At 45.8% G+C, this 56,598-nt stretch overlaps 2 protein-coding genes across 3 annotated transcripts; both read right to left on the bottom strand.

Annotated features, from left to right (window-relative positions):
- Positions 1-23,465: 23,465 nt before the first annotated feature.
- LOC311120292 (sialic acid-binding Ig-like lectin 5) lies at positions 23,466-28,369 on the bottom strand. Its single transcript, XM_084157833.1, has 9 exons — positions 28,324-28,369; positions 27,408-27,558; positions 26,923-27,300; positions 26,177-26,497; positions 25,671-25,928; positions 25,265-25,549; positions 24,962-25,088; positions 24,665-24,746; positions 23,466-24,511 (listed from the first exon to the last, which is right to left on the bottom strand). The coding sequence occupies exons 2-9, from the start codon at positions 27,466-27,468 to the stop codon at positions 24,125-24,127; spliced, it is 1,899 nt and encodes a 632-aa protein (XP_084013959.1). The 5' UTR covers positions 27,469-27,558; positions 28,324-28,369; the 3' UTR covers positions 23,466-24,124.
- Positions 28,370-36,564: 8,195 nt separating this feature from the next.
- LOC311115895 (myelin-associated glycoprotein-like) lies at positions 36,565-43,978 on the bottom strand (the record flags this gene model as incomplete). 2 transcript variants are annotated; one of them, XM_084157352.1, is made up of 10 exons in its annotated part: positions 36,565-36,726; positions 37,434-37,487; positions 37,903-38,005; positions 38,677-38,776; positions 39,077-39,379; positions 39,530-39,790; positions 41,628-41,885; positions 42,413-42,709; positions 42,987-43,355; positions 43,933-43,978. In XM_084157352.1, 10 exons carry the CDS (start codon positions 43,976-43,978, stop codon positions 36,565-36,567), a joined length of 1,953 nt encoding a protein of 650 aa, XP_084013478.1. The 2 variants fall into 2 exon arrangements, with proteins under 2 accessions (XP_084013478.1, XP_084013479.1); XM_084157353.1 differs by lacking the exon at positions 37,434-37,487.
- Between the last annotated feature and the right edge of the window lie 12,620 nt (positions 43,979-56,598).

Here is a 56,598-nt window from a genome sequence, read left to right as displayed (position 1 = left end):
CCTGAAAAAAAAGTATTTCAACTGGCTATATTGAGCCCTGTTTCAAATGATCACTCTGAGATTAACTGCTCCAGACTGGAGATGAGCGTCACTTCCCACTGCCAACTTTTTTCATTTTCAAAACATATTTGGTTATATTTTATTCTGTTATAGTACATCATGTTTTTTTTACTATAAAATAGGTGTATATTGACTGTGATAAGGGCTTGGGAAATAAGAGCATCTTGTCTGCTAAATCAACAGAACAAGGCTATATACCATTGCACAGCCATAGGCTTCTAAACTCGGAAAACAAAGAAACGTCCCTTTTTCAGGACCCTGTCTTTCAAAGATAATTGGTTAAAATCCAACTAACTTCACAGATCTTCATTGCAAAGGGTTTAAACACTGTTTCCCATGCTTGTTCAATGAACCATAAACAATTAATGAACATGCACCTGTGGAACATCATTAAGACACTAACAGCTTACAGACGGTAGGCAATTAAGGTCACAGTTATGAAAACTTAGGACACTAAAGAGGCCTTTCTACTGACTCTGAAAAACACCAAAAGAAAGATGCCCATCTGCGTGAACGTGCCTTAGGCATGCTGCAAGGAGGCATGAGTACTGCAGATGTGGCCAGGGCGATAAATTGCTATGTCCGTACTGTGAGATGCCTAAAACAGCGCTACAGGGAGACAAGACGGACAGCTGATCGTCCTCGCAGTGGCAGACCACGTGTAACAACACCTGCACAGGATCGGTACATCCGAACATCACACCTGTGGGACAGGTACAGGATGGCAACAACAACTGCCAGAGTTACACCAGGAACGCACAATCCCTCCATCAGTGCTCAGACTGTCCGCAATAGGCAGAGAGAGGCTGGACTGAGGGCTTGTAGGCCTGTTGTAAGGCAGGTCCTCACCAGACATCACCGGAAACAACGTTGCCTATGGGTACAAACCCACCATCGCTGGACCAGACAGGACTGGCAAAAAGTGCTCTTCACTGACGAGTCGCGGTTTTGTCTCACCAGGGGTGATGGTCGGATTCGTGTTTATCGTCGAAGGAATGAGAATTACACCGAGACCTGTACTCTGGAGCGGGATCGATTTGGTGGTGGAGGGTCCGTCATGGTCTGGGGCGGTGTGTTACAGCATCATCGGACTGAGCTTGACCCTCCAGCATGACAATGCCACCAGCCATACTGCTCGATCTGTGGGTGATTTCCTGCAAGACAGGAATGTCAGTGTTCTGCCATGGCCAGCAAAGAGCCCGGATCTCAATCCCATTGAGCACGTCTGGGACCTGTTGGATCGGAGGGTGACGGCTAGGGCCATTCCCCCCAGAAATGTCAGGGAACTTGCAGGTGCCTTGGTGGAAGAGTGGGGTAACATCTCACAGCAAGAACTGGCAAATCTTGTGTAGTCCATGAGGAGGAGATGCACTGCAGTACTTAATGCCGCTGGTGGCCACACCAGATACTGACCGTTACTTTTGATTTGGACCCCCTCTCTGTTCAGGGACACATTATTCAATTTCTGTTAGTCACATGTCTGTTATACTTGTTCAGTTTACGTCTCAGTTGTTGAATCTTGTTATGTTCATACAAATATTTATACATGTTAAGTTTGCTGAAAATTAACACAGTTGACAGTGAGAGGACGTTTCTTTTAATGCTGAGTTTACAAGCAAGTGCCACTGCTGAGATTACTTACATTTTGAAGATTGTGCTCCAGGATATAATATAACCAGTTGATATTACGGTTTCAATAAATCAATCTTAAATGGCACTTTTTTTAGTGACATAATACACACTGAGTATACAAAACATTAAAGGACACCTTCCTAATATTGAGTTGCACTCCCCCTTTTGCCCTCAGAACAGCCTCAATTCGTCGGGGCATGGACTGCACACGGTGTCGAAAGCGTTCACAGAGATGTTGGCCCATGTTGACCAATGCTTCCCACAGTTGTGTCAAGTTGGCTGGATGTCCTTTGGGTGGTGGACCATTCTTGATACACAAGAGAAACTGTTGAGCATGAAAAACCCAGCAGCGTTGCAGTTCTTGACACAAAATTAGGCATTGTTGCGCAATGTTGGCATTTAGATAAATGCGCACATTTTTCTCTGCCCTTATATACTTTCTTCATTCAAGTACTCTAGTTCAATATAATTTATTGTGGAAGAACCTAAGAAAAATTGTTGTGTCTGTTCATAAATATGGATTCCCCCTGTGAAGAAACAGCATAAAATTGCAGGAAATTGGTTTTTAAAATGCTTTAATTCTATTAATGTCACGGTTCAGACAGACGACCAGAGGACCACAATTGCGTCACACCAGAAAGTTTATTAAAACTTAAGGGAAAAGGGAAGTAGGGAGTGAATGAAGGCTCCAGGGGTAACAGGGATCCCGTCCAATGTGCTGGGTCTGTGCCCCCCCCAGTGGCAGCGATGCGTCCTATGAAGCCGGTGGTGGGTGGTCCAGAAGTCCTGGGGGGGGGAGACACAGACACAACAGGGCGGAATGAAACAAGGCAGCAGTACAGTTCAAGGGAAATCCAAAATACGTAGTAGCAAGGCAGAAGGCTGGTCAGAGTTACCGGGATTGAAGAGTAGTCAGGAGTCGTTATGGCAGAAGCAGGTCTGGATCTCCTGGGGCAGAAGAGTATCCAAAAATCAGGCAGGTCCGGGGTCACAAAACCAGGGTGAGCCAGAAGCGCGAGCAAACAGGTTCCGGGTGTGAGCTTTGCAGACGATCTGACACCGGAGAGCTGAAAGACAGGGCCTTAAATACTGGGAGAGGTAGTGGGTAATGCAGCGCAGCTGGCAGAGTAATTAGAGCAGAGCAGAGCAGGGACAGGTGGAGCTAGTTAGGCTGAGTAGAGAGAGTGGAGAGCAGAGTGGAAGAAAATTAAGGTGGTAACCCGGTGGAGTGAGAGGCTCATGACAGAACCCCCCCCCCAAGGGACGGCCCCAGAAGTCCCAAGAGCAACACCACGCCGGGCGGGAGGAGGGGAGCCGGAGGAGGGCTAGAACTCCTCCGCACGGTCCGAGTGAACGTCCTCATCCTCGGAGGAAGCCGGAGGGCCGTGGTCGGGAGATGGGACAGGTCCCGAGACAGGATCAGGCACAGGACAGGAAGCCGAGCGGGCAGGACGGTTAGGGACCCCTCTGGGGCGGCCCCTACGGATTGCAGGTTGATCAGGATGCCGTTGGTGGAAAGCGGTGATGAGAGTCCTATCCACAATCCGACTAGCTGGCACCCAGGTCCTTTCCTCAGGTCCATAGCCCTCCCAGTCAATGAGGTACTGGAGACCCCTACCCCTCCGTCTGGACCGAAGCAGGCGGCGGACGGTGTAAACCAGACCACCATCGACGAGCCGTGGAGGAGGAGGACAAGGCGCAGCAGGGACCAGCGGACTCTCATGGATGGGCTTAATCTTAGACACATGGAAAGTGGGGTGCACCCTCAGGGAATTAGGCAGTTGGAGCCGGACAGCAGTTGGGCTAATCACTCTTATGATAGGGAATGGGCCAATGAACCGAGGTGCCAGCTTCTGCGACTCCACCCTGAGTGGCAGGTTCTTCGATGACAACCACACCCTTTGACCAACATGGTAGGTGGGAGCAGGAATTCTCCGACGGTTGGCCCCGGTAGTGTAGCTGGCAACGGATCTGAGGAGTGTGGCTCGGGCTTGTGACCAGGTGCGGCGACATCGACGGGCAAAAGCAAGTGCAGATGGGCAAGTAACCTCCTCTTCCTGGCTGGCAAATAGAGGAGGCTGGTATCCATAAACACATTGGAAAGGGGACATACCGATGGCAGAGCAGGTCAGAGAATTGTGTGCGTACTCCACCCATGTCAATTGCTGCGACCAGGAGTGGGGGTTGCGTGAAGTCATGCATCGCAGTGCCTTCTCGAGCTCCTGATTAGCCCGCTCTGACTGCCCATTGGATTGGGGATGGAATCCGGAAGTCAGACTGACTGTGGCTCCCAGCAGGTGACAGAACTCCTTCCAAAAAGCGGAGGAGAATTGTGGACCACGGTCAGAAACTACATCCTTTGGCAGTCCGTGGATCCGGAAGACGTGTTCCAGGACCACCTGGGCGGTCTCCTTGGCGGTTGGGAGCTTGGGGAGGGGAATGAAGTGTGCCATCTTGCTGAAACGGTCAACTATGGTGAGAATGACGGTCATGCCACTTGAAGGGGGCAGCCCCGTGACAAAGTCAAGGGCGATGTGAGACCAGGGACGTCTGGGCACAGGCAGGGGCTGCAGCAATCCGGCTGGGGGCTGGCAGGACGACTTGTGTTGGTTGCAGATGGGGCAGGCTTGGACGAATTCCCGTACATCCTTTCTCAGAGAGGGCCACCAGAACCTCTGGGCGAGCAGGTTGTAAGTGCGGGTGGAGCCAGGGTGACAAGCTAGGCGGGAGTCATGTCCCCACTGAACGACCTGGGACCTCAGGTCTTCGGGGACAAAAAGGCGGTCAGCTGGGCAAGTGCTGGGACCTGGCTGGTTACGGAGAGCCTCCAGCACCTGTTCCTCAACAGCCCAGGTCAGAGCTGCAACGATGCAGGGACTTGGCAGAATCGACACAGGGTCCTTGGAGGGGGTGTCATCCTTCTGGAATTGACGGGAGAGGGCGTCTGGCTTGGTGTTGCGTGATCCAGGCCGGTATGACAGAGTGAAATTAAACCTGGTGAAGAACAGGGCCCAGCGGGACTGCCTGGAGTTCAACCGTTTGGCCGTGCGGATGTACTCCAAGTTCTTATGATCGGTCCAAACGAGAAATGGAATGGTGGACCCCTCCAGCCAGTGACGCCACTCCTCCAAGGCAAGCTTCACAGCCAGCAGCTCACGGTTCCCTATGTCGTAATTGCACTCAGAGGGGGACAACCGACGTGAGAAAAAGGCACAGGGATGGAGCTTCCTATCCTCCGCAGCCCACTGAGAAATCACAGCACCAACTCCCACATCCGAGGCGTCCACCTCCACAATGAATTGCCGGTCCACATCAGGCATCTGGAGGATGGGAGCGGAGGTGAACCTCACCTTGAGGGTACTGAAGGCTTTGTCGGCTGCTGGGGTCCAGGTGAAGGGTTGCTTGGTGCTGGTTAGAGCAGTGAGAGGGGCAGCAACGGTACTGTAGTTCCGGATAAACTTTCTATAGAAGTTAGCAAACCCCAGAAACTGTTGCAGCTTCTTTCTGTTCTCCGGAACTGGCCATGAAGTGACTGCTGATACTTTGGCAGGATCCATTTGGATACTTCCCTCTGCCACTATGTACCCCAGGAAGGCCACTGTCTTGACGTGAAACTCACATTTCTCTGCCTTGGCGTAGAGGGAATTCTCCAGAAGACGATGAAGGACTTGCTGGACATGGCGGGTGTGTTCAGACAGGTTTCTGGAGTAGATTAAGATGTCATCCAGGTAAACGAAGACAAACTTGTTTAACATGTCCCGCAGTACATCATTCACTAGAGCCTGGAACACAGCAGGAGCATTGGTGAGGCCAAAAGGCATAACCAGATACTCGTAGTGGCCTGTTGGTGTATTGAATGCGGTTTTCCATTCATCTCCCTCCCGGATCCGCACTAGGTGGTAAGCGTTTCTGAGATCCAACTTGGTAAAAACAGTGGCTCCCTGGAGCAACTCAAAAGCAGAGGTGAGCAGAGGCAGAGGGTAACGGTTTTTCACTGTGATGTCGTTGAGTCCCCTGTAGTCGATGCAGGGGCGAAGAGATCCGTCCTTCTTCCCCACAAAGAAGAAGCCAGCACCAGCAGGAGATGAAGATGAACGGATTAATCCTGCGGACAGAGAGCCATTGATGTAGTCCTCCATGGACTTTCTTTCAGGAGCAGACAACGAATAAAGACGACCCTTTGGAGGGGCTGTTCCAGGGAGGAGGTCGATGGCACAGTCGTACGGTCGGTGAGGGGGCAGAGATGTGGCTCTTGCTTTGTTAAACACCTCTCTGAGACCATGGTAGCATTCTGGGACATTGGAGAGGTCAGGAGCGGAGTTAGTAGGTACTGGCCGAGGGGGTAGTGCGGCAGCAAGCAGGCAGGTTCGGTGGCAGTCCTCTCCCCACTCCCTGATCACCCCGGTCACCCAGTCGAGCTGAGGGTTGTGCCGGCGGAGCCATGGGTAACCCAGGATGAGGGGTTGGCCTGGAGAGGGGAGCAGGTGAAACTGGATAGTTTCTTGATGGTTTCCGGACAGACCCATCGAGACCGGGGCCGTGACATGAGTGACCGATCCGAGTAAGTGTCCGTCCAGTGCCCGGGCAGGAATAGGAGGTGTCAAACGGAGGTTCTCCAGTCCCAGTTGGCGTGCCAGCTTGATGTCCATTATGTTGGCTTCGGCGCCAGAATCCACCAGAGCAGCCAGGGTGTGAGTTGAGTCAGAGAGGCGGAGGTGAACTTGCAGCAGGGGTTTGCGGTCGGAGGACTGGATGGTCATTGAACTCAACCGGACTCCCCCTATGCCCGGTGAGCTTCGGCCCTTTAAAGGGCAGGTTACCACACGATGTCCATCACCTCCACAATAGAGGCAGAGGTTTGAGGTGAAGCGGCGCTGGCGCTCTGCAGGAGTGAGAGAGGCTCGCCCAATCTCCATAGGCTCAGACTGATCAAGCTGACCTGGGTGAGTGGCAGTAGATGACAGGAGCCCAGTCGGATCTCTCCGAATGCCGGTAGTAGGTGGACCTTGGCGCCCCCTCTCACGACGACGGGTCTGTATCCTTCTGTCGATCCTGACAGTCAGTGCGATGGCTTCATCAAGAGTGGAAGGCAGTTCATGGGAGACCAACTCGTCCTTGATATAGTCAGCCAAACTATGGAAGAACGCGTCCACCAACGATGGTGTGTTCCAAGAACTTCGTCTAGCCAGGGTTCGGAAGTCGATGGAATGGTCTGCGACTGTACGTCTGCCTTGTCGAATACTGAACAGTTCACGAGACGCCTCTGCGGTTGGTGAATCCAGGTCAAACACCTTCAGCATCTCCTCAGCAAACAGGTCGAAGGTTGCACATGCGGGGGTTTGACGTTCGAACTCTGCTGTTCCCCAGAGTCGAGCTCGGCCCGTCAGGTGAGTGATGGCATACCCAACTTTAGCCCCCTCCGTGGCGAAGGTCCTTGGCTGCAAGGAGAACTGAAGTCGGCAGCTAGTCAGGAATGGCCGGACCTGGGTTGAATCGCCGTTGAACCGCTCGGGGTTTCCAATCTTGGGTTCCGGAGCAGCGGCTGCAATGACCGGGGCAGGTAACTCGGGGGCAGGGCTGGTGGGCAGACTGGCTGGGGTAAGGTTGGTGAGGAGTTGAATGATCATGGCGAGTTGTTGTTGCTGCTGCTGGAACTGCTGCTCATGCTCATCGGTTTCCATGTCGGGGAAAGTGTGCGCTGAGTCCATAATGGTCAGATCGTACTGTCACGGTTCAGACAGACGACCAGAGGACCACAATTGCGTCACACCAGAAAGTTTATTAAAACTTAAGGGAAAAGGGAAGTAGGGAGTGAATGAAGGCTCCAGGGGTAACAGGGATCCCGTCCAATGTGCTGGGTCTGTGCCCCCCCCAGTGGCAGCGATGCGTCCTATGAAGCCGGTGGTGGGTGGTCCAGAAGTCCTGGGGGGGGGAGACACAGACACAACAGGGCGGAATGAAACAAGGCAGCAGTACAGTTCAAGGGAAATCCAAAATACGTAGTAGCAAGGCAGAAGGCTGGTCAGAGTTACCGGGATTGAAGAGTAGTCAGGAGTCGTTATGGCAGAAGCAGGTCTGGATCTCCTGGGGCAGAAGAGTATCCAAAAATCAGGCAGGTCCGGGGTCACAAAACCAGGGTGAGCCAGAAGCGCGAGCAAACAGGTTCCGGGTGTGAGCTTTGCAGACGATCTGACACCGGAGAGCTGAAAGACAGGGCCTTAAATACTGGGAGAGGTAGTGGGTAATGCAGCGCAGCTGGCAGAGTAATTAGAGCAGAGCAGAGCAGGGACAGGTGGAGCTAGTTAGGCTGAGTAGAGAGAGTGGAGAGCAGAGTGGAAGAAAATTAAGGTGGTAACCCGGTGGAGTGAGAGGCTCATGACAGAACCCCCCCCCCAAGGGACGGCCCCAGAAGTCCCAAGAGCAACACCACGCCGGGCGGGAGGAGGGGAGCCGGAGGAGGGCTAGAACTCCTCCGCACGGTCCGAGTGAACGTCCTCATCCTCGGAGGAAGCCGGAGGGCCGTGGTCGGGAGATGGGACAGGTCCCGAGACAGGATCAGGCACAGGACAGGAAGCCGAGCGGGCAGGACGGTTAGGGACCCCTCTGGGGCGGCCCCTACGGATTGCAGGTTGATCAGGATGCCGTTGGTGGAAAGCGGTGATGAGAGTCCTATCCACAATCCGACTAGCTGGCACCCAGGTCCTTTCCTCAGGTCCATAGCCCTCCCAGTCAATGAGGTACTGGAGACCCCTACCCCTCCGTCTGGACCGAAGCAGGCGGCGGACGGTGTAAACCAGACCACCATCGACGAGCCGTGGAGGAGGAGGACAAGGCGCAGCAGGGACCAGCGGACTCTCATGGATGGGCTTAATCTTAGACACATGGAAAGTGGGGTGCACCCTCAGGGAATTAGGCAGTTGGAGCCGGACAGCAGTTGGGCTAATCACTCTTATGATAGGGAATGGGCCAATGAACCGAGGTGCCAGCTTCTGCGACTCCACCCTGAGTGGCAGGTTCTTCGATGACAACCACACCCTTTGACCAACATGGTAGGTGGGAGCAGGAATTCTCCGACGGTTGGCCCCGGTAGTGTAGCTGGCAACGGATCTGAGGAGTGTGGCTCGGGCTTGTGACCAGGTGCGGCGACATCGACGGGCAAAAGCAAGTGCAGATGGGCAAGTAACCTCCTCTTCCTGGCTGGCAAATAGAGGAGGCTGGTATCCATAAACACATTGGAAAGGGGACATACCGATGGCAGAGCAGGTCAGAGAATTGTGTGCGTACTCCACCCATGTCAATTGCTGCGACCAGGAGTGGGGGTTGCGTGAAGTCATGCATCGCAGTGCCTTCTCGAGCTCCTGATTAGCCCGCTCTGACTGCCCATTGGATTGGGGATGGAATCCGGAAGTCAGACTGACTGTGGCTCCCAGCAGGTGACAGAACTCCTTCCAAAAAGCGGAGGAGAATTGTGGACCACGGTCAGAAACTACATCCTTTGGCAGTCCGTGGATCCGGAAGACGTGTTCCAGGACCACCTGGGCGGTCTCCTTGGCGGTTGGGAGCTTGGGGAGGGGAATGAAGTGTGCCATCTTGCTGAAACGGTCAACTATGGTGAGAATGACGGTCATGCCACTTGAAGGGGGCAGCCCCGTGACAAAGTCAAGGGCGATGTGAGACCAGGGACGTCTGGGCACAGGCAGGGGCTGCAGCAATCCGGCTGGGGGCTGGCAGGACGACTTGTGTTGGTTGCAGATGGGGCAGGCTTGGACGAATTCCCGTACATCCTTTCTCAGAGAGGGCCACCAGAACCTCTGGGCGAGCAGGTTGTAAGTGCGGGTGGAGCCAGGGTGACAAGCTAGGCGGGAGTCATGTCCCCACTGAACGACCTGGGACCTCAGGTCTTCGGGGACAAAAAGGCGGTCAGCTGGGCAAGTGCTGGGACCTGGCTGGTTACGGAGAGCCTCCAGCACCTGTTCCTCAACAGCCCAGGTCAGAGCTGCAACGATGCAGGGACTTGGCAGAATCGACACAGGGTCCTTGGAGGGGGTGTCATCCTTCTGGAATTGACGGGAGAGGGCGTCTGGCTTGGTGTTGCGTGATCCAGGCCGGTATGACAGAGTGAAATTAAACCTGGTGAAGAACAGGGCCCAGCGGGACTGCCTGGAGTTCAACCGTTTGGCCGTGCGGATGTACTCCAAGTTCTTATGATCGGTCCAAACGAGAAATGGAATGGTGGACCCCTCCAGCCAGTGACGCCACTCCTCCAAGGCAAGCTTCACAGCCAGCAGCTCACGGTTCCCTATGTCGTAATTGCACTCAGAGGGGGACAACCGACGTGAGAAAAAGGCACAGGGATGGAGCTTCCTATCCTCCGCAGCCCACTGAGAAATCACAGCACCAACTCCCACATCCGAGGCGTCCACCTCCACAATGAATTGCCGGTCCACATCAGGCATCTGGAGGATGGGAGCGGAGGTGAACCTCACCTTGAGGGTACTGAAGGCTTTGTCGGCTGCTGGGGTCCAGGTGAAGGGTTGCTTGGTGCTGGTTAGAGCAGTGAGAGGGGCAGCAACGGTACTGTAGTTCCGGATAAACTTTCTATAGAAGTTAGCAAACCCCAGAAACTGTTGCAGCTTCTTTCTGTTCTCCGGAACTGGCCATGAAGTGACTGCTGATACTTTGGCAGGATCCATTTGGATACTTCCCTCTGCCACTATGTACCCCAGGAAGGCCACTGTCTTGACGTGAAACTCACATTTCTCTGCCTTGGCGTAGAGGGAATTCTCCAGAAGACGATGAAGGACTTGCTGGACATGGCGGGTGTGTTCAGACAGGTTTCTGGAGTAGATTAAGATGTCATCCAGGTAAACGAAGACAAACTTGTTTAACATGTCCCGCAGTACATCATTCACTAGAGCCTGGAACACAGCAGGAGCATTGGTGAGGCCAAAAGGCATAACCAGATACTCGTAGTGGCCTGTTGGTGTATTGAATGCGGTTTTCCATTCATCTCCCTCCCGGATCCGCACTAGGTGGTAAGCGTTTCTGAGATCCAACTTGGTAAAAACAGTGGCTCCCTGGAGCAACTCAAAAGCAGAGGTGAGCAGAGGCAGAGGGTAACGGTTTTTCACTGTGATGTCGTTGAGTCCCCTGTAGTCGATGCAGGGGCGAAGAGATCCGTCCTTCTTCCCCACAAAGAAGAAGCCAGCACCAGCAGGAGATGAAGATGAACGGATTAATCCTGCGGACAGAGAGCCATTGATGTAGTCCTCCATGGACTTTCTTTCAGGAGCAGACAACGAATAAAGACGACCCTTTGGAGGGGCTGTTCCAGGGAGGAGGTCGATGGCACAGTCGTACGGTCGGTGAGGGGGCAGAGATGTGGCTCTTGCTTTGTTAAACACCTCTCTGAGACCATGGTAGCATTCTGGGACATTGGAGAGGTCAGGAGCGGAGTTAGTAGGTACTGGCCGAGGGGGTAGTGCGGCAGCAAGCAGGCAGGTTCGGTGGCAGTCCTCTCCCCACTCCCTGATCACCCCGGTCACCCAGTCGAGCTGAGGGTTGTGCCGGCGGAGCCATGGGTAACCCAGGATGAGGGGTTGGCCTGGAGAGGGGAGCAGGTGAAACTGGATAGTTTCTTGATGGTTTCCGGACAGACCCATCGAGACCGGGGCCGTGACATGAGTGACCGATCCGAGTAAGTGTCCGTCCAGTGCCCGGGCAGGAATAGGAGGTGTCAAACGGAGGTTCTCCAGTCCCAGTTGGCGTGCCAGCTTGATGTCCATTATGTTGGCTTCGGCGCCAGAATCCACCAGAGCAGCCAGGGTGTGAGTTGAGTCAGAGAGGCGGAGGTGAACTTGCAGCAGGGGTTTGCGGTCGGAGGACTGGATGGTCATTGAACTCAACCGGACTCCCCCTATGCCCGGTGAGCTTCGGCCCTTTAAAGGGCAGGTTACCACACGATGTCCATCACCTCCACAATAGAGGCAGAGGTTTGAGGTGAAGCGGCGCTGGCGCTCTGCAGGAGTGAGAGAGGCTCGCCCAATCTCCATAGGCTCAGACTGATCAAGCTGACCTGGGTGAGTGGCAGTAGATGACAGGAGCCCAGTCGGATCTCTCCGAATGCCGGTAGTAGGTGGACCTTGGCGCCCCCTCTCACGACGACGGGTCTGTATCCTTCTGTCGATCCTGACAGTCAGTGCGATGGCTTCATCAAGAGTGGAAGGCAGTTCATGGGAGACCAACTCGTCCTTGATATAGTCAGCCAAACTATGGAAGAACGCGTCCACCAACGATGGTGTGTTCCAAGAACTTCGTCTAGCCAGGGTTCGGAAGTCGATGGAATGGTCTGCGACTGTACGTCTGCCTTGTCGAATACTGAACAGTTCACGAGACGCCTCTGCGGTTGGTGAATCCAGGTCAAACACCTTCAGCATCTCCTCAGCAAACAGGTCGAAGGTTGCACATGCGGGGGTTTGACGTTCGAACTCTGCTGTTCCCCAGAGTCGAGCTCGGCCCGTCAGGTGAGTGATGGCATACCCAACTTTAGCCCCCTCCCTGGCGAAGGTCCTTGGCTGCAAGGAGAACTGAAGTCGGCAGCTAGTCAGGAATGGCCGGACCTGGGTTGAATCGCCGTTGAACCGCTCGGGGTTTCCAATCTTGGGTTCCGGAGCAGCGGCTGCAATGACCGGGGCAGGTAACTCGGGGGCAGGGCTGGTGGGCAGACTGGCTGGGGTAAGGTTGGTGAGGAGTTGAATGATCATGGCGAGTTGTTGTTGCTGCTGCTGGAACTGCTGCTCATGCTCATCGGTTTCCATGTCGGGGAAAGTGTGCGCTGAGTCCATAATGGTCAGATCGTACTGTCACGGTTCAGACAGACGACCAGAGGACCACAATTGCGTCACACCAGAAAGTTTATTAAAACTTAAGGGAAAAGGGAAGTAGGGAGTGAATGAAGGCTCCAGGGGTAACAGGGATCCCGTCCAATGTGCTGGGTCTGTGCCCCCCCCAGTGGCAGCGATGCGTCCTATGAAGCCGGTGGTGGGTGGTCCAGAAGTCCTGGGGGGGGGGAGACACAGACACAACAGGGCGGAATGAAACAAGGCAGCAGTACAGTTCAAGGGAAATCCAAAATACGTAGTAGCAAGGCAGAAGGCTGGTCAGAGTTACCGGGATTGAAGAGTAGTCAGGAGTCGTTATGGCAGAAGCAGGTCTGGATCTCCTGGGGCAGAAGAGTATCCAAAAATCAGGCAGGTCCGGGGTCACAAAACCAGGGTGAGCCAGAAGCGCGAGCAAACAGGTTCCGGGTGTGAGCTTTGCAGACGATCTGACACCGGAGAGCTGAAAGACAGGGCCTTAAATACTGGGAGAGGTAGTGGGTAATGCAGCGCAGCTGGCAGAGTAATTAGAGCAGAGCAGAGCAGGGACAGGTGGAGCTAGTTAGGCTGAGTAGAGAGAGTGGAGAGCAGAGTGGAAGAAAATTAAGGTGGTAACCCGGTGGAGTGAGAGGCTCATGACAATTAATTTATTTGACACCCCCACTTTCAGGCAAAGTGTTGGGGGTATGGGGTAGGGGTAGGACGTGTCATTGTAATCATTATACTTCTGAACATAGAATACTCATATAGTGCAGAATAATGCTGCAATATGCAATAAATACATCTAATTATGCTTTTAAAAGTTGTGTGTGCTATGAGAATATTTTGTTATTTATGTATGAATCTGTACTGTTTTGTTATTGAGACACTACCTCACTTTGGAAGGTTTTGTGTATTTTCATTTGTATGTTCTCTAAAATCTGTTCAAATAATGTATAAATGGTGTATTTATTAAATTATTTTCAACCTACCGTCTCCAGATTTGTTTTTCTAACAGTAATTATCCCGATGATATTAATGTTAAGCACAATTTACACAAAAATAAAAAACAAACAAAGAAAACTACTTTTATACAACTATTTCAGTTCATTTACCATTTATTCTATGTTGACATTTTGTAATGTTTTTTAAGGAAGTGTAATTTTACTTTTGTAATGTTTCTGTTTTGTCATCATGGGGTAGAGGTCTCAAACCATTTCCCGTTTTTCTCCTCTGTTCCTTTAGTTTTGCATTTCAATGGGGGGGGGGGGGGGGGGGGGGGGGGGGGGGGGGGGGGGGGGGGGGGGGGCATTGCAGTGGGGAAGCAAAACTTGCAAAACTTTCAAGTGGGCAAAACCATTCATCTTGAGACGACGGGGGAGGGGGTGTACTCAACATTACTGATAATTGAAAATAACAAAATACCCAATAGATCATGATAATTTCTTGTAAAAAAAAAAAAGTTGGGGTAAATTGCTCATGGCAGCCACTGTTTTGGTTCAGTGCATTTAAAGGCTTTGCATGGTCAATCTGGCATCTACAGTTATATGGAGACCTCCGCATTGTTACACAATTGTGGCAGTGCACGGCGATGAGGTATGGAGCTCAATTTGGCCTCTGCATGCCTCCGGAGGCTCCGCAATTGCTTCACACCATCCATATGGCGCCATATTTCCAGATCAAGCTACAATTGGCTTTTAAAGGCCCTTCATGGTCAATCTGTTGTCTGCATAGGCTGTGCAGCATTTACAGTGATACAGCCTCTGCAGAAGTCAGGGCATTCACACTTCTTGCTCTTCTTGGAGCAGTGCAGAGCTGTTGAGCAGAGCTGTTGTCAAGGAAGTGAGTTTGTGTTTATAAAGGACCTCCCATCCCCACCTACCATCAACCAATCATGTCAATGCGGAGCTATATGGCGCCCTTTGCATTGTTTGGGAGGTACACAGCAATGCAGTACGGAGCTCGATTTGGCCTCTGCATGCCTCCGGGTTCCGTAATTGCGTCACGCTCTCCATATGAAGCCTCCGACCACATTTTCACATCAAGCATAAGTTGGCTTTTAGAAATCACTAGTTGCTCCACTGGTGTTTAAAATGGAAAGGCACATACAAAATGAAATTGCTTGTCTATTTTGTTGTGCTGTTACATTTGTTTCGTTGTTTCATGTTCGATGCACTCAGGGTGTTGTTACATTTCATTTGAGAGGCGTTCACCACAAGCACATTTTGTAATGTCACTTTGCCTGTAAGAACCATGATGAACATGTCTGATTAGGCTTTGCTGTATCGCAGCCTCTTGTAGAATCGCCATAATTACATGATTAAATACTGTATATGAAATATTTTTTCTCCCCAAGCTGTTTACAAGCATTTGACGCCATTCATTTCGTCATCTATTTTCCCAACATCAATCAGTTAAATCAGATTGTTAAAATGTGTTAATTCAGTTTCAAAAGTCAGTCCTGGCTGAGCCCCATATGTGAGCGCACTGTGGCCGCTTCGCGGTTACAATGTAGCCAAGCTTTGTCTGTATGTGCCTATGGACAAAATTAAAAAGCACAGGATATTGTAGGCTACCTCGATAAAACAGTTCTGTTTTGCTTGGTAAGTAATATTGACCAAATAAGCAATTTCTACCCTTGTTGCATCAAATATGTATGCTGCTGAGACAAGTTTTAAGCATTTTCATGGTGACAATGACAGCACTTCAAACAAAAAAAGGTCAATGTTGGAGGTAGGTATGGGCATGAGACTCGACTGTACAACTATCTGGTGGAATGTGCTGAAAATAAAAAATGTTTTTGTCTTGAAGGCAAAGTTAATTTGCTTTGACTCTCGTGTTCATAGGCCTACATGTGCATGTCTTGACTGTGATAAGGGCTTGGGAAATAAGAGCGTTTTGTTTGCTAAATCAACAGAACAAGGCTATATACCATTGCACAGCTATAGGCTTCTAAACTCGGCAAAAAAATAAACGTCCCTTTTTCAGGACCCTGTCTTTCAAAGATAATTGGTAAAAATCCAAATAACTTCACAGATCTTCATTGCAAAGGGTTTAAACACTGTTTCCCATGCTTGTTCAATGAACAATTAACCATAAACAATTAATGAACATGCACCTGTGGAACGGTCGTTAAGACACTAATAGCTTACAGACGGTAGGCAATTAAGGTCACAGTTATGAAAACTTAAACACCAAAAGAAAGATGCCCATCTGCGTGAACGTGCCTTAGGCATGCTGCAAGGAGGCATGAGTACTGCAGATGTGGCCAGGGCTATAAATTGCAATGTCCGTACTGTGAGATGCATAAGACAGCGCTACAGGGAGACAGGACGGACAGCTGATCATCCTTGCAGTGGCAGATCACGTGTAACAACACCTGCACAGGATCGGTACATCCGAACATCACACCTGTGGGACAGGTACAGGATGGCAACAACAACTGCCCGAGTTACACCAGGAACGCACAATCCCTCCATCAGTGCTCAGACTGTCCGCAATAGGCAGAGAGAGGCTGGACTGAGGGCTTGTAGGCCTGTTGTAAGGCAGGTCCTCACCAGACATCACCGGCAACAACGTTGCCTATGGGCACAAACCCACCGTCGCTGGACCAGACAGGACTGGCAAAAAGTGCTCTTCACTGACGAGTCGCGGTTTTGTCTCACCAGGGGTGATGGTCGGATTCGCGTTTATCGTCGAAGGAATGAGCATTACACCGAGACCTGTACTCTGGAGCGGGATCGATTTGGAGGTGGAGGGTCCGTCATGGTCTGGGGCGGTGTGTTACAGCATCATCGGACTGAGCTTGTTGTCATTGCAGGCAATCTCAACGCTGTGCGTTACAGGGAAGACATCCTCCTCCCTCATGTGGTACCCTTCCTGCAGGCTCATCCTGACATGACTCTCCAGCATGACAATGCCACCAGCCATACTGCTCGATCTGTGCGTGATTTCCTGCAAGACAGGAATGTCAGTGTTCTGCCATGGCCAGCAAAGTGCCCGGATCTCAATCCCATTGAGCACGTCTGGGACCTCTTGGATCGGAGGGTGATGGCTAGGGCCATTCCCCCCAGAAATGTCAGGGAACTTGCAGGTGCCTTGGTAGAAGAGTGGGGTAACATCTCACAGCAAGAACTAGCAAATCTGGAGTAGTCCATGAGGAGGAGATGCACTGCAGTACTTAATGCCGCTGGTGGCCACACCAGATACTGACAGTTACTTTTGATTTTGACCCCCTCTTTGTTCAGGGACACATTATTCCATTTATGTTAGTCACATGTCTGTATAATATAAAATAAACACAGTTGACAGTGAGAGGACGTTTCTTTTAATGCTGAGTTAACAAGCAAGTGCCACTGCTGAGATTACTTACATTTTGAAGATTGTGCTCCAGGATATAATATAACCAGTTGATATTACGGTTTCAATAAATCAATCTTAAATGGCACTTTTTTTTGTGACTTAATACACACTGAGTATACAAAACATTAAAGGACACCTTCCTAATGTTGAGTTGCACCCTTCCTTTTTTCCTCAGAACAGCCTCAATTCGTCGGGGCATGGACTGCACAAGGTGTCGAAAGCGTTCCACAGAGATGTTGGCCCCTGTTGACTCCAATGCTTCCCACAGTTGTGTCAAGTTGGCTGGATGTCTGTCACGCCCTGACTTATGGGACTCTAGTATGTTGAGTCAGGGTGTGGAGTTCTATGTTGTTATTTCTATGTTTACGTTCTAGGTGTTGTATTTCTATGTTTGGCCGGGTGTGATTCCCAATCAGAGACAGCTGTCGCTCGTTGTCTCTGATTGGGGATCATACTTAGGCAGCCTATTGGCAATCATTAGTTGTGGGATCTTGTTCCGTGTAGAGGCTTGTATTGTGTTTAGCCTGAGGACTTCACGTTACGTTGTTTTGTTGTTTTGTTCGTGTGTTTATCATTGTAATAAACATGTATGCATTTCACGCTGCGCCTTGGTCTGACCCGTCCTTCAACGCCCATGACAGAAGATCCCACCAAAAATGGACCAAGCAGCGTGCCCAGGAGCAGACATCCTGGACATGGGAGGAGATCCTGGACGGAAAGGGATCCTGGACATGGGAGGAGATTCAGGCTGGGATGGATCGCCGTCCTTGGGAGGAGACAGTGGAGGCCCGGTTTAGAGAGGAGCAACGGCAACGCAGAAGGCGCCGGCCGAGGAGGAAGTCCGAGAGACAGCCTCAATAAATTTTTTGGGTGGGGCTAAAAGGGTGGTCGGGGATCGATGGAGAAGAGACCCGACCACTGCACTCGTGGAGGAGTCCTCACGGGAGGAGGACTGGGCGCGGAGAGTGAAAGACTGGTACAGTCAGAGATCTCTAACGTCAGTTCTCAGTTCGGTACACCTCGTGCCTGCATCTCGCACCAAGCTAGTGGTGGGTGTGCCCAGTCCGGCCCGGCCCGTTCCTGCTCCTCGCACCAAGCCAGTGGTAAGTGTTCCCAGTCCGGTACGGCCCGTGCCTGCTCCCTGCACCAAGCCAGTGGTGCATGTCGCCAGTCCGACCCGGCCCGTTCCTGCTCCTCGCACCAGACCAGTTGTGCGTGTTCCAAGTCCGGTCCGCCCCATTCCTGTTCCTCGCACCAAGCCAGTGGTGCGTGTTCCCAGTCCGGTATGGCCCATGCCTGCTCCCCGCACCAAGCCAGTGGTGCGTGTCGCCAGTCTGGTCCGGCCCGTTCCTGTTCCTCGCACTAAGCCAGTGGTGCGTGTCGCCAGTCTGGCCCGGCCCGTTCCTGCTCCTCGCACCAAGCCAGTGGTGTGTGTTCCCAGTCCGGTACGGCCCGTGCCTGCTCCCCGCACCAAGCCAGTGGTGCGTGTCGCCAGTCTGGCCCGGCCCGTTCCTGCTCCTCGCACCAGACCTGTGGTGCGTGTTCCCAGTCCGGCCCGTTCCTGTTCCTCGCACCAAGCCAGTGGTGCGTGTCGCCAGTCCGGCCCGGCCCGTTCCTGCTCCTCGCACCAGACCAGTGGTGCGTGTTCCCAGTCCAGCCCGGCCCGTTCCTGCTCCTCGCACCAAGTCAGTGGTGCGTGTTCCTAGTCCGGTCCGGCCCGTGCCTGCTCCTCGCACCAGACCAGTGGTGCGTGTATCCAGTCCGGCACGGTCCGTGCCCGTTCCATGTACAGAGGGTGTGTGATTTGGGTTACAGTAGCAGAAAATTTAGACAATCCAACTGCCTTTCACACAGAAAATCTGATTGTGTGATGGTGGTTGTTTCTTTGGTACTGTAGGAATCTGCTGAGTATCATCAAATCAAATCAAATTGTATTTGTCACATGCGCCGAATACAACCTTACCGTGAAATGCTTACATTTTACATTACATTTACATTTTAGTCATTTAGCAGAGCGACTCACAAATTGGTGCGTTCACCCTATAGCCAGTGGGATAACCACTTTACAATTTGGGGGGGGGTTAGAAGGATTACTTTATCCCTTACTTACTTACAAGCCCTTACTTACAAGCCCTTAACCAACAATGCAGTTCAAGAAAGAGTTAAGAAAAAATTTAGCAAATAAACAAAAGTTAAAAATAATAAAAAGTAACACAATAAAATAACAATAACGAGGCTATATACTACTGCTACGTTCATGGATAGCCAGGCAAGAGGCCCAGGTTGAAAACTCACATCAGACTAAGTATTGTTAGAGTAAATTAAGGCATTATCATAGAAGTGACACAGAAATTCTAATACAGAGTTATACCCTACTTCTTTGTTTTAATACTGTGAAAATAAAATGTCTTTCCTTTGTTGAGTGTCACAGGTTGAAGAAGAGAAACTAACCTGTCACAATCAAGGAATTCTCAAAGACCTACTGGACAAACTCACTATAAATACATATATTATTCCTTAGGTTTGGACTAGAAGAAAATTAAGATGAAAACATGTCCCTTTGCCATTGTTTCCACTCAAACAAACTGTCAGTATGAAGATCATGTACTCTGTCATGTGTGTGAGTATGTGCTCATACTGGATTAAGGGTGAGACTACAGGATTAGAACGTTCCACTCACAGTACAGAGCCTGTAAATAGATCTATTAGACAGTCAGCACACTTCGCTTGTATTGAGGATATATCCAGTGGCGATTTTAGCATGTCCATTTTTTAATGCATGCCACTACACAACACAACACTAAACAATACATGAATTGCACTCTAACAGTGCCCACAAACTGTTAGGGCCTACTGTACATAAAGCTGTCCAAACAGCAGAGTCCCAACAGCAGTCCCAACACCTTCCCACTGATACACTTGGCTATCAGCGGAGCCTTGTCTGGCAGCGAAACAGTTCATTTAGCCTAATTTACATAGCTGATATGGCTGACTTGCTAAACAAATGTGGTTTCTACTGACAATTGAGATGTACAAACTATGGCATAAGGGGACGATGAGTGGATAAGAGGCAATCCGTCATTTCGATTAAGACATTAATGATCGAGTTAGGACGGATGTAGTCAATATAACTATTTGCTCAGCACTTTTGAAATGTACAGTGACAGAATTCAGAACATGGGCCATTCTTACAGTATTCTCCCTGCACACCAAGTCAGAACTGTAGGATAAATAAAGGGGGCATATAAGCAGACAATGAAAGCTCTTACAATATTCGATGATTACATTTCTCTAAAACAGGCTATAGGCTACATGTGCACTTTCAAGTCAGAACAGTAGGCAAAATTAAGAGGGGTAAAGGGACTAAATTATTAGGGTGAAGCACATGGGCCACTAACAGCTTACTACACAACATACACTTAGTATTACTTTCTTAGCTACAGTATACATATCTCCCTGGCATATTACATCATTTATGCAGCAACATACAATACATTTTTGGACTCAGCTTGTTGTGCTGTGCACACTTGAACAGGAAGGTGGCGCAGCGGTCCTTTGTGGGCAAATTCTGTCATCAAAGTCTGGCATTCTCTGGATTTGTGGTGCTTTCAAGACAACTGGGAACTTGGAAAAAAACAATGTTGAATCATGATGATGTCAGTGATCTTCAGGTCGGAGCTTCAGGTCGGAGCCAGAGTTCCCGACTTACAATTCCGAGTTGGATGACCGTTGAAAACGTATTTTCCCAGTCAGAGTGACAGAACACTGAGCCAATCACGGCGCAACTAGAGAACATTACCAACCCCTATGCTCCATATTTTCCACTGGCTGCCCCATCACCATAGAAAGCATTGAGCTAGGTTTAAACACCTGCATTTTGGAGCTGCCTTACTCAAGAAAGCAAAAAAGACACCAAGTTTGTATGCGGCTTTATTAACTCAATGATTATTTTAGTTTTTTTACAAACTGATATGTGACACGTATTAATGCCAAAATAACATGCAAAACAGACAACCCAAAACCTAAAAAGGTGGGGCTAAAAACAGGTGGGGTTCTGCCCTGAATGACGCGTTGCCACTGGATATATCTGCTATTGATAATTGGGAATAGGGATTGCTTTCCCTATTAAGATCTGCCCTTAGGGCTTTTCATCTAGGTGTAAGTTAAGGCAGGTAGACTAGCGGTTAAGAGCGTTGGGCCAATAACCGAAAGGTTGCTATTTCGAAATCCGAGCCGGCAAGGTGGAAAAATCTGCCGTTAACCCCCAACAACTGAATGCTGATGGCGTAGACATTGATTAAGACAGCCCCCCGCACATCTCTGATTCAGAAGGGTTGGGTTAAATGCGGAAGACACATTTTGGTTGAATGCATTCAGTTGTGCAACTGACTAGGTAAAACAATTAGTTCGATCTAAGATTGTGTGTGTGTTTACACAATACTTTAATTTGACCAATTATGTAGTATACATTGTTATTCTGTTTAATTTTATGAATTTTGTTTTATCCCCAAATGATTAAGCAGAAAGGTCCACGTTTACCGGTCGACATGGGCTGTGAATGTCAAATTTTGTCCTTGACTTCTAATCAGAGACTGATAAATACCTCGGTATTATGTGGACCCAACAGCCAGTCAATGACATTAACTGATATGGCAATTGAATTGATCAATTACGTGCCCAAGAAATGTAATCCTCCACTATTAAGATGTGTGTCTGTTCCTATGTGCTGTCGTATGCTAATGTCCATCCTCCCCTTTCTCACAGCCAAGGCTGCCTTCCTTAACGCCCTCCGTGGTGTGGGCCCTGAGGATGAAGGGGCCGCCCTCCCCCTCTCCCCCACCCCTCCAGAGGATCTGGCCATCTACCCCACCCCAAACACCCAGACTTCTGCCTGTGTGACCTGCCACCCGTCCCAGCAGCCTTGCCCTTTGACCCGTAAGCTTACATGGGGCGAGTCAAGTTCCTGCGGTACAACGTGGTGGTCATGGCGTTCACTCAGAGTCTCCAGCACACAGCGTGGTGGTGATCCTGGAGGCCCTCTCGGTGCAGAGGGACATAGTGTACTTAGCCTTGCTGGCCTTCGAGATGGACACGGAGAAAAGCCTGGAAGAGAGGAGGGAGGCCAGCCTGGAGGCGCGGAAAGCCAAGGGGGTGGCCCTGCCTACGGTTTTCCGTAGGGGGTGGGCGGTCGCCTCGCTCTTTGGTGGGATGTCAGCCATTCCTGTGCCCCTGGTGGCCTTGTATGGTGGACATCAGCGTGGGTGTGAGGATTCTCACCAAGACCAAGGCCTTGCTCTGTTTAGAGGACGAGTCCGTGGAACTGTTGGCAGGGCAACATGGCATGGACCCTATTTCATGAACATGATTAACGGTGTTTGCGTTTTGTTTTCTAGATGTGGAGAAACCCTCTGTGGCCCATCTCTGGTAGTAACACAGTGAGAGAGGGTGATACCCTGAATCTGACCTGCAGTGTTGACAGCTACCCACCATAATGATCTAACATCACCTGGAGTAAGAATGTGTAGAATTGCAGGAAATTGGCTATAAACTGCTCATTATTCTCTCCGCCCTATGGCAAAATTAGTAAAATAGCATGAAGTTAGTTATAAAATTGCAAAATCTTCTCTGAACCCCATGACAAAATGTGTAAGTTTGCAGCAAACTTGCTTTAAAACTGCAACATTTCTCTAAGTCCCAAAGCAAATTGTGTAGAATTGCAGGAAATTAACTAAAAAATAATAATAATACTTCTCTGTGGTTTAGGGGGGCCCTAAAATGTTGTGCTCGCAAGGTGGGGGAAACAACATTTAGCTTAGAGCCCCCAAAAGGCTAGGGCCGGCTCTGGCTACAAGTGTGAGTATGGATGTGGGTAGGCAGACCCGCGAGCCACTGCTGCCCCCCATGATGAGTTCAGATTTTTTGTGGCCCCCACCCCCATCAAAGTTGCCCATCCCTGATTTATACCATCGGTAGCCTATAATTACTGTTGAATGAAATTTGTGGAGATGGTAGATTGGAAATAGCTAAAAAAAGACACCATTCATACATGCTTTGAACAGATTTCAGAGAACAAACCAATGAAAATACACAAAACCATTAAAAGTGAGGTAGTGCTTCAATATAAAACAATGTTGAAATAATGCACACTTATAAATAGAAAAATATTCTCATAGATGGGTTAGTTGACAATGTCACGAAAACGATACACACTCTTCAATGGGGCAGAAGGCCGTGTGTTATCGTGAATCTGGGTGGCCAGATAGCTACAGTAGCAACAATGACACAAAGCTGCCATGTGGGGAATCGTAGGTGGCTCGTTTCAGCTAGTTTTATTTGTTCTTGATACCATGTCTTATTATGACTGATGTCATGTCTATGCTAATATGTCAAAAAATCGTTAGCTAGCTAACCAACAACTTTAATAATGTATTTGAGAGACAACAAATGCTCATTGTGCAAATGTATTTTTATTTTCAATAAACAGTGGAGACAAAATATAGTTTACATGTTGTCAACAATCAACAATCTAAGTCTGTTTTGCCCCATAGCTGTGCACGCATCTGTTTTGTTGCTAGACAACCAACCCGTCTATAGCACACAACTTTTAAAAGCATAATGTTTTTGTTTTCCTGATTCATTTCATTTGAGCTCTCTGGCTAGCCCAAAATGAGAATTATTTATAACATTTTGACACAATTTTCTTCAGTAAATCAGTATTCTATGTACAGAAATATATTGGTTACAACCACACATACTACCTAATATCCCCACCCCCTTGTCAAATCGAAATGCAAAAATGAAAGGAAAGAGGAGAAAAACAAGAAATGGTTTGACCTCTCTACTTTTCCAAACCACATCTTTGTCAGTCCTTCCTCATGGTGACAAAACAGAATCGTTACAAAACTAAAATTGTACAACCACCAGGCACATACAGTACCATCTGACACAGGGCTGTAAAATAAAGCATTTACCAAAACTTTTAACTACAGTAGTTTCAGTTATTAAACAAAGTCTCTGTATTAACATAAAACATTCCAACTGGATTCAGCACATGAGGAAACAACACCAAAACGATTAACTACAGTAGTTTCAGTTGAACAAAAGTCCCAGTATCATCATAAAACGTTCAATCTGGATTCAGAAAATTATATAAGAACCCATGGCTGTATAATCCTGTATGCTATCCCCAACTTTTCCTCGCGAAAATTGCTGTGTCACTCACCACCCATAATAGCCTTGACGTTGGAGTAAAGCGCTGTATCCTCATCTGTCTCTGCTGCTGGCTTACTGTTCTCTTTCTCTTTCTCCTCCTCCATCACTCCACTCCCCTCTCCTCCATCTTCATCCCCTTCTTTCTTCTTCTCTCGTTTGATTTTGGCGTACTCTGACTCTGTGGGGGTGGTCTTCTTCTCTGACTCTTCAGGAGTCTTCTTCTTCAGTAGGGAGTAGTTGATACTGACGTAGTCCACTTCATTTGGTTCTTCCCCTGTGGCATATTTTCCCACGGCTCCACTGGTCTGGGGCCCTCCATTTTCAGCTCCCTCCCTCAGCACCCCCTGCAGAGGGGTCTGTTCGCCCCCCACAGCCTGTCCTGCATCCATCTATGGAGTACATTGCAGAAAACACTGTGTTAGGAGTCTTTTGTTAGCTTGGTGGTCCCAGATCTGTTCATGCTGTCTTATCAACTCCTATTGGCATGTCAATGCTAACTGAATGTTGGTAAAGCTGAATAAAGAAAGAAACTGGTACTGCACCTGTTGGTCTTCACATGCCACTATCTCCAGGTTCATGAAAGGACTTTTGGAGTCTGAATCCTTTGGGATCCTCTCTTTTTGTCTAAGGAAAATATAATGAATGACATTTCTCAGTAACTATACTTTGGAGGGGTTAGTAAGCACATACATTACAATATGGTGCAAGGTATTGGCACTTTTGACAATATATATAATTCTCTTCATAGTATTTATGAATTTCTAAAGACAATCTGCAATTGATTTTAAAAACAACACTCAGTTAACACTAAATGTACTTCAGTAATAGAATGCATGTACCTTTTACATTTCCCTGTCAAACACAGGAAGATACAACAGATGGTGGCTGAGAGGGCTGCACCAATCACAAACGCAATAATCAGTTTTCGGTCCGACAGCATAGCTATAATGCCGTCCCGTTCCTTCTCTAAAAAGACAACAACAACTCTGTATTAGAATTGGGTCACATTACTTCATATCCTCTGGAAGAAAAATATATATTATTTTCCGACTAATTCTACAGAACATTCTCAATATTGCATACATTGGGTGGGATTGGGAAGCTGTGGCTCTCTAACCAAGTAACTTGACTTATATATTTACCTCTTTGATTTTCTTGGCTCTTATGTTGGGTGACCTGCAACTTCTCTCTCACTACACCCACCACATTTCTGCTGACACACTCCACAGTGGTGTTGTTGTGGTTTCTAACAGGCAGGCTGAGGGTGCTGTTCACTGAGGAACCCAACACTGACGTAGTGTTCTCTGTGTTGAGCACCAACAGCGGCCACTCTATGAGGGGTAAGGGAACCCCCTGACTGACACACACACAGGTCATGACCTCTGCCTGATCCACACACCCAGAGCCAGGAAGAATCACAGGATGGTCTGGAAAAAGACAGTGATGAGAGAGGTATCAGTGCTAGATTGATGTTAAAAACATGCCAGAGTAATTCCAGATCTTAAAATATAAAATGAGTTTGTATATTTCAATCAAGTATGTACTTACACATCACAGTGACAACAGTGGAAGCTGTCATAGTCCTGTTGAGGTGTTGCGCTGTACACACATACTCCCCAGCATGCTCTCTTGTCACATTGGAGATGGTGAGAGTGGCATTTCCAGTGTAATTCTGAAGTGGGGCACTTGTCCCGTTCTTACTCCAAGTGATGTCAGATGGTGGGTAACTGTCAACACTGCAGGTCAGACCCAGGGTACCATCCTCCTTCACTGTTTTATTTCCAGTTATTTGGGGGTCTTTCACATCTTTGAGTGCATAGAGTTTCTAATTTTACACATGTATTGTTACACATACACTAAATTCAAACTATATTGGTTGAGGGACTAATTACAATGGATCATGATTAAAAAGCAAGGGAAAAGGTCAAAGCCATGACATAACTGTGTATAGAATGCATATTGTATCATTTGCTTATTATCAAGGTTATTCCTAGGTTTCAAAGATTCTATGTAATAAGGTGTTTAATGTAAAATGTAGGTGACATGGTACTCACATGTCACATTCAAAGTTACTGTCTCTTCAATTTGATGTTTTTTCTGAAAGGTTACTTGACACGTAACCTTCATGTTGTGGTGCTCAGCTGAGGGGGTAAAGGTCAAAGTTGAGAAGTGGGATGTTGTGATGCTAGTCAGGTCCTCTCTCTTCTGTATGGTGGTATTATCTCTGAGCTCGGTGATGTTGTCTCCTGTCCCTCTCCATGTCCATGTGATGTTAGGAGGAGTTCCAGAGCAGATCCCCGGGGCGGTGCAGGTCAGAGTGGCTGGTTCTCCCTCTGTCAGAGGAGGAGTCAACACTGAGGGCTTCTGGGTCAGAGCTGGAGACACGAAATACAAACACAGAAGTGAGTTTTACGTGGTCCTCTGTAGCTCAGCTGGTAGAGCACGGCGCTTGTAACGCCAAGGTAGTGGGTTCGATCCCCGGGACCACCCCATACACAAAAAAAATGTATGCACGCATGACTGTAAGTCGCTTTGGATAAAAGCGTCTGATAAATGGCATATTATTATTATTATTATTACATCTGTGTACTAAACAGCAGTGACACATAATCAGCCAAAGGAGAGCAGCATTGATGTGTTAAGTCTGAATAGGAGTATTCCCAGTAATGACATCTTGTCCTGTTATGAGAGGACTTTATAATAAGGGAAACTTGAGAGGGAACTTGGCAAGTGTGTACTGTATACAATGAAGTACAGTAATAGTCTGTCACTGTAACTGGTAATAATAGTCATGAAATACCTTTCACTGTGATTTTCACTTTCTTGGAGTATGTATATGCACTTAGCAGTCTGAATTGATTCTCTCCAGCATCATTCTCTCTGATGTCATTGATGATCACACTACAGTTCTTCTTTGTCAGATCAGTCTCCAGTAGAGACACTCTCTGTTTATAACCCTCCTGAGCTTTAGAGGGAGTTTCAGAGTGGATAATTATGTCTTCATCCTGATCACATTTGCCATTTTCAGGGCATTTGAACCATATTGCTGCAGTAAGATTGAAGCTCTCTGCATGACTGAAGGTACATGAAATAACAGCACATAGTCCCTTCTCTGCTGTTATCTCTGCTGGACTGAAGGTGAAGGTCCAGGGTGATAAATACAGAAAGCACTTGGATACTACTTTACTTGTTCACATTTCTTTTTAGGATATAGTAAATATTGAGATATTTGCCATCTACTAATGATTATTATAGTAACAATAGAAGTGATAAAAGGCACCTTACGTTTGCATGTGGCTCTCTCTGTCAGGGAGAGAAGTAGAGCTGCCCAGATGAGGACCCACATCCTGCCTCGATGAATCAACCACAGCACTGGGGTCTCTCTCCTCTTTCTCCTCTTTCTGTATGGTCACTATCTCTGTCTGTGTCTACTGGTCTGGAGCACAAGACAAGTGTGAACTAAAATATGAAATGGTGTTGTGATAATAACAACATGTAGCAATACACATCTGATAATAATGTTTCATTACAACTTTATGAGTGCTACAGTGTCATTCATAACAACCTTCTTAGCACTTTTATTCAACTATTTTGCTGTAATGCCTAGAGAGTATGTCAAAGAAACATTTATGGTCACAGTTCATATGAATGCCTTCTTCATAATGCATTACAAGCACATGTATAACTCCTTATGAGTGACTCCTTATAATACACTATAATCCCCAACATAGGCGCTAATAACTGCTCATTAATATTTTTTAACTGCTTTCATAATTTTTTATGACAACCTTCTTATCACTTTTATTAAACTAAGATGTATTTTGCAATAATTCCTAGAGAGTATGTCAAAGAAAAAGTTATGTTAACAGTTTACATGAATGCCGTCTTCATAACACATTACAAGCACATGAATAAATTACTCCTTATGAGTGACTTCATATAATGTATGACATAGGTGTTAATATCTGCTCATAAATATCTTTAACTACCGTACATTCATAAATAATTATGCCTAGGCTATATAAAGCCTTATGAAGCAATGGGTTGCCTTGCCCTAAATGATTAATAGAACATTACCATTACATTACGTAGTCATAATTACGTTTTAACGGTCATTCAATGTAACGAGACAAAAATATATAATGGTTAAATAGTTTGTCTTTCGATCCATGCACAAAAGTAGACTTAATCAGCACATTACCTCTCTGTGTGCTCTCTCCTCCTGTTGATCAGGAGCCCTGTGTGAGACTCTGATGGGTGTGAACTGTCACTTCATGTCCCAGTCTCTTACTCCTCTCTCTTTCCTGGTGCTACAATCCAGGAAGTCCCTCTGTACTGTTTACCGTCCAGCCATACTGTACTGTATATAGACCATAATCAACCAACCCAGCAAACCACCTTGGTTAACATTTACATTTTTAGTAATTTAGGAGATGCTCTTATCCAGAGCGACTTCCAGTAGAGTCAATAAATGTTTTCTGTATTGGTCCCCCATGGGAATCAAACCCACAACCCTGGCATTGCAAGCACCATGCTCTACCAACTGAGACACACACTGCAATCCCAACATACACTGCATTCCCAACATACACTGCATTCCCAACACAGACTGCAGTCCCAACACACACTACAATCCCAACACACACTGCATTCCCAACACACACTGCAATCCCAACACACACTCCAATCCCAACACACACTGCAATCCCCATGCCTTTTATATTTAGATGCAGTTTTATTATAAGAAAGATTTCTATAAGATGTCTATAAGAAAATGTGTACATATTTCAAGATTGGCTGTTTGTAACATGTACATGTGTATAATATGGAGAATGCCAAACCCAGATTTGTGATTCTTCACTCCAGAGAACGCATTTTTCCACTGCTCCAGAGTCCAATGGTGGCAAGCTTTACACCACTCCAGCCTATGCTTAGTATTGCGTATGGTGATTTTAGGCTTGTGTGCAGCTGCTCGGCCATTGAAACACATTTCATGAAGCTCCCGACGAACAGTTCTTGTGTTGACGTTGCTTCCAGAGGCAGTTTGGAACTCGATAGTTAGTGTTGCAACCAAGGACAGACGATTTGTTTCCGCCCACAATCTTTCACTTATACAGACATATCAGACCCACTTTTGAAGAGTGATGACAAGAAGTAATGATAATAATGCAACTGATCACAGCCGGAAGTGGAAGAAATTGGTTTCAACAATGCCTGATAAAGTATCAGTAATGTGTAAACTGTCAGATTAATTTCACTGTCAATTTGTGTAGTTGTAATGGATGTGCATGTAGTCAAAGATCAACATAAATGACCATTACTGCAATTTCTCTAAAAATAATATTACAGTAAAGGGCATTATGCCTTCTTAGTCTTCAACTCAGTTTCCCATTACATTTGTATTGTATTTTAACCAGACCTGTTAGTGCGTCTTCACAGAGTTTGACTAAAGCTTACAACACTGTGGGCCCTAGTTTAGATCCTCTTCCCACTTTGAGACTGTGTTAAAGTGCTAAGGCCTTGCTGTATTTGTTAGGTTGGGTTTTACTTCTCCTGAATACTTACATTTAAAGTATTTATTTATCGGTACTTTTATAAGGTATTCTGGATATGGCTTCATTTCTGGTTGCATGAGCCTCAACCTGTTCGCTACTCTTGCAAATGCCTTCCAAAGTATCTCTTCAGCATCCCCCAAACTAGAGATACTCACACAGTTGGTACCTAAAAGCCTTGTAGAGTTATTCTAGCCATTGTAAGACAAAGCTCCATCGAACACCTTTGGCATGAATTGGACCGCCGACTGCGAGCCAGGCCTAATCGCCCAACATCAGTGCCCGACCTCACTAATGCTCTTGTGGCTGAATGAAAGCAAGTCCCTGCAGCAATGTTCCAACATCTAGTGGAAAGCCTTCCCAGAAGTGGAGGCTGTTGTGGAGGCTGTTATAGCAGCAAAGGGGGGACCAACTCCATATTAATGCCCATGATTATGGAATGAGATGTTTGACGAGCAGGTGTCCACTTACTTTTGGTAATGCAGTGTATGTCAGTTACCACATTTCCATCCACAATTTTTATGCTAGTAAAGTGATGGAAACAGGAAGTTTTGATACAATTTGTTGGGGAAATGCCTTTATTGCAAATATTTAAATAACCACCATCATATCGAAGTATAAACTTGGAGTCAAGTAATGATATGGTGTGTGGTCCTCCACTATGACTCGGGAAACCATGCAGTTTATTAGGCTTCAAATTAAATAAATTATGAACTTCACAGGGTGGTGAAAGCGCATGGTTATTTTGATGCTACTTTCCAATAAATATCGAGGGTCTGATTCTGGTGACATGATCGATGCTTGGCTGCAGTTTGACAAATACAAATATTCTCACTCTTATCCATAATAATCTCATCATGTAGACTAGCCTACCAGCACAGCGTACCCGCACTGTATCTGGGTGCTGTTAGCTAAAGTGCATCTGCTAAGATCAGAGTAGGCACATTTGCTATTTAATGCAACAGTTTTTGTGACAAAACTATCGCTAGAGTTATTCGGTACATGACAACTTAAGCATAAATGTACATTTTGTGTGCATTACGTCATCACGCAGTGATTATATCTGCAACAAGTCAGTTTGGTGGAAACGTGCACATTTTATTCCACATGAATATCTGTCGCCAATTGGATGGAAACCTAGCTAGTGGGGTAAAGAGTAGAACTAAAGTAGAATAGTGTTGGATAAATTAAACAAAGTGTTTTCGTACCAATTAGTTTGTATCACTTCTCATAGATATCCCTGGGTCAGAGAAGAGGGATGTTGCAGTCTTTCCCTGGATAATCATTGGCCTGTCCCTCAGCCTTAATGTGGCCCTCCTTGTCTATCTGACCAGTCCTTCTAAATGGTAAGACAACATGACAACCCCACAGTTGAACACATGGGGACATTTGGCATAAGGTCAGGAGGCATAAAATTCTTATCATTGTTATATTTAGCTTTTTTTTTATCAATAAGTTAATCAAGGTAGGACTGTCTGAGAGAGGTACATTATAATCAAGGAAAACCTTTTAGCTCCGTTTGGCTAACTGAAGTTGGAACCAGAGACCATAGCCTAGCGGTTAGAGAGGCGAGCCAGCAACCGGAGGGTTGCAAGTTCAAATTCCAGGTCCGGTGGGAAGTGAACTGGCAACTGGAGGGTTGCTGGTATCAAATCATTGATGCCATTGCGTGCCCTTGAGCAACCCACACACCCAGTGTCAGGTTAGTGTTTTCCGTCATTAATTTAGTTCTGGAGGCAGCTCTGCAGTGGTCACTAGCTGACATAGCCAAAAGTCATAACATTTGATTTTACACCGACTTAACCCTAACCTTAACCACACAGCTAACCATAATGCCTAACCCTAACCTTAAATTAAGACAAAAAATCTTTGCAGCTGACCCATCTAGCGAAACTCGCTCCGTTCTGCCTCCAGGGCTACATTCATGACAATAAACGTCAACCTGCGGGACAGTGCTGCAGCCCCCCCACACCTCTCCAAAATGTTTATATATGTGTATATATGTGTTTCTTTCAGAGATGTTGGGTTAAAAGAGGAAGTCAAATTTCGGTTGGACCTTGTGTGCAATAAAGTGATCTTAATCTTACAAAACAGGTTGCAACTTCCTGTACAGTAGATGCTTCCTTTATGTTACTATTTTCAGAACTGCACAACTTGGCTCTAAAATCATCTCAGATAACAATGTTTTTGTGACTAAATAGCAAAAAGGGTGAAAAGAAGAGAGCTAAAGAAGAAGATAGTACCTACATCTCATTGGTCAAGGAAGACGTGTCTCCTGAATATGACATCATCTCCCCGAATCACCAATGATCCTCTGCTTGTGATAAACTTCTATTTTATTTTAGAGTTTGGTTCAGAGGCTTGATTTTGCTCTTTTATTTCAATGTAAATTATTTTCTATTGCTATACATTTTTTTCTTAGGGTGAGCGCTGAATGCATTTTTATGTGAATGAATTCAACCTCTTTTTCTGAATAATGTCTCAGGCTTTTATGCACACAAAAAATATCTCAATTATAACCGAATGATGTTATATTTTATGTAAAAGCACATAAACTTTTGTTATCTTCCTCATGTTCAACTATGTTAATCAAATTGTTATGTAGATAATCAAGGTACCACAGTTGCAAATATTGTCAAGTGAAATGGTTGAAAAAAAAAACTTTGTGGGATGTAGCTACTGCAAACAATGAGGGGTGGTTTGGGAGGAATAACTATTACATACTGTATCAATAAAGTAATCCTACTACATGGGGAAAAAAGTATTTAGTCAGCCACCAATTGTGCAAGTTCTCCCACTTAAAAAGATGAGAGAGGCCTGTAATTTTCATCATAGGTACACATCAACTATGACAGACAAAATGAGAAAATAAAATCCAGAAAATCACATTGTAGGATTTTTTATGAATTTATTTGCAAATTATGGTGGAAAATAAGTATTTGGTCAATAACAAAAGTTTCTCAATACTTTGTTATATACCCTTTGTTGGCAATGACACAGGTCAAACGTTTTCTGTAAGTCTTCACAAGGTTTTCACACACTGTTGCTGGTATTTTGGCCCATTCCTCCATGCAGATCTCCTCTAGAGCAGTGATGTTTTGGGGCTGTCGCTGGGCAACACGGACTTTCAACTCCCTCCAAAGATTTTCTATGGGGTTGAGATCTGGAGACTGGCTAGGCCACTCCAGGACCTTGAAATGCTTCTCACGAAGCCACTCCTTCGCTGCCCGGGCGGTGTGTTTGGGATCATTGTCATGCTGAAAGACCCAGCCACGTTTCATCTTCAATGCCCTTGCTGATGGAAGGAGGTTTTCACTCAAAATCTCACGATACATGGCCCCATTCATTCTTTCCTTTACACGGATCAGTCGTCCTGGTCCCTTTGCAGAAAAACAGCCCCAAAGCATGATGTTTCCACCCCCATGCTTCACAGTAGGTATGGTGTTCTTTGGATGCAACTCAGCATTCTTTGTCCTCCAAACACGACGAGTTGAGTTTTTACCAAAAAGTTATATTTTGGTTTCATCTGACCATATGACATTCTCCCAATCCTCTTCTGGATCATCCAAATGCACTCTAGCAAACTTCAGACAGGCCTGGACATGTACTGGCTTAAGCAGGGGGACACGTCTGGCACTGCAGGATTTGAGTCCCTGGCGGCGTAGTGTGTTACTGATGGTAGGCTTTGTTACTTTGGTCCCAGCTCTCTGCAGGTCATTCACTTGACCCCACGGGATGAGATCTTGCATGGAGCCCCAGATCGAGGGAGATTATCAGTGGTCTTGTATGTCTTCCATTTCCTAATAATTGCTCCCACAGTTGATTTCTTCAAACCAAGCTGCTTACCTATTGCAGATTCAGTCTTCCCAGCCTGGTGCAGGTCTACAATTTTGTTTCTGGTGTCCTTTGACAGCTCTTTGGTCTTGGCCATAGTGGAGTTTGGAGTGTGACTGTTTGAGGTTGTGGACAGGTGTCTTTTATACTGATAACAAGTTCAAACAGGTGCCATTAATACAGGTAACGAGTGGAGGACAGAGTAGCCTCTTAAAGAAGAAGTTACAGGTCTGTGAGAGCCAGAAATCTTGCTTGTTTGTAGGTGACCAAATACTTATTTTCCACCATAATTAGCAAATAAATTCATAAAAAATCCTGTGATGTGATTTTCTGGAAAAAAAAATCTCAATTTGTCTGTCATAGTTGACGTGTACCTATGATGAAAATTACAGGCCTCTCTCATCTTTTTAAGTAGGAGAACTTGCACAATTGGTGGCTGACTAAATACTTTTTTTCCCCACTGTATAACCTCTTCAGGGTGTACTTTCCATACTGTTTTGGGTATGAGAGTACAGATAACAAACTATATAGATAAACTGAGCTGGTCACATTCTCTGTTGTTTACTTTATTTATTTTTTGTTTGGAACCAAAGAAAGATGGCTTTGCTTGAGGCAGGATAGACTTGTCAAATAAAAGAGAGTGATCAAACATCATCATAGAGCTCTTATTGTCATTAAGTAATAACAGTGCTAATTTGCAGAAAGATTGCAGAATTCTGATCGGAATTATTGTGTCAAAGATATTTTTAAAAAAATCACAATACTAATAATGAATACCACAAAGTAAAGAAAGTACAAATCTGCTTTACAACACAGTATGTGACAAACAAATTAGATAAGACATGAACAACGCTTCTCCATTTTGTTTCCAGGTTTAGAAATAAATAAACCCCCCATGAGGCGTTCAAGAGAACCGATGACAGTAAGTGTTACTAACCGGATGTCCATATTGGCTCGTCTCAATGTTGGGTAACACCATCTTGAATGCTCTGCCATTAGGTCTAGTGACTTAACCATGTCAGAACAATTACATAAAATGTTATTAACAGTCATGACAGCTGACATAAGCTTGACAGCTGACTTGACACTTTCATGGCACAAATCTTTGCTTAAGTCAGCTCATTGGCTAGGCATACAGTAAGCCAACTAATTTACATAAATAACAGTTTGTGTCATGACAGTGTAAAGTGTTGTCAGTATTTTGACATCAGTTTTCATGACCGAAAATGACATGTTATGACTGCGTTATGTCACCCTTATGACAGAGAAGTCAATTAAAGTGTTACCAAACCTGTATCCGACTTGCCTGTGTAAACCATTGTGTAATACTGAGCATGTACATACCGTAGTGTATTTACACATATGGCTGACAACATAATAGTCATGCAGGGTATTTATTTACATAATGTATACTGGTATCCATTTACCAATCCGTATGCAGCTTATTATTATTGTATTAACAGTAATTGTTATCTAGTTATGCCATTAGTGAGCTTGGAGATTACATTACATGAGTTGATCAAGTATATTTGAAAAGCACAACCAACTGTTATATCAGCTTCACGTTTGTGCCACTCAACTGCTTCATCTGATACAACCCTATAGGATTAGGCATCGATTTCACAATTCACAACCATTGAAGACATTTTTGTGAGAAGCGGTCTCAGGTAAGTGATCCTTTGAAACAGCCACAGTGATCAGTGTTCGCTGATCTTTCAGCACTGTTTACATACACACACACACACACATTGTCTCAACAAGATACATTTTGGCCTGCTGTGCGAGTGCTACAGTGGAGTCATGTATGCCAGATTGATCCAAAAATGGATTCTAACCCATTGGTTCCCATTTAAGGATAAGTTAACACTTAGCCTTAGCAAAACAGAGACATTGTCCAAAAATACTTGTAATTAAATCATGGGCAATGGCATAAATAGAACATTCTGTGTTACCCCGGCACATTTCCCCAAGAGCAAACCACAACGCAATCAGTGCTTGTAATGCATAAGAACAAAATAAATCAGGCCACCTCTTGCACGAACAGAACCTTGTGTTTAATGCTCGACAAACCTCTAAGAGTATCCATCTTCTCTCTCTATATAAAATCAAATAAATTATTCATTTCTCATCATCATCAAAAGCTACTGAGTCACAGCACATATCACTATTGAACTATATGTGAGATGAAGATGACTGGCTTCAACTGGATATGTACCAGGCCTGACGTTTGTTGAACACTGGTCAGTGTTGACAACCACTGGATCAGGAAGAGAGAGGAGATCCCTCATTTCCTCCAGATCCAGGGTCAGCAATAGAGATAAGAAAAGAAAAAGCACAAAACACACCCCTTTCCCTGACACTTCGACTGGCAGCGGACACAGTGGAGAAGGACTATAATGGACAGATCTAGAACAGGAGCAGGAACAAGCTAGCCTGGTATCCAAACTGATTGCGCTGCATTTCACAGGAAAACAGAGGTGAGCGCAGCGTTCAATCTGGTTTAACAAGGCTAACTATGAGTATGATGTAGTGTGACATACAGAAGGGGAGCCCCAGAAAATGTGTTACTGTGTCCCAAGCTTGATAGCAATGCCAACAATGAATGGTGTAGAGATGGAAATAGCAACATTGAATGTAGATGATACAGTACAGTACAGTAGCTAACACATTGCACCTGTTGTGAGTGAATTGTGTGGCTATGAACAGTAAAGTAAGAGCTGGGAGACCGACAGCTGCTGATAATACAAAGAGCTTTTTACATTGTCCACTGGGCCGTGTTCCGACCCTGCAAGTAGCTACCAGCAGTCCTGGGTGGCGAGATGTGACTGGGGCTCCCCCTGGAGGCCGGGGGCTTGACTAACGGGGACGTCAATTCAGATGAGTCAGGGACGGGGGGAGACGATTGGGGATCTTGGTGTGATGGTGAAGGGTGGTGATGGTGTCCACGGGGGAGGGGGGAAGACGTTTGAAGAGGGGGCGAATGACGTGAGGTGGGGGGCGACAACATGGCTGCCACTGTGTCCCGCGGTGACGAGGGGTCAGGGAAGGATCGCGATTCATTTGGCTTTGATCTCGGTGTAGTCGCTGCCGTCATCCCCCCTCCCTGAGGCCCCCCCATCCCTGGAGCGCCCCCCCAGAAACTCCAGGGCGGCATAGTTCAGCTCTTGCCTCTCCAGGTCTGCCATAGAGCCCACAGGTTGATAATCCCCGTCTTCTCCCTGTTGAAGGTATGGAAAGAGAGAAGGCCCATTCAGAATCACAGATTATACCAGCACAGTGCCACCAATGCCATTGACATCTCAGAACATAGAGCGTATAAAGGTATAACATGACAGACATTGAGAGAGGAGAAAGGAGGGTTAGTTGTTATTGGTGAGCAGAGGTGTAAGACAAGGAGATTGAGGTGGTTGAACATATCCTGTTAGTATCGAGGCAGCCATGCAACAGCAGTCATGGAAATCAAAGGCAATACAGCACATGGAAGCGGATCTCAGACAGCAGACGACTGTGGGCCATATCTGGTTGTTTGGTGACACATACAGTATGGCTCAGTTCTGGCACCACAATGCGTCATATGGCCCAGATCTGGTCCGAATGTAGGAGATGCGAACTGGGGGAGGGTTGGCACTTTGCTTATGGGCCATCTCTGGCTTGAGTTGTGTGGCCCTAACAACATTCCCTAGTTACTGGGCTACTTTTGGTCTGAATGTGGGCCACATCCACCTTGCCAGACAAGGTCTGGACATTTCATGTTAAGGATCCACTTCAGGACCGTAACACCAAGTGGTTAACAGGGCCAAATGGTAAGTCGTTATATTGTAGATTAGGGCCATCATATAATTTTGCTGTCTGGGATGTGTGAGGGATGCGGTCTACCACTGAGACCTGGAGTTGGGATTGGGGTAGGGTTGTTTAGGTACCTTACCGTACTCTCCTCTAGAATGGAGGTAAACTTTGAGCCCAGAAGCTCTGTCTTAAGCTGTGCAAGAGTTAGGGAAAAGAAACAGAGACAGAAGAACGCAGAGAAGCGATGAAGCAGAAAACAGTGGTTTGGAAAGGCTATGGTTGCAGCTACTCCAGCGGTACTGTGATAGATAGCTATAGGGGTACTGGGACTCTCAGGCTAGGTCAGTAGTTGGCTGGGGAAGTTTACATTTTCTCTTTAACATAAGAGGTCATATCGGTTTTTGATAATTTATGAGTATCTCCACGGAATGAACATTACCGTACATCAAAAAAGAGACATGAATTGAACGGGTATAGTATAGTATCAGCATCAGCAACGGGTCAGCTATCTTCATAAATAAATAATAATAAATAAATATCTTTCTCGTGTCTGGGACAGATCTGAGATCATTATCATCATTATAGTCATCATCATCAACATGTCTCACCACTTTCTTCCTCAAACATTGTTTGTCCTTCTTGACTGTGCTGTAGTACAATGCTGGGTTCTCCAGTTTAGACACCAGGTCCTGCCCAGGGTTGCCATTCTCTCTGGGGGGTGGAGTCACAAGATCAGACTCGGTCTCATGACCACTAACTAACTGAGGGTGACACTCCAAGCCTGGGCATCCATTTTAAAACAAGGGCCTGTTTCCCAACATAGTTAACAATCTACAGGCCTATAGTTTATGGTTGTGGTCGACGTTCATGGTTGTGGTTATCGTTTCATGGGTTTAGTTGCGGTTGAGCCGACACCCTCTCTTGGAGCGACTTTCTGTAAAACCATTTGTCGGAGTGTGATGTATTGCTATAATGCTGAAGCACCTTAGTTAAGTAGGCTACCGTGGCTGTATTTTTAGCTAAGCAAGTCAAGGGTACAAAGCAGTATCAAAGCAGGGAATTGAGCCTGCAAACTATAGGCTACGGTTAGTCTGGCTTGCTAACCCCACTCCAACAGGCAGCCATTTTGGATCTCCATCTCAGAGGATTTCAGAAAGGGGACTAGTGATGGCAAATTAATTGAACTCGCTCTGGCGTTAGCATAACTTATGACCATGATTCTCACGTCCTTCCATCGATCAATCATTCACACATGAATACACAGAGGTGTTTTGGAATGGATGGCTAGGCTGAAGTGTTTCCTTATCATCAATTTAAACAGGAAATGACTACCTGTAACTCGTATCAACCCCTGTCACAGTTAGTGAAGGGTGGATACTCACTTCTTGTTGTTATGGCCCACATATCTCACTGCTGCGATGATGAAGGCGATGACAGCCACTCCACCAATGGTGCCAACGATCACTGCCATCATGTACTTCTCTAACATCGGACAAGAACATCATATTGAAGATAGTGTAGAAACAGAAAATACTGTTTTGCTAGGTCATGGTACTAAAATATAACTTGTTTACATTCAAGATAATGCCATTGCCATATCAAGCCAATGGGGTAGCCAGTTTGTGCTCTTACTTATACAGTCAATCTAGATATCATATAAAGGTACTATACTTCTCATTTCAGTTCAATCTCTCATGTATGCTCGGCTATACAATGTTTAGCATTTTAACGGTATGGAGTTTGTTTCTGTGTTTAACCATAAACCTGAACTTGTGTACTCACTCTCCTGCTGCAACTCCAGATGAACGCTCTCCGACCCGTACATGTTGCTAATGCTGCAGTGCACATTGACGGCACCGTTGCCCAGACGCTCACCCTTCTCCCGAAGCTTGATCATGCCCGTGGACGTGTGGCCGTCTGTGTGCGTGTAGTAGTTGTAGCGGCCATCCGTGTCGTTGATGGTGATGTTCTTGTCGGGGAGGTAGAACTCGATGGTGGGCTCAGGGTTGCCTGTAGCCATGCAAACACACTGGACTCCCTCCCTCACCACCGTGCACTTGGACTCTTCCAGAAGGACAGGGGCGTCTGAAGAGAGGGTGGAGGTAGGGGTATGACTGATATGTAGTGGGATGGGATGGTGTAGTGTTGTGTAGCGTAGTGTGGTACAATATGATATGATATGATACCATACCATATGATATGAAACAACATTACATGATTTGATGACCCACTCACATTCCACAGTGATGTTGAGGGAGCTACTGGCTCGTCCGTGTTCGTTCTCTGCCAGGCAGCGGTACTGTCCGTCTCCCTGAGGGGTAAGATCCAGAAGCTGCAGCACAGACACCTCCTCGGCTGTGATGGTGCCCACCAGCTCCCCGTCCTTCAGCCAGGTGAGGGTGGGCGCAGGATTGCCTTGGGTGCTACATTGCAGGGAGATGGAGGAACCTTCCAAAATGGTCAGGGAGCCATTTACCACTGGCTCACTGGGAGGGTCTGCAGGGAGGACAGAGAAGGGATGAAAGGTAGTGATAGGAGGAGAAAGAAAGGAGTTGAACGACGGAGTAAGTTAAAGAGGATAGAACGTACTGTGTATAAACAAGAGCAAGAAGCTATGGGCCTGGTTTATCACATTACTAATAAGTCATTATATACAGTATATTGCGCTTCACTACTTCAAAGGAGAGGCATTTGAACATAAATATTTTATTATTTATCAAAATATGTTTTTGGGCAGAAAGGCCTTCTGGATCATGTGAATTTTCATGTGCCTTAATAACAAACTTGTATACCATCTTTAAATAAGTATACAATTTAAATTACGAGCCTAGTTGGTTTAGCATCGGAAAAAGACAAGAACCTTCCCACTAGCCATGATTGGCTGAGATAATGGGTGGGCTGGACATTCCGAGAGATGAGTTCGGATTGGTCTGCCATGTAGCAGGTTTCTGTCTATAATGAGCTGCTCAGTATGTGTAGGTAATCCTTTCTAACGCAGATTTTTTTAAAGATAGCTGCCCACTTTCTGGAGGACCAAGTTTTGAAATCAGTGGAATTCCCGGTGGAAGCAGAGCATGATAGCTAAGGAGATCGAGAAAATTCAGTCGTTTGATTGCAAATGCGGAGGGAGTCGAAAAGAGAACACAAAACACCTGTCTCCGGATTACATCTTCAAAATTAAGGGCAACCATGGCATCCATGACAGAGAGGGAGAATCGTTCATCCATGTACTGTATACGGGTAAGAGAGTATAGCTAGCTACATTTTCAGATATTATATGTTTCTAATTTTCATTGCAAGTTAAAGCATACTGTTAGCTAGCTAATGTTTTTTTTGGGGGGGTGGGGGGTAGATCAGCTTAATATTGCAGATAGATTGTAACTTCCATCAATGTAATTGTCTGCATCACTTCCAATCCCTTCCAATTAGCTAGCTAATGTTAGCAGGCTGGCTGGCTCGCTAGCTAACGTTACGTGTATGATCTGTGTAGTAATATTATTCATATCTCAGAGCCATTTGCATTGCTAGTTATAGCCTAATGTTAGCTAGCTAGTACTGTTTACACCTTCTGTATCCTGTGCATGTGACAAATAAACTTTGATTTTATTTTATATAGTGTGTGTTTACCAGAGACTGTAATGTGAAGAACAACATGACCTTCACCAAAGTGAAATTAGGATTAAATGTTAGGCAAACAAGACAGTGTCCAAATTCAAAAATGATCCAGTAGAAGGGCCTGCTTTTACAATCACAACCATAAGCAATTTTCTGTAATTAGCTCGCCATTAACTTGTAAATAATGATCTTGTTGTGAGTTTATTTTTCTGTAATAATGAATGACAACTGTATACAGACATGTTGATAGACGCAGTATAAACCAGCCTTTAGTCTTGAAATCTTTGGTTGTTTAGTACATGACCGTACTCACTGTTTAGCACATTGCCTCACATCTGAATCCTTAAAGAGATAGGTGGGGCTAAGGCTTAAGAGGGTGTGAACGATGCTGAATGGGTGTAGACAAAGAAGAGCTCTCCAGTAGGTCTACTAAAACATTCAAGGGCCATTTTCTCAAGTTTATCAACTTTCAAAACATAATTACTTTCCCATTGTTCCTCAACTGTAGTGTATGATATATCATTTTCTTTACTTTTATCCAATGTAAAAAACACAATTTCAAATTTTGCTACATAAGACCGAATCGAGCCGGTTGGTCACATATGTCACCGCAAGTGACATAAATTAAAATGTCAGCTTGGTTGACTTATAACTACAATGGTTAAATGTAACTATTTTTGATTATTCCACAAACACAATGTTGCACAATGACACTCACACAAGACGGCCAGGTACATGGATGTGTTCATGACGCCGTAGCCGTTATCCCCCACGCAGGTGTAGATGCCCTCCTGAGCGGGGGTTAAGTCATCCAGGGAGAGCGAGGCGTTGGAGGCCGTGTCCCACAGTAGCTCCTGGTCCCCAAACAGCCAGGAGATCCTGGGAGGAGGGTTACTGTCCACCTCACAGTGCAGCGTCACGGAGCTGCCCTCCATCACCTCCACGGACACGTTCACCCACACCGAGCGAGGGGCGTCTGGGGTGAGAGGAAGGGGAAGGTGGGGTTAGACTTGTAAAAGTGACAAGTGTATAACCTGGTTAAAAGTGTGAGGGATTGGTTATTTGGACACAACAGAGGACATGTTATGTAATGTGGGGGATTATATAAATATAGAAGAATCCTGCTGACTACGCCAAACCTGGTTAAACCAGACCCAACACTGCGCTCATCATTGTTTCAAAGAAAAACAAAGGTGAAACATAGAAAAACAGGTTTGGATGCAAGGCTAACATACCCTATGGCAGCCATGTCACAATCATGCAATATATTGCAAAATCAAGCTGCTATCCTTCTACTGTTGATGGAGAATAATGGATAACTGTAGATATTGAAAATGGTTCTACAATGTGTGCGTCAGAAATATGGCAGGATTAGTTATTCTATATTTATATAATCCCCCACATTACATAACGTGTCCTCTGTTGTGTCCAAATGACACGCTTCTCACAGAACTTGAGGATTCAACCTACAGGTTTGGTGACAACGGTCAGTTGGTCACTTACACTTGACGTCCAGAGAGATGAGTCTCTCGTAGACCAGGGTGCTGTTGGGGTAGTAGACCCTGCAGCCCAGGAGCTGGCCGTTGTGCCTGGGCCTGGGGGTGAAGGTGAGCGTGCTGGACAGTACGGCTGTATTGCTTTCTTCCACGTAGTCTGAGGTATACTCGGGTTCAGGCAGGTAGACTGTGTTCATCCATTCGATCTCTGGGCTATTCTCTGGACAATTGTCTGGAGCATAGCACGTCAACTCCAGATTCTCATCAGCGACTATCTCCTCAGGGATGTCAATGTTGGGCTGGTCTGGGGGTGTGAATGAGTTAAAATTCACCAATTCACAATATTTACCTGTTCTCATTAAAACTATAATAATTATAATCACAGCTAGGGCAATCCTAGCCTGGCCCAGATCTATTTGTGCTTGCCAACTCCTATTGTCATTGTCAGGCCATGTAATGCCAAACAGTGTCCACAGTAGTTGGCAAGACAGCACAACAGATATGGTACCAGGCTAGGGAAATCCAGACAATAAATGTGACACCTATGATTGTAAACAATTGTAAACATAGTAAATGCTTACCCAGCACCTTGAGCTCAGAGAAGTCTGGGTAGGTATAGATGTTGGCACCGCCCAGGTCGGCACGGAAGTAGTACCTCCCTGAGTGCTCTGTACCTATATTACTGATGAGCAGGGAGCAGTTCCTCTGGTGCAGGTCCCCAATGAGCTTGGTACGCCCTTTGTAACTTTCATGCACAATGTCTGTGCGCGTCTTGAACACCACAGGTGGGAAGAGCTGGGGGTAGGGCTGGCCAAAGTACCAGATGCCGTGGATGCCGCGGTACGGCCGGATACTGGACGGGTACATGAATGTGCAGGGGATGATCACGCAGGAGTTGGTCATGGCTGTGATGTCCCTGGGTATCCATACGTTCCACTGGCCACTGACATCTGAGGGAGGGAAGGAGGGAGATGGGAGGAAGATTGGAAATTGTAATATTGAGAGTGAAACTGTATATCAATGAACAATCAATCTACAATACATATACAGTTTCAAATGGACTCACTGAGAAAAGATGAACAGAGAGAGACAAAGAGAGAGAGAGAACAGAGGATGATATCATGAGGTTCTCCCTGGGTGAGCTGGTAAGAGCAGAGACCCTATGTGGAGGAAGCATATGTCTCACTCTCACCACTGGCACCACTGTTTAAGTGAGAGGGACAAGGTTGAGCCAAGATGGACGCCAGCCAGCCATCCCACAGCACTGGAACAGTAGGCTGATTCCCTGCTGCCATGTGTGCCAGTTGGACCCTGTGTACCCTTTTGCTTTAGTGTTGTAAGTTTGACACACTGGGTCAATGCAGTAAAACCACCCAATCAGTTTTACACTGAAATTGCATATGTAGATTAATTCATTTCTAGTATTAAATCTGTAGCCTTTAAGGGAATTTCCACAGTCTGAGTTATTGTGGTGTAATTGAGTAGTTATTCACACTGACAAGAGAGAATGAGAAACATAAGTTTTACCTTTGATGATCAGCAACAGCGGCAGAAGCAGCTCCAAACACCACATGGTGTCTGTTTAACCCTGAACCAGAGACCTCTGCAACAGACATCAGACATCAATTACACATCAACTACTTCACACTTTACCCTTCTATTCTGGACCAATGGAGCCCCATGCTATGTGATATATTTTGAATATGCCATTATAGTGACATGTAACGAATGTCAGTAGTGGTGGCACATAACTGCAATGGTTAAATGTCCGTTTTTTTTTTTACATATTCTAATGAGCCTATGTTGCTTTTATCTCAGGTAACAATGACATATCTCAAGATGATTGTGAGTAAAAAGACGGTAGACGTTACTGACTATCACCTTGAATTGCTCAATGGGCGAAAAGTAGCCAAGGTAGAAAATGTCTGATTCCTCAGTTTGGTGGTCACAGTGGTAGTAGCAGTAATGTTCACTAGAGGGCGCCCAATCACACCCAGACAGCTCGACAGCCCTCTCCCTTAACTTCTCTGTAAAAAACACACAAAAAAACACAAAAAACAAGTGACATCAGCATCAGGCGATGACATCAGCCCTGCTGCCTGAGATGCACAGCAGGCTCTTTACTGGCACTGGCACATAGACATGGTGACGCACACTCTCTCTCTCTCTCGCTCTCTCTCCCTCTCTCTCTCTCTCTCTCAGACGGCACCTGTTTGGGACCCGTAGTGTGACTGCTAGTAGAGTCACTCATTAGGCTATTCATACGTAAGTCCCAGGTCTTCGTCAGACACAGTCACTGTTGGACGCTGTTCATAACCATGACTCATTACCCTAGTCCCTTGGCCCTTATCCAATACATTACATCATGGCGTCAACCATCATCATTTGGTCCGTTGGTTGTTTGACCATTTGGTCTATCTACCAGTCTGTGTCTCCCCATTTATGTCATTCATGATGCTATGGAGGCAATGACTTGTCTTTAGCCCCCCTCCGAGCAGCCGGTGGCTGCAGATGGTGAGCCTAAGAGTGGATTGTGTTGGAGAGCTCCATGATTAACACACACTACGTCCCCAGACAGTCTATAGGCTGATAAGCTGTGTTCATACAGAAAATAAGGGCAAATTCTGTTGGTTTTAGGCAGTTTGGCAACAATAGGGAGAGGTTATTCTGGGCTGAGGCACATGAACATCCCTTTCTCAAACAAGCGATCGTACACACACAAACAGCATGCTCATGCGTATTTCCAAACGGTGTCATAACACTTATACACACACTCTCACACACACACACACACACACACATTGGAAATACAAAGTAAAAAGTACGGTCCACATAATGATCACTTATAAAAAGTTGACTTGGACCCCTTTAAACCAAACCATGAGGCTCTAGGTTATGGCAATCATAGCTAATGCTAGTAAAACATTTCTAAAATATTGTGTCAAGCTGTACCATCTGCATTAGACAAAACCCCAAGAGAGGGACTGTGTCTGAGCTGAGAGGCAATGCATCAGCAACGGCAGGAGGAACAGAATAGCCCGGAGAGCAGGGCACTGACACCACCAGCAACAACAACGAGAGCCATTGATTGGCAGACAAACGGCCTGCACAGAGACCAGCCACAGACCACTTGCCTCATACCAGCTTCAGCACCAGGCTCCGGCTCCCTCTCGGTTCCTTCCCTCGGTTCTGTCGGTTCTACGTTCTCCCCGAGCGTGTGGTTCCCTTGTGGTTCTCCACAGGCTGAAAAATCCTGTCTGTCGGGTTCTATGGAATCTAGGACAGGGGATGGAGAGAGAAAGAGGGACAGAGAGAGAGAGAGAGAGAGAGAGAGAGAGAGAGAGAGAGAGAGAGAGAGAGAGAGAGAGAGAGAGAGAGAGAGAGAGAGAGAGAGAGAGAGAGAGAGAGAGAGAGAGAGAGAGAGAGAGAGAGAGAGAGAGAGAGAGAGGGGGGGGGGGGAAGAGAGACTGTGAGAGATGCAGGCTGTGGTGAATGTGTGTGGTGGGTAGTTTTGAATATGAATTCAAAAATGTCTCTGCCTTTTCCTAGGCCCACTCCACGCATTCCTCTCCTCTATCGCCATCTCTGCTATGGCCTGTCTCTCTGTCTCAGATCATGGACCAAGCTTTTGACTCTCACAACCAGGTCAAATTAACCCTGCTAGCATTAGATAACTTCCCCACTAGGACCTACTGTATCCACAAAGAGCCAGTGACCTCAGGGTGAATGTAAGTTGAGTCATAATATCACTATGACTAGTGAGTATGACTAGATGTGTATGGCTGGATTTATACCCATACAGATGATAATATTCTCAATTTCCAAACAGATCCATTGGAATCATACACCCCCACAGTTAGAGGCTTTAGATATTGTACTGTGCCCTTGTTGACTACCGTTTGCAGCCAAAATGAGTAAATATGAGTAAATATGAAAAAAACTGAGCCAAATAAACCAATGGAGGTTAAAATGGTTCTTATTTTATTACTACAAAATAAGTATTATATTGGTGTTGTAAAATGTTTTGGGCATTCCCTTGGACGTACCACACACACACACCAAAAATGTTTGTGGATGTGGGATGACAACCGGGTCCAGCAAGCAACTAGGAGGACCTCCTACTTTACATATCAACGCAACAAAGAATACTTATATTTCATGGTGGAACGGTTATTACAGTTTAAGTGGCATGAGTCACTGTCTCCAAGAGCCATTAGGCCAGAGGCCATGTATCAAGCCATGGATGTTTTCAAGGGAATCCCTACACAAACACACTTGAGGATGGGCTGAGTAGGCCTGGGTGGGGAGAGGTTGGTAGTCAGAGTGAATACCTCATTCACAGACTGGAGCCTGTACAAACGAATGTGCAGCATACCACAGCCTCCTACACACACACACAGCTCATGGCGTGCCAACACACTCCGCACTGTGGCGCTTACGGCGACACAACAGCTATGTGACCTTCCTGCCCGCCCCCTCCTCTCTCATCCCCCCATCCCCTCATCCTCCTCCACTTGCTGTCGTTCCGTTGGGACAAAGCAGTGTTTCCCTGCGCCATGGTCATTGTGTGTGTGTGCCTGTGTGTGAGTATATACGTGTCCACATGGGGGAGGGTCCCTCCTAAGCCATGTCAACCTTTTAAAGAGCTGAGAGTGTATGCATGCTCATCTGCTAATCTGACTACTATCGCACTGTCATTGTTAGCACTGTTGGCACAGCAACATTTCCAAACTACTATACTTTAGTTAATGGTTTGCGACAAAAATAACACGTTGATGAAAGGATTTTATAAAGTTGTTTCTTACTCATGATTGTTGGTTCCTGTGTGTTATACAGTAATAACGACATTACACTGCTACAGGTCACAGTTCTGTACATACTGTAGGTGAAATGTACAGCATAAGCAATGACCTTAGTGAGGACCTTCACTCTTGAAACATTAACATTGTACAAATGACTGCAACACAAATTCCCCATTAGGAGTCTATGGGAGAATCTCAAATGGTTTTGCTCGCCTCCTGCCTCCTCTCCTCTGACCAGGGAATCTGGAAACAAATGCGCTTGTATGAAATGAGACTCTCCTTCTCCACTCGCGCATCATCAGGCAAATGACGTTTATAGGGGTGGAATCACAAAATAAATGTGTAAATTGATCAAAACAAATGTAGCTAGTTGTGCAAGACATTTTAAAGGTAAAATGATAAGTAGTGTATCGTTTTTTAAATGTGTGCATAGTTTACTCCGTCGAGAAAACAACAGCTGATTCAAAGGGGGTGTGGCGGATGTTAAAACCCTTCCGTGCAGGCCGCCGGTAGGACGCTCTTGTACGTCCTCTGCTGAAGTAGGTAATCGAGTAGAGGAGGACATTCCTTTGTTCGCCAACTAACAAACTGACGCTCTCCTCGACCACTCGACCACTTATCGGTTTCCGGATCACGGAGGACGGAGGAGTCGAGGAGAGGACGTACTTTTGCTCAATTGAGAATCTCCCTAGGCGTACACTCCACCACTCCTCCTGTTCTTCATAGTGTTTCACTTAGCCTGTGGGGGCAGTATTATCCCAGCCCCAACACAGTAGTTAATTGACAGAATAATCACAGGAATCCTTATCCCTATAATTTCATTCTAACAATTATTCTTCAAAGAGAAAATCATGGTGTACACTGTGCATATGGCCTAGTGTAGGCTATTTCCATGACGTATAGTGCCACAATGAGACTATGGACACAGAATCAGTAAGGCAGAAACAGGTAATGACAGCTTGCCATATTACCATGACTCATTTTCCAAAAGATCAACCAATAACAAATGGCCCCATTGTCCTCAAGAGAACGAGCCAGCTTAGCCAAGATAATTTGTATTCTTAATATCATATACTGTTTGTATGTGAGTGCTCGCTGGTGGCTCATAGGAATAAAGGAAACCCTGTACGCAGAACACTGCCCATTGTGAGGCAGAAACTGGAGGAATTTTCCGGAACAGGCCAGCTCACAGCTTGCGTTGCTGTTTGCCTGTGACGCGTGCTGGTCCACAAGCTCTGGCCCTCACTAAAATACTCCAAGGAGCAGATGGTCTTAAAGCACACCCGCTCCCCCCTCCCACACACACAGCACTCGGAGCTGCCTGTGAGAAGCCCACCCCTCCACCATATCACACAGTCTGTGTGAGGTAGACTATTGCTTATAAGGCCACAATTACAAACTGTAAAACTATGACAACCTTTTGTTGCGACATGTATAGTGCCTGTACAGTACCTATGTTTGCATGTATGTGTGCATGCGTGCATGTATTTTCTGAGTGCATTTGTGTGTGTGTGTGCTTGTTCTTGCATGCCTGTGCACCTCCATGCATTCAAGAGAGCATTTGTGTGTGTGTGTGTGTATCCTCTACCTGGCAGCAGTGTGTCTCTGGACCAGTATCTAGTACAGTGCTGCCCAATGCAGTCCCAGCACAGTGGGCAGATGGTGAGCCACAGGCCCCCTCTCTCATTAGAGTGCTCTCTCTTCCGCCCTGCCCAGTAGGGGGCGACAAACAGAGCAGTCACCTGCATAGCCCCACAGGCAGGAGGCGAAGACCTACTGTGGAAAGATATGTATTGCCATTTTCAATCCTTCCCCAAACCTTCTCAATGTCCAAATCCCTTGCCTTCGCATAACCGTCCTACGCTGGTATTATTTGTTTTTGTACCACATATAAATTGAAGGAGTGGGTCGGTTTCTACCATGTCCCTCACTCCTATAAAGTATTTTCGCATCAGTGGTCACGCAGGAGAAGAGCCAAAGAAAGGAAGCTATTTAGCCACAATAGTTCACATGAAGAAATTCATCTCTTAATATAATTTCTTTAAAAAGCTTGCATGTTTTCAGCACACATGGACATTTTGGCACAATAAGCTCAAAACAGTCTGTCCGAATTTGGATTTGGAATCTTATAATAATAATAATAATATGCCATTTAGCAGACGCTTTTATCCAAAGCGACTTACAGTCATGCGTGCATACATTTTTGTGTATGGGTGGTCCCGGGGATCGAACCCACTACCTTGGCGTTGCAAGCGCCGTGCTCTACCAGCTGAGCTACAGAGGACCTTCATCTGCTGTTGTATCAGAATTCCATGTAATTGTGGTGAGACACTGGCAAAAGCTCTGGTAAAAGCAGGAACTGTTCATTTCTGTGTGGTACTCAGAGGAAAATCTGTCCTGTGATTATTGCATGGCTTTCACTAGCCCCCACTCACACAAATGCAAACACACACACACACACTCCTCAATCACTAGATCACTCACTTGCTCATTTGCCACTTCACTTACCCACTCACCTTAGAACACATGTTGAAAGACGTATTTTATATTTTTGTTTACTGCATTTGACAATCAAGAAGAGGAAGCATTCTCATTTTACTCAATGTCTTACCAATTTCAAGTCATGCTGCTGAGTATTAAATGAAAAATGACTGAAATCCAATACATTTGCTGTATCGCTATATTATTGAGGACACACTGAACCCTCATACAGAGACTGCTCCTCATACCTTTAATATTACTGTAGAACAGCAAGAGTCTTCCAGGTGTAACAACTCATCCAAAGTCAACACCTAGACCAGAGGTTGCCAAACTTTTATGAACAGTGGCACACCTTGATGGGATAAACATTTCTGCAGAACATCTAACATTTCCCTATTCATTGATTTAGTGGTAATGACCTCCATCTCATCTGATCCATACTGCAAATCTTCTATTTTCTGTGACAAATGTTTTTTTTAATAGATTACATAGGGTTTATTTGAACTATTTTCATAGTTTACATAGTTCCTTACTCATTATGATTCATTTGTGTGTAGGCTACCCCTTTAAGAGCGTCCCAGAATCTGCGGCAGAAAAAATAAATAGCTCAGGTAAAATAAGTATTTCGTTTTGAACGGTTTGAGCTGGAGAGGAGAGGTTTTCTGCATTGTAAAGGTTCAGCCACCGACACAAAGCCATGGTCGGTTTGTTTCTATGGTAAAGGCTGTGGTACAACTTAGCCTAATTAGACATGCCTGTGCTAATGGTTCTCACAGGTGAAGTAAAATGATACATATGACTTTGCTCTTGATGCCAGCCTGAGCGCATTGGACTTGAAAAACAATGATACAGATGTAACCATGCCAACGTCAATATATTATTAATGTATTGTCAATGTATTATCTGAGCGCACTGGTGCTCCCAAGTCAAAATTCCATGGGCATTCCACAGGTCAGGTCACCTTTATAAGTAAGTGATCCAAAAAATTATTAAGATCAGGAAAGGTTTCGCGGCACACCAGTTGAAAACCACTGCCCTAGACATCTCTAACAAAAGGTATGACACACAGAGAGGCCAAGAAGCACTGAGAAACAAAGTCAATAGCATCCATTAATCTAAGTAAATAATCAATCTTGGCCATAAAACCAACTAACTCCAACTATCTCCATGGACCAATTAACTCCATCTAACTTTGTCCAGAGCTTTTCCTCACCTGTGCAGTCAGGTGAGTGTCGCAGGCGTTTCTCTCCCTCTCTTGGGTTTCTAGCCTCAGTGCCAACAAGCCTGTCCCCAACAACACGCACACGCACTACTATACGCTAACCGTCACGCCACCGCTCGCGCTGCCATGAAGAGACCTCTCGCCCCTCTCTGTACCATGCCCCATCAAGAGGGGGGGGGATAAACTGCCCCCCCCCCCCTCCCATATGGTAATCAGCCTCCTCAGTGTACCAGCATTGTTCCGTGCCTTTGCCTCGAGGCCCAGCCATTCATAAATGCACACTCCGCACTCCCCTGGCCACAATGACCTCCACTGTTCCCACTCGTCCCAACAAATGTGGGTGAGGCTTTGAGCTCCAAGACCCTTTCCATCCAACACGGCCATTAGTTTAACATTGGATGGGTCCGAGCATATTCGTTTGTTTTGGATTGATGGAGTGCCACGTCCTTGTTTGTTTGAGGTCACTACTATGCCAAAGGGGGATGGAAGAATGGACAGGGAGACAAACAGGGTAAAGATAGAGATGGGAGTTAAAATAACGATGTCATTGTATGGAAATGTTTGTTGTTTTGCGGTAGAAGACCTCTCAGAGGCTAATACATGCCACCCATATCCATATGTAATCTATAGGCCTATTTGAACTATAGCTACAGTACTTGCCACCTAACCTGACCAATAGAGGGCTTGACCAATACATTTGCCACCACAATCTTCTAAACGGCTGGATATTGAGAATAATGAGTCACTAAACTTGTCCTGTGGCTGAACCATACTGAACTGGTGTTTGAGGGCACAGTGAGAAGCATGTGACCTCAAACCGCATCACTTCCTGCGTGAGCAGCTCATAAACCATAGACACATGGTCAAAAACTCCCTTACAGGTCTCAAGAGGCCCTCTCCTTCCCTCCTGCCCTATTTTCTATCACCTTGTCCAAGCCTGAAGGTTAACAACTCAAATGTACTATATAAGAAGGTCAGGCAATATATAGTATTTACTTAACAAAAATATAAACGCAACATGTTTCATGAGCTGAAATAAAAGATCCCAGAAATGTTCCAAATGCCCAAAAAGCGCATTTATCTCAAATTCTTTGCACAAATTTGATTACAGTTAGTGAGCATTTCTCCTTTGCCAAGACAATCCAACCACCTGACAGGTGTGGCATATCAAGAAGCTGATTAAACAGCATGATCATTACACAGGTGCACCATGTGCTGGGAACAATAAAAGGCCACTCTAAAATGTGCAGTTTTGTCACACAACACAATGCCACAGATGTCTCAAGTTTTGAGGGAGCGTGAAATTGTCATGCTGACTGCAGGAATGTCCACAAGAGCTGTTGCCAGAGAATTGAATGTTCATTTCTCTACCATAAGCCACTTCCAACATTGTTTTAGAGAATTTGGCAGTAGGTCTAACCGGCCTCACAACCGCAGACCACGTGTATAATCGCCAGCCCAGGACCTCCACATCCGGCTTCTTCACCTGCAGGATCGTCTGAGACCAGCCACCCAGACAACTGATGAAACTGAGGAGTATGTATGTCTGTAATAAAGCCTTTTTGTGGGGAAAAACACAGGTTCTGGCTCCCCAGTGGGTGGGCCTATGCCCTCCCAGGCCCACCCATGACTGCGCCCCTGCCCAGTCATGTGAAATCCATAGATTAGGGCCTAATTTATTTATTTCAATTGACTGATTTCCTTATATGAACTGCAACTCAGTAAAATCGTTGAAATTGTTGCATGTTGTGTTTATATTTTTGTTCAGTATATTTATTTCACGATACAAACAATTATAACAATAACGAATTAAAGGATGATATGACCACTTAAATTAAGAAATTTGACAAATCTATTGGGGTAAGTTGAGGTGGTACAGTCTCTATCTGAAAATGTTTGCTTCCATTTGGAGCCCTCTGAACATGACCCATTGACTACAGTGACTGCAGTATGAGAACATTCACAAGTGTTTTGAGGGCCCAAGGAGAGGTCTAAATATGGGTAAATGCTGAAAAATAATGATATGCACATGGCATATATCCATATACTGATAATAATACTATGATATTGCGCTATACACTGAGTGTATAAAACATTAGGAGCACCTTCCTAATATTGAGTTGCACACAGTTTTGCCTTCAGAGCGGCCTCAATTCGTCGGGGCATGGACTCTACAAGGTGTCGAAAGCATTCCACAGGGATGCTGGCCCATGTTGACTCCAATTCTTCCCACAGTTGTGTCAAGTTGGCTGGATGTCCTTTGGGTGGTGGACCATTCTTGATACACAAGGGAAACTGTTGAGCGTGAAAAACCCAGCAGCGTTGCAGTCCTTGAGACAAACCCGTGTGCCTGGCACCTACTACCATACCCCGTTCAAAGGCACTTACATTTTTTGTCTTGCCCGTTCACTCTCTGAATGGCACACATACAACCATATCACAATTGTCTCAAGGCTTAAAAATCCTTCTTAAACCTGTCTCCTCTCCTTCATCTACACTGATTGAAGTGGATTTAACAAGTGACATCAATAAGGGATCATAGCGTTCACATGGTCAGTCTATGTCATGGAAAGAGCAGGTGTTCCTAATGTTTTGTAGACTCAGCATACACTAAATATTGCTCAGGCCTTTATTATAAAATAGAGCGTGAGAACACAATGGCGAGGGGAGCTGCTCAATGCTCCTCTGGACTGAACCTCTCTCCAACCAAGACTCCTCCACCCCCCCCCCACCCCTTCAACCCTCCCTGCTACCACCCCCTCCTGTCCTGACACAGTAGCCATTGTCTCCCAGGTCCTGCTGGGGGAAAAGAACAGCACAGCTCGAGCCTGACACCGCACAACACTGGGAAGTCGATGTGCACAGATAATTGTCTTTTAATCACAACAATCCCCTTTTCTCTCTGCTCTCGCTCCTCTTTCTCTCGTTGGATTTCTCTCTCTTCTGGTGGCATTAGCTAATTCGACCCATCACCCTTCTTGTTCTACTATTTCTCACATTAGTCTTCCATTGTTTGGTCATGGCAGCATTCAAATGAATCAGGTTTCTTCTTCTGCTTCTCCTAGTTCACCATCTTATCCCCACCACCACCCTCTACCATCGCCAAACACACAAACACACAGCCACACACTTACTCACACACACCATCCCCCTATTTGTAGTGTATTTGTAGTGCTCGTGGTGGACAGAGATGGCCAGGTCACCGAGAGAGGGTGAGAGAGCAGAGCACACACTGAGAAAGGATCCATTGTGTTCCAAGCATCATCTTTGGTGGACAGGAGAGATAGATGGTTGTCATTGGTTAAGGGATGGAGAGTTATTGGCACGCATAGACACAGGGTGTCAGTAGAGAGACATATGCCATCTCAAATTCCTCAGCTCTGAGGGTACTACTCTCACTGCTGTAAATTTCATACAAAAGAACCGTAAAGTCATTATTTTCTCTCTCATTGATTAACATTTATCATCATCTTCTGATGCTACTAGCCTGCTATCTTAGTACTTTCCAGATCTGGGTTCAAATACTATTTGAAATCAAATACTTTATCTGGTGCTTTATTGAAGTTGCCTTAATGGATCAATTGAATAGTCAAAAAACTGTAAACCCCATCTGGCACTCTATGCAGGCTAGAGCAAACACTCAAAGTATTTGAAAGATTTCAAATAGTATTTGAACCCAGGTCTGGAACCTTCTGCTACATTCTGCCATCATTGAAGTCTCATGACATTATGATGACATAGAAATGAACATGTTGTCATTACGTCCATCTGTTCCAGCCATTGTTGGGTCCAAAGGAATCGGGTCACTAGATTATTGGATGTGTCTGTGGTACACCCACTGTCACTAATGGCTTGTGTCCCTGTGGAACAGAGGATTTACTCCCCAAGGGATATTTGCTCCCCAATCTGTGCCTCACTTGGCCTCATACCCAATTCTGGCTCTATCTTGGGAATTAAGTCAACTATGCTGAGATATAATGCCAAGATCAACTGAATTGTATTTGTTTTAACTGGTTGTCCCAATGGGCCCTTCTCCCAAGGCACCTCATCTTATCATCTAAAAGCTCAAATGGGATCTCCCTCTCCTCTCAAACATTCAAGCAGATGAAGTCTATTAGAAAAGAATAACAGTACAAAACTTTGCCGGGATATGAGACAGCTCTCTTACCCATCTATCTATCCTAGTTGTTCTGTTACACTGCTGAATATAGACCCAAGACAACATACACCCCTTAGCATTAATGAATTGGTGTGACTTATGATGCCACAATCTTCCATCAATAATACCAAAATAGCAGATACATGTTGGTTGTTTTCAGCCTTAAAAAAGACCACGGATGAGGAGATAAACTCTGCTGCTATATCAAAGCTTCTAAAGCCTTACTGGTACCAAACCTCGACAGCTTTCATAGGAAAGAAACTCTTCAGTTATAAAAGGTCACCAACTCACTCTCACACTCCCCTGTCACCAAAGCCTGAATGTGACTGCCAACAACCACGTGCTAAAACACATGAAAGACACAAGGCTGAATTCACAAACCTTACCTTGTGAACTCGTTTGTGATAACCACTGAATTGTAATGGTACCCTGATACAGAGGATACAATACAGTGTGAGGTATTAAAGGCGAACACAATGGAAGCGATTTAGCAGACTATCAAATAAAGCAGTATTACACACTACATGATGCTACTATGCAAGAAGACCAATATTGCTCTCAATAGGTATTACAGCCCTGAAAATACTGATGCAATTAACAATAGTTATCAAAATCAATCAAATTCAATTAACATAATTGCAATAAAGTCAAGATTAGTAATCTAAACCTAAAAGCAAACATAAGAACACAAGTCCCACACATGTAGTATAGCTCTTACCTCATCAGTGTATATGCATCCAGTGAAGCACTTAGCTCTAATGGCCAGCAGATAGGAGCCAGCAAGTCCTCATCTCCTATGGCATCTGCCTTCTCTCCTACTCCCTCCCTCTTTCTCTCATTTTCTCATCCCCTCTCTGTTGGTGAAGCAATCAAAGAAAACTAAGGAAAAACACAAATCTGTATCAGTTGTATTACTTTTAATTTGTATTCATACCCATAGGAAAAATCTGTCAAACATAACCACTGTCTTTATACAAATTACATTGTAGTGTCAGGCAGGTTGTAGTGAGTGAATAACATTAATTAAAAGATAGTTGGACTTTCTTTGTGAAACACTTATTTCAATACATACCACGGCTTTCAGCCAATCAGCATAAAGAGCTCGAACCACCCGGTTTATAATTATCTATATAACTCTTATAGTTTGCATATTTGCTTAATTCATATCATTAGTTCTAGCCAAAAGCAGGGTGACACAACAAAATCTGGTGGAGCCGATGTACCAAGCAGGTGGAAGCTGGGCTCCTGCCTTGTACAGTACCAATCCTCATGACTTGCCATATCAAAATGCGGCAACAATTCAATTACTGGAAAAATGTAAATAACAGGTATAAAAAGAGGGCATCATTCAGTCAGACCCAATGTTACACCACATCTATCATGTCTACATATTGGCAGACGTTGAACATGGAAATTGGACAAGCAACGGGAAAGGCCTTTAGAGTACAATCTATGGAAATAGGAAAGACAACGTATGGTTATGATGTTCATGTGGTCAAATAGTAGATACCCATAAAGACAAAAACAAA

Source organism: Coregonus lavaretus, assembly GCF_964263955.1.
Source record: "Coregonus lavaretus genome assembly, chromosome: 3".
Classification (NCBI taxonomy): Eukaryota; Metazoa; Chordata; class Actinopteri; order Salmoniformes; family Salmonidae; genus Coregonus; species Coregonus lavaretus.
The sequence above is the reverse complement of the archived record's forward strand: the minus strand, read 5'-3'. Positions and strand labels throughout refer to the sequence as shown.

Excerpts from the sequence above, each read along its gene's own strand:
- LOC311120292 (XM_084157833.1), bottom strand. The coding sequence starts at position 27,468 with ATGTGGGTCCTCATCTGGGCAGCTCTACTTCTCTCCCTGACAGAGAGA. Across the intron at positions 25,929-26,176 it reads AGTAACTTTGAATGTGACAT|ATGTGAAAGACCCCCAAATA; the intron begins GTGAGTACCATG and ends ATGCACTCAAAG. Across the intron at positions 25,089-25,264 it reads GAGCCAAGAAAATCAAAGAG|AGAAGGAACGGGACGGCATT; the intron begins GTAAATATATAA and ends TTGTCTTTTTAG.